This window comes from Henckelia pumila, chromosome 1 (genome assembly GCF_033568475.1).
Source record: "Henckelia pumila isolate YLH828 chromosome 1, ASM3356847v2, whole genome shotgun sequence".
Classification (NCBI taxonomy): domain Eukaryota; kingdom Viridiplantae; phylum Streptophyta; class Magnoliopsida; order Lamiales; family Gesneriaceae; genus Henckelia; species Henckelia pumila.
In genome coordinates, this window is record NC_133120.1 from 66,792,392 (window position 1) to 66,864,480 (window position 72,089).

The 72,089-nt window shown below is 36.2% G+C and overlaps 2 protein-coding genes across 3 annotated transcripts; one reads left to right on the forward strand and one right to left on the reverse strand.

Annotated features, from left to right (window-relative positions):
- The first annotated feature begins 3,507 nt into the window (after window positions 1-3,507).
- LOC140878393 (SAC3 family protein B) lies at window positions 3,508-16,058 on the forward strand. Of its 2 annotated transcripts, none has more exons than XM_073281996.1 (17): window positions 3,508-3,733; window positions 4,623-4,845; window positions 4,959-5,180; window positions 6,230-6,472; window positions 7,834-7,950; window positions 9,237-9,479; window positions 9,767-9,943; window positions 10,036-10,265; window positions 10,581-10,681; window positions 10,881-11,096; window positions 11,592-11,819; window positions 11,898-11,989; window positions 12,095-12,188; window positions 12,519-12,611; window positions 12,700-13,523; window positions 13,601-13,715; window positions 14,156-16,058. In XM_073281996.1, exons 2-17 carry the CDS (start codon window positions 4,724-4,726, stop codon window positions 15,923-15,925), a joined length of 4,887 nt encoding a protein of 1,628 aa, XP_073138097.1. In that variant the 5' UTR covers window positions 3,508-3,733; window positions 4,623-4,723; the 3' UTR covers window positions 15,926-16,058. The 2 variants fall into 2 exon arrangements, with proteins under 2 accessions (XP_073138097.1, XP_073138103.1); XM_073282002.1 differs by having other exon boundaries at window positions 3,508-3,714.
- Window positions 16,059-21,028: 4,970 nt separating this feature from the next.
- Window positions 21,029-23,918, reverse strand: LOC140874349 (probable protein phosphatase 2C 35). The gene is made up of 2 exons (XM_073277634.1): window positions 22,439-23,918; window positions 21,029-21,309 (listed from the first exon to the last, which is right to left on the reverse strand). Exons 1-2 carry the CDS (start codon window positions 23,348-23,350, stop codon window positions 21,178-21,180), a joined length of 1,044 nt encoding a protein of 347 aa, XP_073133735.1. The 5' UTR covers window positions 23,351-23,918; the 3' UTR covers window positions 21,029-21,177.
- Between the last annotated feature and the right edge of the window lie 48,171 nt (window positions 23,919-72,089).

Consider the following 72,089-nt stretch of genomic DNA (forward strand, 5'->3'; position numbering starts at 1 on the left):
GAAACTAGATGGAATGATTCATTGTTCGAAAGTATTAATTGAGATTGATATTATTTTCCTAGTTGGGTTAATATGAGGATTCTACTTTACTCAAACTAGATGATTGTTTTGGGATTTAAGTCAACCTGCTTTGGGTTCTATTAATTTTGTTGAAAGGTCCCGTGTTGATATAGAATTGTTTGGTGAGATTTTACCAATGGAAATTATGACTAAGATTATTTTCTTTTTTAGAATGCACTTGCATCATAAGAAATGTAGTATGATGGTTGATAGTCCTCTCTTGCATGCCTTTATTGTGTGACATATGTAGGTTGATAAAGATTCTATCTAGTGTTTGTTTTTTCATCTATAGGAAAAATGATTGTGGATTTAGTTTTGGCAAGGAACTTAGTTGATAATTGATGTAACTTTTGGGTTCACATGGTTAAGTGTTACTAAGTTAAGTTTATTATTGGATTTAATATTTTAATCTCTATGTTTAAATAAACAAACTTGAGAACATAAAGTTTGGTTTACAGATATTCAATGATAGATAAGTGGATTGTACAAGCATGTGTAATTAGTCAAGTTGTGGTATAATGCAATCATTGTGTTTGGGAGATGAAAACTACAATTAACCTTTGAGTTTTATGTATGAGTTGATGTAAGCATGTGGTTGGACTTTCAATTATGGTATTAAGAATTGTGTAAAAATCTTAAATTTGGGTTACAGTGGGACATAAGTAAGCTGCAATAATTCTCTTTAAGTTGTGCTTAGCAACGAAAGTTTATAAAGATAGACTTGATTGAGATGAGAAAGACACATGAGAACGATAGGATATTTTCTTATATCAAAGCGCGTAGCGAAAGCATGGTTATTGAGACACTGAGATGTGGAAGCTAGACATGTAAACGTGAATTTAGTAGATCAGATTTTTGAGAGCCTTTGTTATTGGAGTTTGATCAGTCGAATTTCGAGGACAAAATTATTTTTAATCAGAGTATATTGTAACGCTCGAAAAATCCATAATCCACTCACGAGTATTAAAATGATTCTAAATAAAATTTTAATGATTTAATTTAATTTAATTATGATTTAAAAGTTATGTTTAATTAAATGATTTTATGCGATATTAATGATTTAAAAGTTATGTTTAAAAGATTTCGTGCTATATATATTGCATGAGATTCTATGTTTTAAAGTTGAGTTTTTTGGTATTAAAATATATGTTTAAATGTGGTGTTAAATGATTTAATGTTATGTAATATGCCTAAGTGTTTATTGATCGCAAGTTAGTTTTATTGTTTTTAGCTGGTTTGTGATTAATTCTGGAATGAGGAAAATGAGACTAGCCTACAAACGAGGTTAACCAAATATTTTTATATTTATTTTAAGTTTAATGTTTGTGCAGTTTCATTTTAAAATTGAGAGAAACAAAATTTAAAAGTCAGTAGTTGCAACTAATGGGCCGACTTCCAAGTCCATTAGTTACAATTGAGTAGGTGTCAAGTTTTATTTTTTTTTTCTTTCTCAATCTTTTCTCTACTAGCTGCCGCCTACTCCACCTCCCCTCTCCCTTCTCTCGTTCAAACCCTGCACCAAGGAAAAAAGAAAGACTCTCGATCTCGTTCATGCAAGGCTAGATTGCTACCGAGGTACTAGTTAATCACAACCTACAACGATCAGACAAGTTTTAAACGCTTTTGAACCACCATTCGGAATATATGTATTTTGATATGAAAAAAATTGTATATTGATGTGTATATAATGTATATTGCATTGATTTTAAGAGACTTTGAAGAGCATGATGTAGCGTTGTGAAACGTGAATCGTTCTTGACGTTTTATGAAAATATATTGAGATTTGACGAGAAAAGATGTGTGAATATGATTTTTATGGTCTTTTAATATATTTTGAATATTTTATGTTGTATTGACAAAGTTTTAAATTTTGATGTCAAGAACGAAAAGAACGATTGACGTGGATCAGTTTAGTTATGTAATGCATTATATGCTAGTATGTTCTCACGAAATCCAATTCCAAATCCAATTTCAAAGCCAAATCCAATTTTTCAAAGAATCAAACACGCCTAATTTAGGTATCCCATATTTAATATTTAGCCTCAGTTTTGTTTGAGTGATATGATAGATAATATATAAATAAGTAATGTAATGTAAATAAAAATAAATAAGAAATGATAGTTATTTTAGTATTTGATTTGATTGATAGATTATAGTTTATTTGATTTTATTGATTAAATTTTATATAAAAATGATAAATTACCATTTTTTTCTTTTAATAATAAATAAAATATGAATAATATTGTTTATAAGGGGTAATATAGTAATTTCAATTCAATGATTTGATTGACGTAAGATAAATAATTAATAATTTGATTGATATAAAATAAATAATTATTAGATAGATAAATAATATGTCAAGAATAACGCATGATTGGATAAGATAAGTTATACCGATATTAATAATAATCGTACTAAACGGAGCCTAATACATTATATTATATATTATCTTTACTATCTTTACTATATTATAATACATAAACCTCATAGAAAAACCATATTTGGTCATTTTAATGTAATTTCAAATTTATCCTTTATCAGTCTTCTAATTTGTTTAATAATGGAAGTCCAAAAAAGTAAATTTCTTATTCAAAAACATCCCACATTTTGTTCCACTATCCCCATTACCCCTTATCCTAATCACTATAGTGATAATCCTAACATTTAAACAAAAATTATAATTAAATTCAAAGTTTATAAAATAATATTTAATTTCAAATAATATATGTTTTATGCACATGCGTTGGATAGAGCCGTCAATTTGGGTTAGGCCCGCCGGGTTGGCCCGGCCCGCCACACAATTTAAGTGGGTTGGGTTGAAATTTTTTTAACCCAACAAAAGGTGGGCCTAGATGGGCTAACCTGCCTAGGCCCGCGACCTGCGCGCTTAGAAAATTAATAATTTATTTTTATTTTTATTGTTATATATGTATTTTTTAATAAAAGTTGTGATTTTTTTTTGTATTAATTAATTTATATAAAATTTACACACTTGAAATCAATAATTAAAATTTTTATTAATATGTTTCTATTAATATTTATTTATGAAATTATATTTATAATTAATTATAATATTTTTTATTTATTTTTATTTATCGTGACTCAACCCGCGGGCCGGCTTGCCTAACCCGCAACCCACCTTAGGTTGAGTTGGGTTGAGTTGAGGATTTTCAGCCCGCCAAGATGGTGGGTCGGCTCGCCATCAACCCGCCAAAAGTTGGTTTTTGGTGGGCCGGCCCGTCCCGCCATGGGTTGCCCGTTTGACAGCTCTAGCGTTGGATGTGCTCAGTGTGTATATCGGTTTAGTGTATGCTAGCATATGAATATCTCAAATGCAAAAAAAATGCGTGGCCTTGCCCGAATGTCGAATAAGGTAGCATGAACTAAACCTTGTATACCGGTATAATTTATATTTTAGTCCCTAGATCAGTTAATTAATTTCCCAATTATCGCTCCTTTCCCCGCCCTAACCTCACTCACTCTCACAATCCGCCGACTGCCGCCCACCGGTGTCCTCCGACCACTCTCACAATCTGCTGACTGCCGCCCACCGTCCGGCGTTCACCGGTGTCCTCCGACTCGCTTTACGCCTCAAGGATCCAACCCATCACTGCTTGCTGGCCCTGCTCGATTCCTCGCTGATAATTTACATAGGTCCTCGCTGATAATTTACGTAGGTGTTCCTACTTCATACAATAGGAGAATGCAAGTTTCTTCTTGTGTTTGTTCAAACTTGAACCCACATCCCTTGACTTATTAGTTGTTTGGTGACATCTAATTTTACTCAAATTCGAGCAAATCTAAGAATGCAATTAACAAATATAAATGAAATATTTGACCAGTAAATCTCGGCAGATTGCTTTGCCAGCTTTCTTACATACACACTAGGGGTGTTCCATCATCCCCTGCATCCACTTCTATAACTTGGAGAAAATGTTCTTGCTTTCTTGCTCCATGATGCCGCCTCTGCCAGCCTTCCTAAGAGCAATACGTAGGAATCAGATTTACTGGTCAAAATTTGAGATATCTTATCCTTAAATCTTATATTCTTTTTTGTTAAAAATATTTTCTGTGAGCAAGGCAAAACTATCTGCAGACTTGCAAGATACTTTGGCTAAGTTGGACGCTGAAAGATGGCTTTTTAAAGCCGGAATATTGAAGTTGTTCTATTAGCAGTTGGGAATTACTATAGTCTATAAAGTTGGTTCTTCTTATATTGCTCTTGTTTGGTTAGTAGTTTATTTGGGATTGTGGTTCAATCTGATCTTTATTCTGGAATATTCAGACTTTCATTAGACTGTTGGATTTCGATTAAATATGTCAAATTATGCTTAGAATTTAGAACTTTGATTATTTGTTTGATTCTCTATTTTCTCCACATTTGATGCCTTCGACGTAAAGTAACTCTTTTCCACATGACTTTTTATAAATCTGCAAACCGTTAAACGGAATCTGGATCCCCCTTAGTTCTTTGTTTCTTAAAAACCATCCTCCAGAACCCTAAATCAGTATCCAATCCAATCCCCAAAAATCACCGAACTAATTTCATTTTTGAATCACAGGCATTGTCTAACTGGTGTTCTTGATTCGCAACACGCACGGAGATGTAATAAATCTCACTAATGTTTGAGGGAAGCGTTTGAAATTCTCAGGCAACAGAAAAATGGCGTTTCCGGGAGGATTTGGGAAGGACTCGGGCCCTGGCACGGCGGCTCAGCCTGAAACCCCTGCTGTTCGTTTTCCTCAACCTGTTCCTCCATCTCATCCTCTTCCCATATTGCCGAAGTATGTGTTGACACACAAGTATATGCTCGGTTTTATTGTAATCTGTTAAAATTGCATGTGTAACGAAATGTCTTTGGTTGTTTCTGATGGTTGGAGTTTTCTTCTGGACCCAGCGAGTCTCGTTTGAGGTGGGGTGAGCCAAAAGCATCTACAAGTAGAAATGATGACTTCCAGTCTTATCAAAGGCCACCTGAGCTTGTTCTACGAGCTGCGCCTGGGAATCCAAGAACTATTTCGCCAGAAAAAGCTGCTCAAGATCCTAAACGGACGAGATCACCCAATTCTCTCTCACGAGATGAAGAAATTTCAAAGAACTCCAGAATATTCATGGGAGGGTATGCTCCTTTATTGGCCAATCCTCTTCCGAGTTACACTTTACTGTTTCTGTGCTATGTGTCTTGCATCCTTCTTTGTGTTGTTGTCAAATAATAATGTCTACACATTTTTATGTTGTTATAGCCATTAGCCAATATTTAAGCTTATGGCTGAAAGTTCCGATTTTGACCATATCAATTTGGAATATGGTTTTCCATTGGTTTAAAGGTGGGTTTCTTGAATAGTAACAATAATTGTAGCTATAAATATTTACTCTGATAGTTCAGTCTAATAGTTCTCTTGATGCACAATTTGCATGGACCTAGTTTTAATTTAAATTTAAATTTAAATTTAAATTTAAATTTTGGATGTTACTTCTATTTTGTTGGTTTTGTATTTATCTTAAATTGTCAGTCACTTGTTCCTAATCATAGTTTTTCCTTGCTTCTCTAGTTGTTCAATTCTGATTTAGCTTATGCTACATGGGAGATGCTGTCCTTTTCAAGTGCAATCTTCTTCCCCAGCTTTTCTGAGTAATCTATATGTGGCCAGCTTTCTCATAGCGAACTTTAGCCATAAGTTTCTCCTATGTCGAACTTTATTGATCTTTTATTGGATTCCTCATTCTCCCATCCTGTTTTCTCCTGTCTGGCTGTTTGCATGGTCCCTGGTGCATTGTATGTGATAATGTGAAGATACAAGCTAGATTAATGGCACTTCTGGGAGTAGTTAATTACTGTTTTTGTCCTTCGAAATACATTGATCTGGTTGTTTGTCTTTCTACCCATCTGTCAAGGCTCACCACTTTCTAGAATCTATCTTCGTGGCAGTAGACCGTTTTATAGAATTAGAGCTGTAGTACCTTGCTACCTTTGCTGTCCCAATCCTTGTGAATGTCTTTTGATTGGATTTGGAGTTGTTGAACAGTTCGGTTGAACACCTTTTGTTGTGCAATTAGCGTGACATCTTACTAAATGCTTTCAGGTTTTGACCCACATTTTTTGCAGATGTTTCATTGAAGTTGAGTAATATAAATCTGCATACATGATATTGTGAGTTTGTTATGTAGGTCTTCGTTTTCCTCCCCAATGTGGGTTAACATGCCAAAGTCAGAAGGCAATAATAACAATTCACCAGATCAAGAAAGCATGTTATCAACCAGGACAATTGGAGGTGTTCTTCAATCTGGGCGAATGTTTCAGACCCAGCATGCAGATGCTCTGCTTCCAAAACAAACAAGGTCCCCTGCATTTTCCTCAATTCGTGGAGCTTCCCCACTGTATACCTCTTCAGCTTCCGTTGGTCGGAAAAGGTTCAGAAGAATTTTTCTTGCTTTGTTGACAACTTTATTAGCCAGTGAATTCTTTTGGAGGCATTTTGTAGTTTTATTTTTAAAAGAAGTCATTCATACTTTTAATATTATATATATATATATATATATATATATATATATATATATATATATATATTATGATTGGATTTCTCTTCAATGTGCATTCAGAACAAATGCAACTAAAAAACTGGTTGAATCAAGAAACACATGTAAGAAATTAATGAGTTTGACACATGGCCTTTGTTATCAAAGCAGTAAATAAGAGAGTATGTTTGGAAGCAGAAGTCTTTACCTTAAAAGTGTTCTTTTTTTTTAAAAAAAAATATAATAACTCTTTGGTTGAAAAATGGTTTTTGGTTGGGTTTTTTTAGGAAAAATCTCTTTAAAAAAAGGGAAGCTAAAATCCAAAAGACTTGAATTTTAGGCCTCTGGTCCAGCTTCTTTTCAGAAGAGTTTTGAAAAGCTCATTTTCACCACTTTCAAACATGAATTACTTCTCTTCTTTTTTCTTTAAAGAAAGTTGTTAAAAATGCTATGCTTGATAAACATTATTTTAATCCAAGTGCTTCTTATCCAAATTCCGAACTGGATCTTGCTCTTCCGAAGAATTGAATACGGAACAAAACTTTCCTAGTTGTTGGTTTTCAATTACCAAGGAACCACAAAAACAGTGTTTCTTGGTTCTGAAAGTGCCTGTTGGTTGTTGGTTCCACTTTTTTTTGTTAATTAATAAACTGGAAAAGTAGAGTATTATTATTTGTGTGAATCAATGTTCTAAAGAGCAGTAGGCGGTAGGGGGCGGTCACCCACCTAGGCGGTTTTTTGTTTAGGCGGCCCGCCTAGGTGGTTTTCTCTTTTTAGCCTAAATATGGCTACCCGCCTAGGCGGTTTTCTCTTTGTAGCCTAAATAAATATCTAGTTATTCTTGTCCATCTTAATATTTCTCCAATAATTCTCTTCATCGAATTGAAACTTAAAATACATGGAATATTTATCGTCTTCCGATACAAATTGATGCGAAAATATGTCAAATAATGTTTTTTTTTTAAAAAAAAATTTTAATAAAAAAAAAATTATATATTAATCTAGGCGGTCGTCTGGGTGGATTTCGAGCAGCCTAGGTGGCTATTAGGCGGCCTAGACGGTCAATTAATGTAATAACATCCAGAAGCTTCAACTATCTAAAAATTGGAGCGGTGGACAACCGCCTAGGCGTCACCTTTTAGAACACTGACTGTGAATTAAATGGTTTCAACATTTTTACATTATGTAGCCACTGTTTTACCTTCACGTCAATTCAATTATGTTTCACATATTTTATTATTTGGAATTTCTTGTAGATCTCCGATTGACTACAGTGACCTTGATGCTCCTGAGGAAATGCCTTCACCACCTCTGGCTTTTGAGGGTAGCGTATCTGCAGTTGATTATTCTCGGCCTTTTACTGGATCCAGGATGTATGTATCTATTCAATCATATTTATTATTCAACCTGATTTTCAAGCTTCATTTTCAGTATTGTCGAAAATATGTGCTGATTCAATGTACCTAGAATTTAGGTGCATCTTAAATTCTGGAAAGATACTTCTTTGCTTGAAAATATCTTCTGATCACAAAGTCAATGTATGGATGAGTTGTCTGTAAGAATGTTTCTGTGCCTTTTTATTGCAGTAGTTCTCATGACTATCAACTTTGAATTTGTGAGGGTTCAAACCATTTATCTTTTCACTGCTTTTGTTTTTTACCCCATCTCAGCTATATTTCTGCTCTTAAGTGAGTTATTATACTGTTAAAGCTGTAATATTTTAATAGGTCCACATGGCCTGGAGGCTTGATCTGCACTTTCATTATGCTGTCTTTTCCTGTCCTTGTTTGCCATGTTCTAGATCGTCTATCTATCGTTGCAGCTACTACTGCTTTATGTTTGGCAAGGTTCTAAAATTCGCTAAGCGCTAGTCAGGCGCCAGACCAGCGCTAGGAGGACTAGGCGCCGCTAGGCGGATTCCATGGTATAACATAATAAATCTTGTATTATAACTCCAACATGATAACATCAAATTTAAAATGAGTTCAAAATTATATAACTAATAAAATTCCACAAATTTACTCTACTTTTTCTCTATAAATTTCTCTACTTAATATTCTCCATATTTTTCTTCTCTTCTATTTAGAAACGGCGTTGAAAGGGTTTTCATGGAAGGGTAAATAAAATTTTTCGTCAGTTTTTTTATTGGGCTTATGATTTAAAAGCACAAAAAAAAATTCATTTCCACTTAAGGCTGCCTAAGGCCGCCTAGGCTGGCCGACAAGCACTTTTTCGGTGCGGTCGGCCGGTGCCTAGCGCCTAGGCGGCCAACGTCTAGGCCGATTTCAGAACACTGATGTTTGGCATTTGTCATTCCTCTCTCTCCCTTTTCACCGATACACACGTTTAATTCTTTTTATTTATTACTATTTATTTAATATTGTTATTATTATTATGTGACATGATTTTACACATCAAAATCGGGCACATTTAACCGCGTTGATTTGTCAGAAATTATGAAGGATCCAGTGATCCACATGCCTTCACTTTGCGTCTAGTATCTGACGCCGGATATTCAGTGTCAGAAAGAGGGTTCTTTTGGAGTTTGTAGTATAATATGTACCTTTGCACCAAGTTTTCAACAAAATTCTTGCTGTTTAATTACATATTTGTGGTTGTTTAATACAATATCTTTATGTTCGATGCTGTGGATATGTAGGCCTTTTTCCTCTTCCCCCTCCAGGGCTTACCAGTTTAATTCTTCAAGTAATAACCCCACTCCTCCAACCCGAGATGGCCTGGCCCCTTTCTCAACAACTGGAGACTTGTATCAATCTCGAGAAACATCTCACATGAAGCATGTAGATGTTCTGCTTCCAAAACGAACTAGGTCCCCGACGTCCCAGTCTATGTCTGAGTCTTTCACAGAGAATCATGTTTTTGCTTCGGATGGTTATGGAAGGTATATGATTTTTTCTGCTTTTTGACATGCTTTGTGTGATTTTTTTTAAATTATTATTATTATTATTATTATTTTTGCAAGTGAATAATGTTTAAGGCATGCACAAGTTCTGTTCATGTTAACAAAGTTATTCTGATGTTCAATGCTGTAGACAGTGAAAATCATTCTACTTGCAGCAATGTTTCTCTCCCTTATATTATAATGAATCAGATTTTGTTGTTCATTGTTATATTCTTTCTTTTTTCCTCCTTGTCTGCATTTAAACTGAAGATGGACTTTTCTTCCAGAGTGCCTGATTCTCAAAGTCAGAAAGAGTTTTCAAAATCTGGAAAGGCCAACAGCATCGAAGTTACTGCAAGCAAGCCACTGAATTATCCAATTGGAAAAAAAGCCAAGTTACCTCTTTTATCGCCATCTGATCAAGTCATTCAAGATAATTCAGATTCTGCACAGGAGATTGAACGGTAGGATATTACCTTTCTGACATTGTTTTGTACCATCAACTGAGCAAAATTGTGGGAAAGTCTTTTTTGTGTTGAGCTTATTATTTTTGCAGAGAACTACAGTCCAAAGCCAAGCGTTTGGCCCGCTTTAAGGATGAACTAAGCGAACCAATGCAAAATACAACTTTCAGAAACCAAAAACACGCTTTGGAGAAACCAAGACCTCATGAAGATTCAAAAATGGATGCAACAGCAGATTTCATTGATAGTGATGTTATTTCTTACTATCAAGGTGGGGCATCGTCTGGAAGTATAGTTGGAGTGTGTCCAGATATGTGTCCAGGTACATGCACACTGCCATTGTAATTTATTTGTTGAAATAATTAGCAAGCCAAGGTCGTTGCTACTTGCTTGTTGAATTATATTTTGCCTATTCGAGTGTAAGCACTAAGCAACATGTTTTCTTCTTAATATACCTGTACCTGTCCTGGGTTTGATGAAACTAGATGTGAGAAGTATAATAGTACTATCGTGCTAGTTGGAGGGAAAATACTTATGCTTGCGACCGAGGGCTCAAATATTGTTGTTAGCTTCTCCATGCACTTATTCATCTAGTTTACTAAATTATGTTTAACGTGTCATATGAACTTTTTCTCAGAGTCTGAGAGAGCTGAACGTGAAAGAAAAGGGGACCTGGATTACTATGAACGCTTGGATGGGGATAGGAATCTATCAAGCAAATTTATTGCTGTTAAAAAGGTTTGTATTTGCCTCATAGCCTAATTAATCCGAACCAACCTATTGGGGAAAATTAATTTTTTCTACGGATAAAAAAAGTTTTTTTTTCCTGCTGATTAAAAAAAAAAAAATCCTGCATACTGCGGATAAAGTGCTCTTACTTGGACAATATGTGTACTAGTAGCAATGATTATGCTGATATTTTCTCTTGATTATTCAGTACACAAGGACAGCTGAGAGGGAAGCAGAGTTGATACGTCCCATGCCAATCTTGCAGAAAACAATGGATTATCTTCTGAGCTTACTGGATCAACCTTATGATAATCGGTTTCTTGGCTTATATAACTTCCTTTGGGATAGAATGCGTGCAATCCGTATGGATCTGAGGATGCAACATATTTTTGATCTGCAGGCCATTAGGATGCTGGAGCAAATGGTCTGTTTCTTCTTTTTGTTTAGTCACAAAGAATTTTGCACGTATTCTCTATGGTTGTAGTTGCAACTCCAAAAGTGTTGATGACTGGTGTATTTTGCAAATGGATGTTCAAATATAGTAATTGTTTCATTGATAAGAAACTGGATGTTGGTAGTAATTAGTATGTATTGCTTCCTCTGTAGCATTTTTCTTTCTCAGGATAGTGAAAATTGATATCAGAATCAGGATTCGGAAACTAGAAATAGTGTTAATCGCTGCTTGTAGAAACTTCAGAAACTAGAATGACAAACATGATTTTTTTCTGATGTTCTAGTTGTTTTCTCATCTTGAATGATTTCCTTTCTGCTAACCATTTATCAAAAACCACTTCACAAAAAAAAAGAATTGGTTCCTTTCGTCCATCCTCTCTTTTTAGTTTCTATGGTATCAATAACATTCTTGGGTGTTGAAACTTCTACGCAAACTAATCATCTCTGCTGACATTTATTTTTGCAGATAAGACTTCATATATTAGCCATGCACGAGTTATGTGAGTACACCAAAGGAGAGGGATTTTCTGAGGGATTTGATGCGCACCTTAACATTGAGCAGATGAACAAGACTTCTGTTGAACTATTCCAGTTTTACGATGATCACAGGAAGAAAGGAATACATGTACCATCAGAAAGAGAATTCAGAGGTTATTATGCACTCCTCAAACTTGACAAGCATCCTGGGTATAAAGTAAGTCGACTAAGATGGAAAATGGTTCTCTACCACTCTTGATTTAGTGATGCCTGTCAAATAAGAAAATCATGCCAGGTTGAACCTGCAGAGCTGTCACTTGATCTGGCGAAGATGACACCAGAAATGCGACAAACTCCAGAAGTTTTATTTGCTCGTGATGTTGCCAGGTTTGTCAGCCCCTGACATTAAATTTTTATTTCTTCATTTTTTGTGATTTCTCATCAAATTACTAATCCAGTTATCTATTAATAACTGTGGTCCTTTTGCTACAGAGCCTGCAGAACAGGCAATTTTATTGCCTTCTTTAGGCTTGCCCACAGAGCTAGCTATCTTCAAGCGTGTTTAATGCATGCTCATTTCTCTAAGGTATGGACGGACTTTTCTGCATATGTTTATCGCTCTCTGTTAAATCAAAGTCTGAACTTTAATGCCTTCTATGGATCTTATCCCATTAAGTTTGGATAGTTCTCATCTCTCGGGGTTTGTCAGAATGAAGGGAATATCTAGTAATATATTACCGCGCAACCCTGCTTCGGCCATTTCGAATTAAGCAGTACAGTCTATTTCTTCTGCCTGATTTAAAACATGCCAATTGTCATATTTGTGTTGGAAACCATGTTTTCAATCATTACAAATTGATTCTAAGTATTTAAATTATTCTGTGTTGATGTCTCACCTCGATGTTGTTTCGACCAGTTACGTGCTCATGCGTTTGCATCATTGCACAGTGGTCTGCAGATTAACCAAGGAATTCCCCTGACTCAAGTTGCTAAATGGCTTGCAATGGAGGTAATTTTTCTAGTTGTTTCTAGCTTGATACTGCTTCAAACATCTTGAAGAAACATTCAATTTTTTCTACTGTTTCTGTTTAAATCAGGAAGAGAACATAGAGGAGCTTCTGGAATACTATGGCTTCTCGGTGAAGGTCTTTGAAGAACTATACATGGTGAAGGAAAATACACTTATTAGTGGTGATATAGACTACCCTGTCAAGTGTTCTAAACTTGTTGGTACTAAAAGATCAAAGATGATTGTCAATGATGTCTCATCCCCTTCACTTGCCAAATCTTACGATATCGGCGAGTTAAGAGAGTCACCACAGAAAAGGGATCCTGAGCAAAAATCTAAGCCTTTGCAACTCATTGTGCCTGGAATTGTGGCCCAGCCCATCGATCAGGAAATGCATGATTCTGCTACAAACTTATCTCCTAAAGGTGGCGTGCAAAATCACATGCATAGAACATTCAGCGATCTAATGTCTCAGGATGAACAAAGGACTATATTTGAGGGTCAGGTGGTCCCAGCTAGTCCGATACCCTCGGATTTCAGCAATAGTTCCTCTGAAAATTATTGTGTTAGGATTGGAAACAAACAAAAAACAAACTATGACTTCCGATTTAGAAACTCGTTTGGTAGAACAATTAAGGACGATTTAGAATTAACACTATCCCCTGGTAAAACAATTAAGCATGATTTAGAATTAACGCCATCCCCAATCACGCGAGAAAGAGATGAAGAAAAGAGTCGGGCCTTGCTGCCTATTGATTCTCTTGTAAATACTTCAATATCCGAGCCATTTTTTACTGAACATTTGGAAGCGGAAGATCAGACAGGCGTCGTGGAAGAAGATACAGCTAATGATGCAGAAACAAGTCATTATGATGAAGAAGTCACCGAGGCTAAGCTTAAGCTAGTGTTGAGGTTGTTAATTGTTTTTATTTTTTACTTTACTCGTATGATTATTTCTCGCAGAGCTGTGCTCATTGATTATTGGTCAGGACGTGGAGACGTCACACAACAAAGAAAAAAAACTTGCGCGACCACAGAATGGCAGAAGCATGTGCTGCATTGAATTCCCTTTCTCAGGGCCCACCAATTTGGCAATACAAAGCGGTAAATATTCTTCTGAGTCTTTTTCAGACTTCATACATAACATAATGCACTGTGCTTATTTCCCGAATCCCGCTATGATGCATGTGATGGCTGTTCAGTGCTTGTAACAGTCTGTATGTACTTTGCATGCTTCGGGAATCAGTATGCTGTCAAATATTTTATATTAAATCCAGCTTTCCTGATTCATCAGGACCTTGGTGATGCTAGTGGATGTATGATGTATCGGTTAGTAAATAGACACTAGAGTGCATGGCTTTTGCTGATATGCACTTCGCTAGCTTTCTTTGAGTTTTAGGTACATAGATCACACGATTGATATGTTTATGCTAACTATATTTTTTGAATATAGATAATGAACATGTTAATTCCCATTCCCTTAATTACTTTTGCTGTTTTTGGTCAATGTAATAATGGTTTTTTATTTACTATCTCTCCTAAAGCAATCAGATGTTCATGGTGTACTCGATATTGATCGCATCATAACTATGAGAAGTCAAATTCAAGGAAGATCATGGTCTGTGCTAAATCCTTCAGATGTGGTGGCTGCTAAACTTGCTGAAAAAAATCCAGATGCTAAGTGCCTTTGCTGGAAGCTGTTATTGTGTTCTCAGGAAGAAACTGCTTATAGAGACGACATGGGACAAAAAAAAGAAGCTGTCCCCTCAGCAGCAGGTTCATGGTTGCGTTCTAAGTTTATGGATGCTAGCAATGAGGATGGTGATCTGGTTGTTTCATCTCCTGGCCTCGCAATTTGGAAAACTTGGATTTCTTGGCAATCTAGTACTGATCAAATCTGCTGTTTGTCTGTTGTTAAGAGTGACGTTTTTGAGGATCTGAACAATTCAAGAATGGGTGCAAGCGCTGTTTTGTTCCTTTTGTCAGAAAACATTCCACTAGAACTCCAGAAGAATCGTCTTCATGACTTGATACTGTCGCTGCCTTCTGGTTCTCGTGTGCCCCTTCTGATCTTGAGTGTTGCAGAAAAGGATGAATCAGATCCTTCTACTGTAGCCAAAGATTTAGGACTCAATGATATTGACAAATCTAGGGTCAGCGTGTTTTCCTTCTCGTTTCTCAAAGACCAGCAAACAGAACAGTTTGATGGATTTTTTAGTGATGAACGCCTAAGAGAAGGACTGGAGTGGCTGGCAGGCGAATCACCCCAACAGATGGATATTCGTGGCATAAAGTTGCGTGAGTTGGTTATTTCTCACTTAAATTCTACTCTGGAGGTTCTGGATGCTCATAAAATTGGTCCCAATCAATGTATTTTGGCGTTCAATGAAGCTTTGGATCAATCCATGGAAAACATAGCTTCGGCAGCTCATGCAAATCCTATAGGCTGGCCTTGTCCTGAAATTGACCTCCTCGACGAGACCAGCGATGAATACCGAGCTGTGATGTGGTACTTACCGAGTAGAGGATGGAGTACATCTGTGAGAACTGAAACACTCAGACATGCATTATACCATTCCAAACTTCCGGTTTGGGAGGATGACATATCCTGGTTATCTTGGGGATTCAACATTAGTGATATCGAGAACCATAAAATGCAACTTGAAAGTTGCTTGATGACATATTTAACAGAAACTACTCAGATGATTGGGTCAGGCTTGGCAAGACAAGAAGCAAGTGCACTACTTCAAAAATGTACTCGGCTCGAGCTCCACAACTCAACATATTACATTGTCCCTAGTTGGGTTAAGATTTTTCGTAGGATATTCAACTGGCGGTTGATGAATATAGCCACTGTTGAAGTGCAATCAACTTATGTCTTGGTACAGCGAGACATCTCTGCTCCAACTTCCGAGATTCGGGATATTTCAGAATCAGTAGTTCATGAATTGCTACCATCTTACATTGACCATCCATCCTTTGACGAATTGGTTGAAGTTGGCCGTGAAACTCTTGTGCCGGTTCACTCTGTCTATGAAGCTTTGAAGGCCATGCCATCTGCTGCTTACCGCGATCCCGACCATCTGATTTTTGGTGAGAATGATGTGTTGCTGGAGAGTGGAAAGAGAAGTGAAAGTGATGGGCAAATGGTTACATATTATGGTCACTCAAGTACCGTTGCAAACGATGGAGACCAACTGATATTAAGCAATAAACCTGCCAGAGAAGCAGATAGATTGAGTGAGTTGTTGCAAAAGTGCAATATTTTGCAGAACAAGATAGACAAAAAATTGTCCATCTATTTTGATATATAGTTAATTGTGTATGATTTTTTATTTATTTATTTTGTAGTCTAAAATTGTCCTTTTAATTTTTTTTTTTAAATATTGTACTCTATCATTTTTTTGTTTAGATGTACCAATAGTGATAAAAAAATTAAAAAAAATAAAAAAATATCTCTTATCTTCGAATAGTGTGTACTCAGCATCAATTTTATTTATATTATTTTCACATTGTCCATTTACTTTGAGATTGAGATGAGATAATTAGATAAACAGTATCTTCTGTATCGTTTTTGTTTTTCAAGTATTGTAGTTTTCTGTTCAAGTATCTCCATTTTCTATGTTGTTAATAATAGTAGAAACTTGTCTTTGATCGGGCGTTGGAGTTGGTAGAATAGGAACATATTGAAATGATTAGAAGTTCGATTTCTTCTATCAACATTTTTTTGGACGAGTTTATGACACAGTTTGCTCAATGCAGTTTTTATCCAATGTAGTTTATTTGATTAACATTGTTTGCAGATCATTGTGATCATCTGAGAGTTTACTCAGTGTGTAACGAATTATAAAGGTTATGAGTTTTATAAAATAATATAGTAGAAAATTGGAAAAAAAAATTTAAGAAATTTCCATAACAAATTTATCATATCGATATGTGATATTTTCTTCTTATTTGAGCTTAGTCATTAATAAACATTATTGGATTATAAATTACTTTTGTGTTGGAACAATTTATTCGTGAATCTTTTAATTGACGACTTTGTTTAAATTTCATGTTATTATAATTTCTTTTTTCCATTCAATTATGCAAATTAGTTTTTATTGTGACATTATATGCACATAGAAAAATAGGTAGGCATACATAAAATATTTTCCATCAAAGTAAATATTGAAAATTCTATGATGTAGCACCTAACTATATAGATTTAAATTATTAAAAGGTCACCCAATATATGATTGATTACCTACAAAATTCATTTCTCTTTCTCAAAAAGCACGGAAGAAACACGGATATAAATATAGATTTAGATTTGTACATATGTAATCACCACTGGGACATATTTTTTCGATATAATTCATTATTATAATTGTAAAATAATTATCAAGTATGATTAAAAAACAAAATTCATCATGTATATTTATTACATATATAATAGAATATTCAAGTGTGAAGATGACAAATAGACATTTCTTAATAGCTTGCGAATTTTGAAAACATTGACGAGAGTATTGGTAGATATTGCGGTCTATAAATATTTATGGTATTTTTTATTGAATAAGGAAAGGGAAGATATTTTTGTCCATTAATCTAAGGTTCAAGAACTAATATCATGCGTAGTTTATACTACACCGAGAGTATTTTTTTCACTATTTTAATATCATTAGATCACGTGAGACCATTATATTTTATAGAAATTGACATGTGTGTTGATGATCCAATGGTTGTAATTTGAACACATCATGAGAGGAGAAGTACTCCAAGTATAGCATAGAATAATCTCGTCACCGGAGTTAGAATCGTCAATTTGGATTAGGTCCGTCGGGTCGACCCGTACACCACACAAATTTAAGTAGGTTGAGTTGAAATTGTTTCAACCCAACTAAAGGTGGGTCAACCCGAGGCAGACTTGGGTTGACCCACGGGGCCTCGAGAAAAATGTTTAATTTTTTTTTTTTCACTTTATGGTGATATATGTACTTTTTTTAATAAATGTTATACATATTTTGTATTAATTATTTTAAATAAAATTTACACGCGTTAAATCAATAATTATAAATTTTATTAATATGTTTCTATTAATTATTTATGAAATGAAATTTATAATTTATTATATTGATTTTTTTATTTTTATTTATTTATTTTTATTTGTAGTTAGCTAACTCGCTGGACGATCCGTCTAACCTATAACCCACCTTGGATTGGGTTGAGGATTTCCAGCCCGTCGGGATGATGGGCCGGTCCTCCCTCGACCCGCTAAACGATGAGTTTTTGGTGGGCCGGTTTGGCCCGGTTCGCCATGGGTTGGCCGCCCTATCTGAAAGCTCTAACTGGGGTGTTGCAGAGTGTAGAGCAACAACCAACATGCAACAAACATTAAATCACTAGTTCTCACATGATTTTATGTGGCGTTCATGTTAATTCAAAGGTTGTGCTAGCATAGTTTTTGTCTTCTCTAAGATGACAAAATATTATTTGAGTAGATTTCCTATAAGACAATTTAACATAATATCCATAAGACGGATATATAGTAATATTTTTGGCAAGAAAAATAATATTAATTTATAGGTCAGGTCAAATAAAAGATTCGTCTCATAAAATTAACTTGTGAACAAAATAAAATAAAAGATATGTCTCATAAGAGTTTTATAATAAAATTTTATGAGATTGATACCAAATAAAGTATAAAAAAATTGTTTTTTTAGTCCTGTATGTTTGTCACTTTGCGATTTCAGTCTTTTATATTTTCAGATTTCAGTTTTAGTCCGCTATCTTTATTTTTGGCAATTTTAGTCCTTTTTCCGATGTGGCGCTGACGTGGCACCAATTCAGTATTGATGTGGAGCTGACGTGTACAGTGCCACGTAATCATTTTCGAATAAAAAAGATCGAAATTACCAAAAATCGGAACATGCAGGACTAAAACTGAAATATGAAAACATAGAGGACCAAAATCGCAAAGTGACAAACATACAAGACCAAATTTGCAGTTTTTCTTAAAATATATAATATAGGTGTAGATACACATATAGACACATACATAAATACATGAATGCATCTTTAGATGCATACATCTGTTTTACTATATATATATAATACAAAATCATCATATCTATACTATATATAAAGCAAGAGCACCTTAGTAGTGGTCTCTTGGTATGACCTCCCTCATAATTTTACCCTTTGATGGTTATGTAATTACGAAAATATCATTTTATTATATTTTTTTGTCTTTTTTGAATATTTATTTACAAAAATTCCATTTTTATTTCGCTATTTATTATTATTATTATTATTATTAGTTAAAAAATAAACAATAAAAGGCACGCAACGCGTGCGTCTGGATACTAGTACTAATTATAAGTGAGTCTCAAATGAAACGATCTCACATATTTATATCTATGAAGGTATGTTTTATGTGAAACGATCTCATAAAAATTTATCCGTGAGACCATTTGACATTATCTGTATTTAGATTTAAAGGTATTACTTTTAGTATAAAAAATAATATATTTCATTGTTCGAGTCGAGAAAAAGATATATCTCACAAAATTAACTCGTACGACAATAACACATGAGTTTTTGTGCTTCGTGAATCGGGTCGACGTATAGTAACCCAGTCCCAATTTTACAAGATTAATTTGACTAAATGTGTTTAGATCAAGTAAAATATAATTAAAAGATACTAATTATGTCAAACGGACCAAGAAATCGAACCCAGAATGTCCAAAAGTGGTAAATGGGTTTATTTGGGCTCAGGTGGTTCGGAAGGTCCGAATGTTTCGAAAGCTACGGTGCGTTCGGAACTTTCGAAGTATGATCGGAGCTTCCGATCTCAGTTAAGCTATGTCCATTATCGACGTGTCAAATCGCTCGGACACGCAGAAGATCGGAACGTCCGAAAGTGAGTTCGGAGCTTCCGATCGTTGCATTTCTGCAACGTGGCTGACATGCGAGTTCGGAACTTCCGAAGAGGAGTTCGGAGCTTTTGAACTTTGTCTATAAATAGGGCATCGGAGGCTCATTTTCCTTGCTCATTTACATCTTTCCCATCTCGGTTCTTGGTAGTTCTTAGGGTTTTCCAGCCTTCTTTTGGCTAGGGACGGGCCTTAGCGAGGGGTCTAGGAGTTGTGCTCAAGTTACGGTACATTCAACATCAAAAGACTGACCACGGACGAAGGTATACCCTAGATCTTATAAATAGTTTGGGAGTATCTATTAGCTTAGTTAAGGCTTTTAGATGTTTTGTGATCTAGTACTCTTGTGATGATATGCTTGGACAGTAGAGCTGGTGTAGCTTGCCTACTAGTATTAAGGTATGAAAGTACTGTTCGAGATACCCTGACTGAATATACATGTATTATAGGTTGCATTATTTATATGACATGATTTGATCTGCATATATTATGTCACGTTATTATGCTTCATGCATGATCATCTTGAGCTTGTATCATTGTAATATCCTGTAGTAGGGTTTCCATCTTATCCTTTTAGTGGATGGTTGGACACGTAGATTCGTGATCAGGTCACCTATATCCACTGTCGGGTATGTGAGACACCTCCTGGTGCGACGACGCAGAGTGCTACATACCTAGGGCCCGAGTCTGTTCTTGAACTAGAGATTTTTGACCTCAAGTCTTGGTAACCCGTACTCTTGTATTCATGCACATATAATATTGTATACTCATACTCTCGTACTACGCGTAGTTCGCTCACGTCCTTTATTTCAGTGATTATTGAACACCCTATTCGACGGGGCATGTCTCATGTTGGATAGCGCATGAGATGCCGGGAGTTCCTAGGTGTCGAGATTGTTAGCGTGTGAAGTTTATTTTTGCAATGTTGTTTATCGTTCCGAGGATGTTGGTACTGAGAATCTTGTTATTTGATTTTGTTGTAATAATCAAGTTTGCAAATTTCTTCTTTTGAAATTGTATAACTTTATCAATTTTTACAGTTTAACTCTGATTATGTTTTTATAAAGATTATTGCATGCTTAGTTCTGATTAGTAGGTGATCACAGTGCGAGTCAATACACGACGTCACAGATCTATATATGTAAAATGATTCGACCCGATTCATTTCTAGAGTAAAAAATAATATTTTTAACATAAAAAATAATACTCTTTTATGGATTTGGATACCATTTTCGTAAAATTGATCTGTAAGACAATCTCTTCAAACATTTTGTGGCAAATTATAAAAAAATCATGTTGTAATTTTAGATTTGTCTAAATACTCATCATCTTATTAAACCACTATATGATTTTACTATATTATAATAACATTATTTTATTTTTCTGTACTATTATTTCAATTTCAAAAATTAATATTTTTATTTTAAAAATCATACATTATTTTTTTTACGAAAAACACAGATCGAGTGTGTCACAATCTGCTAGTATAAATACACATACTCCCATAAATGCAACAAAAATATACATTTTTGAATTCTAGTGATAAAAAGAGGACATCAACCTTCGAAGATAATAAAACAAAAGCAAATTTGGCATTCAAAATGATGAACAATATGAACTACAGAAGTAAGAATTCAAGTTTTTATGCATTAGTCAAGTCTTTTAAGGTGTACAATGATGATCGTTATGTCGTCGGTTCGACTTTCATGCTCTAACCACAGCTTGTATGATTCTCTGGCAATGGCGGAACATGCATCTCTTGGATCTTCATATTTATTCACCTGTCAACAAGAAAATCTAATAAGCAATGCACGGACTTCGCTCCATGATTGTTCTTCGCGAACGCTGGAATTTTTGGAAGCATGTCAAATGGTACATTTAAGAGGAAAGGAAGCAAGTGGTACTATGTGAACTGGCTAAATATGAATACTGAACACATTTTAGCTAATATAACTCATCCGGGCACCTATGATCACACGCCTGCTGGTCAGGGGCGGAGACATAATCCCAAGTTAAAGACTGCAAATTCTCAAGTTACGTTTTCAGAAAGGTCAAAACTTAGATTTTTATTTTATAATTTTACTCGAGAATTCAAATACATGGACAATTCTTGGACCCATCCACCCATAAATGTCGTTTCATCAAAAGCTATTAGGTTGAAATTCAAAATCAACGAAACCAAACAACAGCTAAAGTGCTTAACATTTACATTATTTGGAATTTGAGATGAGATTGTTGAGTGGAGAGATTTGTGTTGCGGGTCGAATTTAATCGAGGAATTCAAAGCGGCAAGTTACGTTGGTGAACTGAGATAAGTGTGAAGAAGTCACTAGAAAACAACAGGATTCAGATGTTGAATTAACAGGGAATGAAGTAATAAAACACAGAACTAAAATAATAATTGCTGCACGCCGATGAACTTCAAAAGCTTACTTTTCCTCGACAAAAAATTGCAACCCAATAGTTTTAAAAAACTTGTAAGTAAACTTGGATGAATTTTGTAAAAGGTCCCTAGCTTATTGTGATCAATAGCATGACCTAATAAACATCTATGAAAATGTGATGGAACTGCAAAAAATATCCCACATGTATAGAGAAGTATCAACAAAAGAATAGACAGCATAACAACACATTGGTTTATCCCATAAAAAATATCTTTCATGGAGTATTTCGGAAAAACAAAAATATCTTTCATGGCTGAATTATTGATTTCACGGTTCCAAATATCATACTATTTAATTTAATCGATCTGGTTAAACACTGTTTTACAGAAAAATGAATTCAATTTACAGATCTTGTTCAGATTATATAGCAAGGCAGAAAAAGAAAAGTGTATAAAAAGATATTCAATGAACATCGGATGTATTGATGAAGAAATGAAATTCCAGCTTCAAAGCACATAAAGCTTACCATGTCCACCACAGTTTGGCTGGACAAGAACTCGAAAACGCCATCACTTGCCACAACAAAGAAAGGATGGTTTGATGTTAACTGAACCATTGACACCTCTGGATCAGCAACCACACCAATTTTCTCCGCAGTACTATCTCCAACGCTCCTCGTAAACGCCGTTCCGGGATACATCCCATCTTGAACCCATAACCTCGGTGGATCACCCCCCTCGGTTTCTTCATCTCCCCAAGACTGAATTCCAGGGTCCTTGAGCCCTTCAACTTGATCAACACTCAAAACCCTAGCCCCACAAAGCTTCACTCTGTCACATTCATCCTTCCTAAACGGTGTCTGATCATATGACAAGTCTTGTGCAACCACTCTTTCCCCTTCTTTTACAGCTAAAACAGCCCTCGAATCACCAACATTTGCCACATAAAGCCTATCTCCAATGACGAGTGCTGTAATCGCCGTAGTACCACTCATGTTATCATCTATATCACTATTGTGAAGTTCATTGTTTGTTGCTAAAAATGCAGTGCTATAAGACTTAACAGGATCATCCAACAAACCCACATCATTGGAGAGAATCTCAACAAGCCTATCCTTAACGAAATTCGAGCACCGTGTACCAAACAGCCCATGCCCATCAAACACGCCAAGGAAATGCACATTTGGGCTGCCATGAATGTTTGTTCTAACACAATAACTATCCTGGTTTTCCTTATCAGGGGTTTCAGGGTAGTAACCTCGCTGAGTAAGCACAGAATATTCTAACCTGAAATTGTGAGAAGGAACATTAACAACATCTGAAGATCTGTGAGCAAGAATATTTGCATTTTGACCCGTATAGACTCCCAATTCTTCCTTTTCATCTCCATTCGAAGATGGTGGATATCTACCACAGCACTTTCCATGAACACAACCCATATTTCCAAACCAACTTTCGAAAACTTGCCAAAGAATAGCAAACAGTTGCACACCAAATGCACAAGAAAATTCCAAAAAACGATCTTAGGCTTAAAGAATGCTAAACCCACGTCGAGTAATTAATTCTTTCGACACACGGCCAAAAGGCTTCCCAAAATCCCACGTTTCGTGGATTTCAAATGATTTTTCAAAAGGGTTTTTCCACAGAACAACGAAGAACACCCAAAATGTGGTTTCTTGAATTGGAAATCCTGATTGTTAAACTGACGAAGGCACGTAAAAATCAAACGTAGAAGAAACAAATGGGGGGTTTAAAATTATTCTTTTTCGAAGAGGAGGTCGGATCAAGATTGGAATAAACCAGTTGACAAGAAATGATCGTAAAGATAGTTGAAAAAGACAAGACTCAAGCATGGAAGGGAAAAAGGGGAGATTATTGTAAGACCCTAAAATCAAACCTCCAAGAAGACGAAGCCAGAAACTTTTTTGCTTTGATCACACATTGGAAATGGAATTTTTTTTTAAAGAAAAAAGCAAAATTTCAAGAACGAACAGAAGGGGTGGGGTTTGTTTGTAGGGTCCCACGACGAAATTGAACCTTTTTTCTTCAGATAAAGAAATGTTGACACCGTTAAAAATATTAGGACTAATTGCATTAATTTTCCATATGAAAAGTCTAATAATTATAAAATTTTTTAAAAAATATTAATAGGCTAATGTATCTCTCAGTTTTTTAAAATGTAGCACATTTTACCTTATGTTATACAAACTCGGGCACATTTATACCCTCTCATAGGGGTTTTTATACTAATTTTTTTAAAACATAGGGTCTAACATGCTATTAATTTTACACAGGGTGTTTTATACTTTTTAGACTTTTCACAGGGGATGTAAATGCAATTAACCCAAAATATTATTTCTAGCCTTAAAAAATATATATATTATTTCTATTATTTTTTTAAAAAAATAGTTCGATTTTTAGATATATTCTAGAAGAATCAATTTACCTATCTATATAATGTACAATATACACATGCTATATTATAATATTAAATAACATTTATATATTTAACCGAATTTTTAAAAGTACACATTTTGTAGGAGAGAGAAGAGATTGGCTACGATTAGGGATGAATGCCGGGTCGAATTTTTTGTTCGGATAGCAAAAACATAAACTCCGAACCCGAAAAACTCACTACTCGATAATCGGATACCCAAAATGAACAAAAATCCGTCTAAACACAATAATAACTCGCGAGACTCAAGATTGAAGTATTTTGAGGCTTGGAGTTTGGGCCTAGATCGATTTGCCCTGTAAATATTTTCTTTATGGTAATTTTGTTTTATTAATTATTATCGACTAACTTATATCTGAAACAACGAGATCTTAAAAACAGTGTCGCCTTACGAATAAAGCTGTCAAAATGGGTTGGTCTCATTGGATTGGCCCGCCCCGCCCTGCCCCGCTCTGTTATATAGGCGGGTTGGGTCGACAAATTTCCAACCCGCCTAAATAGAGGGTCGGCTTGCCCCACCATGCCAAGTGGTGGGTTGTGGGCCAACCTGTCCCAACCAGTCAAATATAACTAAAAATTGACCGTTTGGCAGGTCTGCGGGCTGAAAATCCTCAACCCAACCCAACCCAAGAAAGGTTGCGGGTTAGGCGGACAGACCCGTGAGTTGGTTCATTACAAATAAAAATAAAAAATTTTATAATTAATTATACATTTCATAAATAAATATTAATAGAAATATATTAATAAAATTTCTAATAATTAATTTCATACGTGTAAATTTTATATAAAATAATTAATACAATAGAAATCACAACTTTCACTAAAAAAATACATGTATATATCACCATAAGATTTTTTTTTAAAAAAATCATGCCCGCGGGCCAACCCAGGTGCGCGCGAGTTGGCCCGCCTAGGCCCGCCTTTACCCAACCAATTTAAATTATGTGGCGGGGCAGACCGATCCAATGGGTGGTAGCGCTTAGTCGTATCACGCCCAAATTAACCCAACTTTAATTAAATAAATAAACATGTAGTAGCGAGAGTAGGGATCATTCCCACGAAAAAATCGAAATTTATCGTGTTATTAAAAATACTGAAAATAAATAAAAGGGGTTTTTTTTTATTTTGAAATTAACTACCAATAATTAAAATCAAATTAAAATAAACTTTATCAACTAGCATGCAGGATTTAAAATTATAACGAGAAAATCAATTAAAACAAGTCTTGGTATCGGTCGACTACGCCCTTGAAGTTATTCACTCGATCATCGATTCTCTAAAAATAATTAATTCTCATTGAATATTCATAATTGGAAATTTGATTCCTATCTCACCATAATTTTAGTTAATTTGACACAAGCGTTCTAAATCAACTCTTACCAATGAATAAACCCAAATACAAGCGATTAAGGTTTAAACCCAAAGTAGCATTCAAACTAGTGAAATTGATGAAGCTAAACAATACAAACACAAGCGGTTGTACGATTTAACAAATTCACAAGCGAAAATTATTAATCATAGTTGCTTCACAAACTAGAGGGATCAAACAATTACGGATTTATATCTAATTTAGCTCTAGATTGTATGAGAAAATTATTAGGTGATCAAACCAATAATTAAACACACAAGCATATCAATCAATTCCAAACAACTCTTGATACTCAATTAAAAATTAAACGATGAAAATAAAATCTCACAAGATAAATAAAAATTCAAGGGTTTGTCTTCCTCTACCAAGAATTAAAACTTAGCCACAAATATTCATGAATTCCTAAGAAAAATTGAAGAAATAAATTAATTCTAAGGAGAAAAGATGAAAACCTAGCCGCCAAGACTTATTCTCCACTCTTCAGCTGTCCAAAGATGATTAAATTCGGGTTCTAGATGATATTTAAAGTATAGAGTCCTTCCCAAAAAAGTTTTCTAATTAAAATATAATTTCCCGAATTTCACGTATCGCTCGATCGGTAAAAAATGACCGATCGAGTGCACATAAGTCTAATCCGCATCATTTTTTCCATCTCTTCTCTCGCTCGATCGATAAAAAGTTACCGATCGATCGGGAGCTCTTCTGTCCAACATTTTCTTCCTCTCGCTCGATCGGTAAAAGTTACTGATCGATCAGGAATTTTTCTGCCTCGCACTTCTTCTCTTATCTCGGCTCTTTCCTTCCATTATTTAGCTCCATTTCTTCTCTTTTCCTATATCAAATCACATACAATGATTAGGATCTATAAAATAAATTTAATCAATCAAAATACACCTAATCATCACAATTTAATCCAAGTAAATATAGAAAAATATCGACATATCAAACTCCCACATACTTAAACCTTTGCTCGCCCTCGAGCAACACAAAACCAAAAATAAGTTCGAGCTCATAACCCGTAACAAAAATAACCATGATTTACACATGTGTGCCTCAGAAATTAACTCAATGCATGATCAAGAAAGACGTTAAAATTCTAACAACGGAACAAATTCAATATCCAGACATTTCAACTAGAGATATAGCCCCGAACGTGTGTGTGTGTATGGTCATTAGCAAGTGTCATGCACACTCCACAGATCCATTCAATGCAAAACTCCACAACAGCTCAAGTTGCACACCAACAAATCAAGTTGAACTATTGAGAAATTTTATATTCTTTTCACATGTCCGGGTAATTGCACCCGGTTGTCTTCAACTCCATACATTCTCCTCCAAATTTAGCTCTTGAAATTTGTAGGATTAGAATTTCAATCCTCATTCCAATGCCTCCCTTCACCTTACTAACTCCATTTTTTTCTCTTTTTTTTTCTTTGATTAAGCTCAAAAGGGAGATTGATAGGATAGCAACTTCCTAAGACTATCACAAGGCTCACACGACTTTCACTATGTCATATATAATTCACAAGCCATGACTCATGCGTGCTCAAAAATATTCAACAACCATATCAAAGTCTAATTTTCATTGGAGATCAAAGTATTTCAAGGTTAGCAAATCATCTATTTTCAAAAGAATGCATGTCATCAATTAGATATCATCATGGGCTAGTGAATTTCAATAGTCATATTGATCACTAACTAGGAGCTCTAATTTTTTTTTTTTCATAAACTGACACAATCATATACTTGACTAGCTAAGTCCTCTCCGCCATACTTAAAATCTTACATTGTCTCTAATGTAAGTCAAAATGCAAAACAAAAATAAATACTAAGAAAGAAAAGAAAATACTCCTCTTGGGTTGCCTCCCAAGCAGCGCCTCTTTTTACAGTCGTCGGCCCGACTGTATGCTTCAGTTGCTCATGGTGGTTCATATCTGGTTCCCTTGTCCACCTTCACCCAATTGAGAATTTTTACAATCAATTTCGGTCCATTATTTCTCTCCTTCGATTTCTTGGGGATTCTAGTCTCTTGATTATGCTTCCGTTTTCCCATTGGTATTCCTTTTGCTCGATCTGGAGGAAGTTTTGGCTAAGTTCTAGATGCCTGCAAATCAGAAAGAAAAATTTTAGCATTAGAATTCTCAGCAGGTCTTGCATTAACCTTCTACAACTTATCCTCATTCACAACTCTCTTGTTTTTTTGTGACAAGTGATCATTGATATCAAGATTATTAACAACACTTTCACAACTAGGAAATTTCATGGTTTCAAAAATATTAAACTTAACAACCTCCCCATCAAATTTCATAGTGAGATATGATAGATTTTGAAGTTTTTAGAAACGGTCTTCCTAGAAAAATTGAACTATTCACATCATTATTTTTCATGTCAAGCACATAAAAGTCAGCAGGAAAAACCAATTTATCAACTTTCACAAGAACATCATCGAGCACATCCCTAGGATAAATAGTAGACCTATCAACCATCTAAATTACAATTGCAGTTTTCTTCAAGGGCCCTAGTTTTAAGGAAGCATAAGTAGAATATGACATTACATTAATCGATGCTCCTAAATCTAACATGAACGTATCCAGTTGAGCATCTCCTATCTTACAAGGAATTGAAAACATACCTGGATCCTTGCATTTTGCGGGTATCTTTTTCTGAATCACAGCAGAAACCTGTTCTCCTACTTCTATTTTTTGGCATCCCTTCAACTTTTGTTTTCTTTTCGTAGTACACAATTCTTTTAAAAATTTATCATAGCGAGGTACTTGTTTAATAACATCTAACAAGTAAATATTTATCTCACATCTACGAAAAGTGTCATACATCTCCTTAATACCTTAATCCTTCCTAGACTCCTTCAATGCAAGGGGAAACGGGGATACCGGTTTATGTTCAAAAAGGGGAGGAAACTTACCTTTTGGTGTGTCTTTTTGAACTATCTCCTCCTCCTCTACCTTGGATTTATCCTCATCTTCGAATCTTCATTGTCATTGGGCTTATATGATTCAAGATTTGTGTGGTCTTGGATTGGTGATGTAACGCCCAGAAATTCGTCACGTAAATCCGCATGCATAACTAGGGGATTTAATAATTTTAAAATAATGTGAAAATGTGTTAAATTGTTTTTATGAGTTATTATGTGAATTATGTTATTTATTTGCATGTTTTAAATATTTTTCTTTGGCATTTAAATCTGTATAATGTGATTTATGAATTTATTTGAGAAAAATTATTTTATGATCGCGTAGGCGGGACCGTGGACGGACTAGATGTTGTTTTCACCCAAAATACTTTATGATATTTTTAGGAGCCTTAAAATATTATTTTAAGGTATAATTTGAAGAAAATTATGGTATTTATATATATGTATATTTATAGGTCCGTTTTTACCCAAAATAAGTCATTTTAATAACTTTTATTAAGCTTTAAAAATCCCATTAATTATAATTTCGGGATTTAAGGTTAAATATCAGATTTATATTGTATTTAAGAGTTTTAAAATTTTATATGTTTAGAGTATATATTTATCCTAATTAATTATTAGTTAAATTATGCTAAATTATCTTCTAAAACCCTACCCTATTCACGTTTCTTCCTACCTAGCCACCTCCACCTTCTTCCTTCTCCTCTCCCACGTTTTTACAGCAGAATCACTAGCCTCCATATCCGATTCTTCAAGGTTTTTAAATTAGTTTGAAGGTTCGTTCGTCCCGGCGAGCCCGATACGCGTCGTTTGCGTCGTTTCTTGCAAATATTCATCAAGGCACGTTTCCAATCCATTCTTGGCCACCATTTAAATCATATACACTGATTTTAAGGATGAATGATGTGTTAATGCATGCATTTTTTAGTTTTGAAGGATATTTCTTATTGTTCATGCATGTTTCACGTTTTTGAGTTAGATGCCTCAAGTTTGATGTGATTTCTGTTCATGGCTTGATCGAGTCTGCTGCCAATCAATTCTTGGTTCTAGGAGGGTCCCTTAGGGTCTTTTTGGGATGATGGTTAGGTCCTAGGAGTGGCTGGTCGTGGCTAGAACCCCTGCTGTTGCATGGGCGACGGGCTGCACATTGTTGGATGAAGATGGGATCGGGTTCAGCATCAGGGAGTCTATGGCTGAGCCAAGCTGGGTCCTATGGTTTCATTGGGACCCTAGGGTGGTTCAGTTGTCGGAGCTCCGGCCAGTGGTGGCCGGAGCTGGTCGGAAAGTGCATAGGTTCAGGGGCTGCTCATGGGGGAGGGTTGCGCAGGTTTGAAGGGGGAAAAACCAGCCATGGTCGAGCCATGCACTGCATGGCTCGAACCATGGCTGGACCCAGAAGGACCCACAGGACCCTGGGTTGGTCCTATGGGTGGGGCTCCGGCCAGGGGCGGCCGGAGCAGAGCGGTCTAAGGCTAAAGGGAGGGGCTGCCGTGGGGTGTAGGGCTAGGAGTTTAGGGTTGAGTTTAGGGTTTAAGTTGACCGAGTCCGGGTCGGGTCAAGTCTTGATGGGTCAAAATAATTTTAGTTCGAGTCTTGATTTTATTATTTGGGCTTGGGTATTTTATTTTTATTAATTAAGAGTTTAAGTAATTAATTAATGGGTTGGGCTTGTTAATTAATTAATTGGACTAATTTAATGTGCTTTATTAATTATGAAAGTCAGCCCACTAATTTGTCATGGGTCGTGTGATCCATGAGAATTATTGGGTCAAGTTGAGTCGGGTTTAATAATTTTATCGGCCTAGTTTATAATTACTGGTTAAATAATACTTTTATTAATTAAATTTTAAGTTAATTAGTTAATGGGCCTAAATTATATTTTATGTGAGCCCATAAGTTTTTCATGGGTTTGGGGGCCCATGAAACTTAATGGGCCAGGTCAGGTTGGGCTTAGCTGTTTTTGGGCCAGTTTAGGAATTTTTGTGTTTAAGTCTAGTGGTCAGCAGCTCGAACAAGTTCTTGGAAAAAAAAATAAATTTCCATAAATATATATTTAATTCATGCATGCATTTTTATTAGATATATAAGTATGATTTTTAAGAAAACAAATTAAATATATATTTACGGGCAAATTTTCATGAAAATAAAGAAATAAGTGAGAATTTTCAAATTCGTGCATCATGTAAGAATTTTTTTTGATAAGTTTAAATTCATGTTAAGAAAAATAATTTTTTTTATGGAAGTTGAAGTGAAGGTGGAAAGTGATATGGTTGGAGGCCGGGATACCTGGGTCCGGTGACCTTTCTAATGATGTTTTATGTATGATGAGCTTATGGATCCAGCTGAGAGGGCTGGTGAAGTGGCAGCACAGAGGTGAAACCCCACCGCCGCGTACGTTGGTTTAAGATTGATTAATCGCTTAGTATGATGTCACCGACATGGATACGATCTGTTAAGGAAACTAAGAAATCATGATAAGTTATTTTATGAGATTTATTAAGTATGATGATATATGCTTAGCATGATGATAAAGCAGTATAATTATTCATTTCATGTTTATATGCATAAAATTTTAAGATCATGCACGTATATTTATATTCACGTATTTTATATGATGTGTGCTTGTGTGTAGTTTCATTTTGTTATGTAAGGATAGAACGTGCTGAGCCTCTAGGCTCACTAGATTTAAATGGTGCAGGTGAGCAGAATGTTAATGAGGATAATGTCTTCCCGACTTGCGACGAGGGCGTATGTGTTTCCAGGCGGCTAGAAAAATTCTGATATCACAAACAGTTCCCGGCAACGGCACCAAAAAACTCGACCGGCTAAATCGGTATGATTAAAAATCAAATGGCAAGCGCACCAGGTTAAATTATAATATAGTGGACAAAGGTCCAAATGTCGAACCCATAGGGACTGTATAATTATGATTACCAAAATATATTTATTTCTACTTAATCTAGACTAATAAAAAAAAAAGATTTTAGATTTTAAACTAATAATTAAAATTGTAATTAAAATAAAATTAACTAAAGCGCAGCAGAAAAATTTGGATTTAACTCAAATTTGGAAAAAGCTCGATCAAGGACTCACGTACCAGACAATTCATGTAACAAGCAGTTGATCTAAGACATCATACTTAATCTTAATTCACGGGAATTTTCCTAATTTGTTCGAAGGACTATTTCTAGAACAATCAAACCTATTCAAATATTGATGAACTAATCATTCGTAATTATAATCAAATTTGAATGCATGAATAACTGTGAAAATTCAGTTTACACCCAAACCGCATAATGAAACCGAATTCTATTTCTAGTCAGTTTTACACTATGTTGAATATCAAAGTGATCGAATTCGAAACCTCCTCTGTCGACTTGGAATCGATTAACAAGCAAGCAAATAACTGACCAAGAAATTTCACAAGACAAATATAAATTCAATAATCAATAAATTCAAATCAAGTATGAAAATCTCAAATAAACAAACGAGTTTCTACATAAATTGTCCGGCCCAATCACGTGGCCTTGATCAAAAAAGAAAACTACTCAATAAATAAATTCATGATCAAACAAGGTTTTTAATCATGAAAAGTAAAAATAAAATAAAAGAAAAGAAGAAGAAATCTTCTCCCAAGCCTGTAGCCTCAGCCGCCTTGCGTCTCAAATTCTGAAATCTGGAACCCTTATTTTTCTGATAAAAGATCTATTTATACGTCCAAAATAAGTAAAAGATAATATCCTTCCCGAGCAAGAATTTCCAAAAATAAAACTCTGGTCGCGCGGCTCGCTCGAGAGAGCACAAGTCTCGCTCGAGCGAGAAACTCTCTGTCCCGAAGATTTAAATTCCCGCATCGCTCTCTCGAGCGAGACATGTTCTGCCTCAAAAAAAAATCAATCACGCACAGACCAAGCGCGATAGCTTCTCTTCAAGCGCTAAACTCCACCCTTCAGCGAGATATCACTCCCTTTAGTGCTAACCATACTTCTTTAGCGCCTTAGCACTCTTCCTAGCTCCAAACTCAAGTGCAATCGCGCTACAGCCTTCACCAACAGCGCAACTTTCAACCTGCTCCGAGCGATAAATTTAAAAAATACATATCTTGAGTTTTAGCCGTCGGATCGAGCTGAAATTTGGACAGCAGCTTAAAAACATCTTGAAATTTATTCTGAACGGTGGAGATCAGATTTGGATCTTTCTAAAATTAAATTTGATTTTTCGACCAAAGCTGCTCCGTAATTCACTCTTCAAAAATTCATTTTCCTACAAAATTAACCCGAGAAGTGAAATACAAACAAATGCAATAAAACACATAAAAACACATAAAATAAAATGAATGCACACAAAATAAACATAAAAATATCACAAACTAATGCACACAAAATGCACTTATCAACACCCCCATACTTAAACCTTGCTCGCCTTGAGCAAGACATGCAAAAACAAAATGTAAACAAAAACATAAGTAATGACGAATCATGAATGTGCAAAGCCTCCGAGAAGTTCAATCACAAAACCAAAAACACAGACATGCTCTCAACTTTTCATAATACACTTTCGGTTTAACGTGAACGTGCGCGTGTGAAATATCATTCCGGTTTCATGCAACTTAGATCGAATTCGTCTCAAATCTGCTTAGCAACCTATGACACATCAGTGCAAGTTTCACTTTTCATGTGCCCATTCCTTCCAATGACCTCTAGACTAAACCCACATCCCTTGAGATAATGAATTACACACCTCCGGATTTTGCACCCGGTATTGCTTTAGCCCCAATAATTACCCGCTGACTTAGCTATAACTGGCTAGGATACAAAAAATCAATCTATTTTTTCTTTCTAATCCCCTCGTCTATAGCCCGGATGGAGCATCAATCCCATTTAATCCGCATACTTAGCCTTAAATTTAATATTTTTTAGGATTTTAATCCTTTCAAGGCCCGGATGGAATTGAATAATTTTTTTTTTCTAGGTGCGCCCAAGATCATAAGTGTAAACTAGAGCCTCATCAAAATTCATAGAACACAATCAAGGTCCACAAACCACCTATTGTCATGCAATGGTCAAACAGACAGAAACTTCCTCAAATCTTTCGCTACAATCCACTGGTCTAACACAAGTGCTTAGAAATATTCATGGTTCAACCTACAGTTTCTCATGTCAAGTCAAGAGCAAATTTTTTTTAAAAAAAACCAATTTTTTCAAATAAACTTCATTATCATTGACTATTATGACTCATCCTACTCATAAAAATGCAAACAACAACAAACACAAACTGTATGCAAACAAATACGAAGCACGGCATATGCAAAACAAACATAACAAACAATGCAATAAACTAGTCTACCCCCCATACTTATCCAAAGCATTGCCCTCAATGCTTCAGAACAATGAACAGAATGCAAAACAAACAAAAACAAAATGAGAACAAAAATAACACTCCCCTGGTTTTCGATTCATCCTCTTCCTTCTTGACAGTATCAGCCGGGACGGTAGCAGCAGTCTAGATAAATCAGCAGGCACGACAAACTAGCATGGGAAAGAAACAGAAATCAAATAAAAAGCAAAAACAAAAACAAAATAAAAAGCAAAAACAAAAACAGTGGGTTGCCTCCCAATCAGCGCTAAATTTATAGTCTATAGCCCGACTCTACTCTTCTCTTGAGTGGCGACATTCAAGGTGGTTTATCCACTGTCTTTGAAAAACTCAGATTAGTCCTGCACTTGCATGTAACACCATTAAAGAAATTGTGCAAGGGACTAATTCCTGCAGGAAATTGCACCTGCAGACATGCACCAACATCATGCATCCCATCAACTAAATAAACACCAGAGCAAGATTTTAAAATTGGGCTCTCAGTAGCCGACTTTAACATTTTAAATACAACTTGCTCATCGTTCAGTCTCAAAACTAACTCTCCTCTCTCAACATCAATTAACGCCCTACTAGCAACAAGAAAAGGGCGTCCTAAAATCATAGGCACCTCACAATCCTCATCTATGTCAAGAATAACAAAGTCTAGAGGATAAATAAATTGTTCTATCTTGACTAGGACATTCTCTACGATCCCTCTCGGATATTTGATAGAACCATCAGCAAATTTGAGAGAGATAGCAGCAGGTTCAATATTTTCTGTAATGAACTGGGCTGGCCCAGTTCATTCTTGCTCTCATGATCTTCTCCCCCCTGGTGGGGAGTTTTTTCTAGCTCAATGGTACCAGGATTGAGGGAACATTGCATTTACGGCCTGGAGTGCAAGGTTTGAATCCTGGGGAGGGCAAAAACTCTCCACCAGGGGGGAGAAGATCATGAGAGCAAGAATGAACTGGGCCAGCCCAGTTCATTACAAAAAAGGGCGCTAGCTCAATGGTACCAGGATTGAGGGAATATTGCATTTATGACCTGGAGTGCAAGGTTCGAATCCTGGGGAGGGCAAAAACTCCCCACCAGGGGGGAGAAGATCATGAGAGCAAGAATGAACTGGGCCAGCCCAGTTCATTACATTTTCTACTTCTAATTTTCGAGCAATAGAATATGACATTAAATTTATGCTCGACCCAAGATCACACAACACATTTTCAAAAGATAAACTTCCAATTTTACAGGGTATAGAAAAACTCCCTGGATCCTGAAATTTTGGTGGAAGCTTCTTTTTCAGCACCGCCGAACACTCCTCATTCAGTGTGACTTGTGTTACGTCATTCAGCTTCTTCTTATTTTTCAGCAAGTTTTTCAGAAATCTTGCATAGTTCGCCATCTGAGCTAAAGCATCTGCAAAAGGTATGTTAATATGTAGTTTCTTGAAAATTTCAAAAACTTTTTAAATTGAGAATCAAATAACAGTTGCTTAGCTCTAAGAGAAAAAGGTAGAGTAGATATATCAACCTTATCATTAACTTCAAATTTTGAAGTCTTACCTTTCTTACCTGCCTTGGAGGAATTTTCAACACGCACATCCTCCATAACTTCTGCAATTTTCAGCCCCTCAACAGTAGATGTTTCGTCCCTCTGCTCCTCAGATTTTTCAGATTGTGATCTAGTCACTACCATGATAGCGTTCACGCCTCTTGGATTTGGTTCAGTGTTGCTAGGCAACGCTCCAGTAGGACGAGTAGAGAGTTGGGTTGCTATCTGACTCATCTGGACTTCTAACTTCTGCAACATACTTTCCTGATTCTGTAAGCGAGCCTCAGTTCCTGCAACGTATTTCATCATGATATCCTCAAAACTCGGCTTCTTCTCCTCTTGCTTAGGCTGCCAGTTTGGATTATAGTTGTTGTTTGAGTTGTATGTCTGTCGTCCTTGATTGCCCATAAAATTCACAGCCTCAACTTCAAACAACTGCTGCTCTTCTTGCAAATTCCCTTGAACATGATTCACTGGCGCTGATTTCATAAGTGCCACTTGGTGTGTCAACGCGTCAATCTTCGCATTCAGGGCCATTAAAGCATCGACCTCTAGAACTCCAGCCTTCTTCTCTCTCTTCACATCTGGCCACCCAATGTTACTCTCTGCCATGTTGCCAATGATTTCCCAAGCTTCAGCTGGCGTCTTCCTGAACAAACATCCATTAGCCGCAACATCCAGCATAGATCGAGCCGACTGATCGGCTCCATTGTAGAACGTCTGAGTCTGCTGGCTCTGAGTAAGATTATGTTGAGGACACATCCTCAACATCTTTTTAAATCGGGTCCAAGCCGCATGCAGAGATTCGGCTTCTTTCTGCCTAAATGAGATGATGTCGGAGAATAGTTTTGCCATCTTCGTGGGAGGAAAATATTTGTTCAGAAAAGTCTGAACAAGTTGGTCCCATGTAGTGATCGAACCAGAAGGCAAATCATCTAGCCACTCAACAGCTTCTCCTTGAAGAGAGAATGGGAATAACCACAGTCTCACTGCATCAGAGGTTACTCCATTGACTTGGAATGTGTCGCAAATCGACAGGAATCGCTCAAGATGAGCGTAGGGGTCTTCCACAGATGTACTCCCAAATCTTGCTTGCAATTGGATCAGCTGAATAGTGGAAGGCTTCAATTCAAAGTTATTCGCCTCGACAGCAGGGCGAACGATACTAGATCCATAGCCTTCAGTAGGTGGACGAATGATGTCTAGAACAATTCTGTTATCTGCCATCTTTCCTAGCACCTGAAAGTTACAAAGAAGAGAGAGGAACTCAGAATTTAATAAATAAAATAAAATAAAATCTAATCTCAAGAGAAACAAAAATTCTGATATCACAAACAGTCCCCGGCAACGGCGCCAAAAACTTGACCGGCTAAATCGGTATGATTAAAAATCAACTGGGAAGCGCACCAGGTCAAATTATAATATAGTGGACAAATTTCCAGATGTCGAATCCACAGGGACTGTATAATTATGATTACCAAAATATATTTATTTCTACTTAATCTAGACTAATAAAAAAAATAATTTCAGATTTTAAACTAATAATTAAAATTGAAATTAAAATAAAATTAACTAAAGCGCAGCAGAAAAATTTGGATTTAACTCAAATTTTGGAAAAGCTCGATCAAGGACTCACGTAGGTATCAGACAATTCATGTAATAAGCAGTCGATATAAGACATCATACTTAATCTTGATTCACGGGGATTTTCCTAATTTGTTCGAAGGACTATTTCTAGAACAATCAAACCTATTCAAATATTGATAATTCTAATCAAATTTGAATGCATGAATAACTGTGAAAATTTAGTTTACACCCAAACCGCATAATGAAATCGAATTTTATTTCTAGTCAGTTTTACACTATGTTGAATATCAAAGTGATCGAATTCGAAACCTCCTCTGTCGACTTGGAATCGATTAACAAGCAAGCAAATAACTGGCCAAGAAATTTCACAAGACAAATATAAATTCAATAATCAATAAATTCAAATCAAGTATGCAAATCTCAAATAAACAAACGAGTTTCTACATAAATTGTCCGGCCCAATCACGTGGCCTTGATCGAAAAAGAAAACTACTCAATAAATAAATTCATGATCAAACAAGGTTTTTAATCATGAAAAGTAAAAATAAAATAAAAAAAAGAAGAAGAAATCTTCTCCCAAGCCTGTAGCCTCAGCCGCCTTGCGTCTCAAATTCTGAAATCTGGAACCCTTATTTTTCTGATAAAAGATCTATTTATACGTCCAAAATAAGTAAAAGATAATATCATTCCCGAGCAAGAATTTTCCAAAAATAAAACTCTGGTCGCGCGGCTCGTTCGAGCGAGAAACTCTCTGTCCCGAAGATTTAAATTCCCTCCCGAAGATTTAAATTCCCACGAGCGAGCGATCACAAGCTCTCGCTCGAGCAAGACATGTTCTGTCTAAAAAAAAAAATCAATCACGCACAGACCAAGCGCGATAGCTTCTCTTCAAGCGCTAAACTCCACCCTTCAGCGCGATAGCACTCCCTTTAGCGCTAACCATACTTCTTTAGTGCCTTATCACTCTTCCTAGAACCAAACTCAAGTGCAATCGCGCTGCAGCCTTCACCAACAACGCAACTTTCAACCTGCTCCGAGCGACAAATTTGAAAAATTCATATCTTGAGTTCTAGCCGTCGGATCGAGCTGAAATTTGGACAGCAGCTTCAAAACATCTTGGTCTTAATTCTGAACGGTGAAGATTGGATTAGGATCTCTCTAAAATTAAATTTGAATTTTTGATCAAAGCTACTACGTAATTCACTCTTCAAAAATTCATTTTCCTACAAAATTAACCTGAAGAGTGAAATACACACAAATGCAATAAAACACATAAAAACATATAAAATAAAATGAATGCACACACAATAAACATAAAAATATCATGAACTAATGCACACAAAATGCACTTATCAGTAGGGCACTACGATCCGAGGATGGTAGGAAGGAGATCTTGAGGGAGCAGTAGAGGAAGAGGCAGTTCCAACCATCGTACCACGAGTCATATCCACAGCAGGATGCAAAGAAGCAATCCACTAGGCCGTCGAAGGGCCCAAATCCACTGAGACAACAAGGAGCTATCGTTCCTCGTGCAGAAGCACTACCTCTTTGCCAGAAATGCCAGAAGCCCCATCCAGGACCGTGCATGAAGGGATCAGGCATGTGCTACCATTGCAAGGAACCGGAACACATTATGCTGCACTGTCCCAAGAAGAATGCTGTCAAACGAGTCTTTGTGATGCAGGCGAAGGAAGCAGTGTCGGATACTTTGCGCATCACGGGTAATTTTACTTTACGCATTAAATTTGTCGCATTTGGATTGCTCGATTCGGAACTACACGAGGAAACTTGTTCTTGCCTAGGGTTCGTTTCAATTTCGAGGACGAAATTCCTTTTAAGGGGGAGAGAATTGTAAGGCCCAGAAATTTGTCACGTAAATCCGCATTCATAACTAGGAGATTTAATAATTTTAAAATAATGTGAAAATGTGTTAAATTGTTTTTATGAGTTATTATGTGAATTATGTTATTTATTTGCATGTTTTAAATATTTTTCTTCGGCATTTAAATCTGAATGATGTGATTTATGAATTTATTTGAGAAAGTTTATTTTATGATCGCGTAGGCGGGACCGTGGACGGACGAGATGTTGTTTTCATCCAAAATACTTTATGAGATTTTTAGGAGCCTTAAAATATTATTTTAAGGTATAATTTGAAGAAAGTTATGGTATTTATATATATGTATATTTATAGGTCCGTTTTTATCCAAAATAAGTCATTTTAATGACTTTTATTAAGCTTTAAAAATCCCATTAATTATAATTTCCGGATTTAAGGTTAAATATCATATTTATATTGTATTTAAGAGTTTTAAAATTTTATATTTTTAGGGTATATATTTATCCTAATTAATTATTAGTTAAATTATGCTAAATTATCTCCTAAAACCCTACCCTATTCACGTTTCTTCCTACCTAGCCATCTCCACCTTCTTCCTTCTCCTCTCCCACATTTTTACAGCAGAATCACTAGCCTCCATATCCGGTTCTTCAAGGTTTTTAAATTAGTTTGAAGGTCCGTTCGTCCCGGCGAGCCCGATACGCGTCGTTTGCATCGTTTCTTGCAAATATTCATCAAGGCACGTTTTCAATCCATTCTTGGCCACCATTTAAATCATATACACTGATTTTAAGGATGGATGATGTGTTAATGCATGCGTTTTTCAGTTTTTAAGGATATTTCTTATTGTTCATGCATGTTTCACGTTTTTGAGTTAGATGCCTCAAGTTTGATGTGATTTCTGTTCATGGCTTGATCGAGTCTGCTGCCAATCGATTCTTTGTTCTACGAGGGTCCCTTAGGGTCGTTTTGGGATGATGGCCAGCTCCTAGGAGTGGCTGGTCGTGGCTATAACCCCTGATGTTGCATGGGCGACGGGCTGCACATTGTTGGAGGAAGATGGGATTGGGTTCAGCATCAGGGAGTCTATGGCTGAGCCAAGCTGGGTCCTATGCTTGCATTGGGACCCTGGGGTGGTTCAGGTGTCGGAGCTCCGGCCAGTGGTGGCCGGAGCTGGTCGGAAAGTGCATAGGTTCAGGGGCTGCTCATGGGGGAGGGTTGCACAGGTTTGAAGGGGGAAAAACCAGCCATGGCCGAGCCATGCATGGCATGGTTCAAACCATGGCTGGACAAGGAAGGACCCACAGGACCCTGAGTTGGTCGTGTGGGCGGGGCTCCGACCAGGGGCGGCCGGAGCAGAGCTGTCTAAGGCTAAAGGGAGGGGCTGCCGTGGGGTGTAGGGCTAGGAGTTTAGGGTTGAGTTTAGGGTTTAAGTTGACCGGGTCCGGGTCGGGTCAAGTCTTGATGGGTCAAAATAATTTTAGTTCGAGTCTTGATTTTATTATTTGGGCTTGGGTATTTTTTTTTTTAATTTAGAGTTTAAGTAATTAATTAATGGGTTGAGCTTGTTAATTAATTAATTAGACTAATTTAATGTGCTTTATTAATTATGGAAGTGAGGCCACTAATTTGTCATGGGCCGTGTGATCCATGAGAATTATTGGGTCAAGTTGAGTCCGGTTTAATAATTTTATCGACCTAGTTTATAATTACTGGTTAAATAATATTTTTATTAATTAAATTTTAAGTTAATTAGTTAATGGGCCTAAATTATGTTTTATGTGAGCCCATAAGTTTTCCATGGGTTTGGGGGCCCATGAAACTTAATGAGCCAGGTCAGGTTGGGCTTAGGAGTTTTTGGGCCAGTCTAGGAATTTTTGTGTTTAAGTCTAGTGGTCAGCAGCTCGAACAAGTCTTTGAAAAAAAAATAAATGTTCGTAAATATATATTTAATTCATGCATGCATTTTTATTAGATATATAAGTATGATTTTTAAGAAAATAAATTAAATATATATTTACGGGCAAATTTTCATTAAAATAAAGAAATAAGTGAGAATTTTCAAATTCATGCATCATGTAAGAATTTTTTTTGATAAGTTTAAATTCATGATAAGAAAAATAAATTTTTTTATGGATGTTGAAGTGAAGGTGGAAAGTAATGTGGGTGGAGGCCAGGATACCTGGGCCCGGTGACCTTCCTAATGATGTTCATGTATGATGAGCTTATAGATCCAGCTGAGAGGGCTGGTGAAGTGGCAGCACAGAGGTGAAAACCCCACCGCCGCGTAAATTGGTTTAAGATTTATCAATCGCTTAGTATGAGGCCACCGAAATGGATACGACCTGTTAAAGAAACTAAGAAATCATGATAAGTTATTTTATGAGATTTATTAAGTATGATGATATATGCTTAGCATGATGATAAAGCAGTATAATTATTCATTTCATGTTTATATGCATAAAATTTTAAGATCATGCACGTATATTTATATTCACATATTTTATATGATGTGTGCTTGTTTGTGGTTTCATTTTGTTATGTAAGGATAGAACGTGCTGAGCCTCTAGGCTCACTAGATTTAAATGGTGCAGGTGAGCAGAATGTTAATGAGGATAATGTGTTCCCGACTTGCGGCGATGCCGTATTAGTTTTCAGGCGTCTAGAACCCGTGACCATCGCTCAATTATGATATTTATGTTGAGATTTAATATACGTATTTTCGCACACGTTTCATTATTTTTAGATTTTTGAGAGTATGCTTGGATTTTAGATTTAATTATTTATTTTATAAGTTTGCATGGATTTTGTGTATATTTATTATTTAGGAATTTTATTATGGAATTTTTATAAATTATTATCTAGTAATTAATTTTAAGTATTTAATTGCATGCGTGTAGTTTTATTGTACTTATTGTGTTTATGTATATTAATTTAAGGAAAGTTATTTTTTTAAGTATGATATATATATGTATGGACACATATATATTTATATTCATTATTTTACTATTAGAGAGTAAGAAAAAAAATTCCAGTAGAAGTTTTAGGACGTTTCAGGTGATTTAGAGGCTTCCATGGTTGAGATGTATCTCACATGGTAGTGCTTAGGATGTGTTGAAAATGACTTGCAAAATGGTGGCGTAGGGCTGTCGACTTGGGTGTTGAAATAGGAGGTAGGTTTCAGGGCAGGGGACTGTTGCTCGGGCTGGGTTGTTGGCTTGTGAATGGAGTTTGTCTTAAGGGTTGTGCGGGACTAGGAAGTGGTCTAGCTATTAAGTTAAGGCTTGGGAACATGGGTGTTCCATGGTTAAGCTTTGGAGAAGAGAGATGAACTTTTGAGCAGAATTTGCCAAGTGTTGGGGGTTGCCCGAGAATGGTGGATTATGCCAGTGTTATGCTCATGTTTTGGTTAAGGGCTCAGGTTTGGGAATATCCTAGGATTCTAGGGAAATGCCGTTTCAAGAGGGAACTAATTTGGTTAAGTTTTGGTAGAGTTCTAGGCTATTGAAAGTTCAGGTGCAGGGTTTTAGGTGTTAAGTGTTGCTGCCCGGAAACATTATTGCCAGAAATTATTGGATAAGATTTGTTCCTCGGAGATGACTTCCTAGTTTAGTATAGAGTGCATGGGAACCGTGTTTTCAAGCAAAAGTCATTTTGATTAAGAATTGAGTAAGTTATAAGCTTTGCAAGAGGATTGCTCGAGATACGTCCTAAGTGCCAAAAGTAAAGTCTAGACTCTTAGCTATGGTTTGCCACCTAAATCACCATCCTTGTCAACCATCCGACATCGTTCATTTCATAAATCGATTAATCGAGTAAATATTTTCAAAGAATGTCATTTCCATAAATGCATGTTATATCTTTGAGTCAAGTCAAGTAAGAATAAAAGAAAATATTTTTGAACGAAGTGAGATGATTGTGACTATATTTAAGTATGGGTTTGGACGGGCTGGGAGACATTCTGGCTTCCCTTACCACCTAACGTGTATGGACGGGCTGAGATACGTCTTGGCTTTCCTTACCAAATTTATGGGTTTGGACGGGCTGGAAGAAATATTGGCTTCCCTTACCACCTACAGGGCAAGACGGGCTTGGAGAAATCTTGGCTTCCTTGCGGCATAGTATACTGCAGCCATGATCGATCGATCAAAAGCAGAAAGTCACAATTCAAGGATTTAAGTTACAGTTACATTTACAGTTACAGTTACAGATCAGTTCTAATTTGATTAGACTTAGTTTATATTCAGTTTCAGTCACGCATGAGATTAAGTAAAGTTTAAGAAAGTTCCCAAGTTTAAATGTGTGAGTTCATTGCATGCATTACATCTCATTCTCATTTATCATTCAGCTTTTCGGAGTAAGTTTCAAGGTATATTAAATACAAGTATTTTAAGTATTAATCATGTACTTTTAAACCCTCGTTATTTCACCCCATATTCTTGTTGGGCCCCTAGGCTCACTACATCTACTTGGTGCAGGTATAGGTTATCATTGAGATTGAGAGACATGACTATCGAGCAGACTGCAATGCGAGCATGACACATCCCTCCGACCTATGTCAGTCTTCCGCAAAAGTAGTTCAAGTTTTAATGAATTAAAGTCTTTTTTTTGTTATTGAATAGTTGAAATGTATATGTAATAATTGTAGAATGTTTTGTGGGCAAGTATAAATCAAATTGTTGAATTTTTGGGTGTTTGTAGTGACAAATTTCTTTCTCAAGTTTTCGTTTTTTTTTTCTCGAGCTAGTTTATTTAGTGTCGTTGCATTTTAAATTTGATGTCTGTGACAGGTGGGTTGTTATATAAATAGATAGGTCATGCCGAATTTTTTTTTTGAAAATCCGCATTTTATTTAATAATTAATTATAAGAAGTAGTGAGGGCATTTCAGAGACATTTACCTCATTGTTCCTTCTGTGTGTCGGATCACCTCTGCTGATATACCAAATTGTTGAGAGTTGGAAGCCATATTCTCAATTAAATTCCTTGCATCTTGTGGTGTTTTATCTACAAAAACTCCTCCACTGGCCGCATCCAACATACTTCTGTCATGAGGCAACAAACCTTCATAGCAATATTGAATTAAAAAAATTTCACTTATCTGATGTTGCGGACAGCTAGCACAATGCTTCTTGAACCGCTCCCAATACTCATGAAGTGATTCTCCCATATGTTGCTTGATACCATAGATCTCCTTTCTGATGTTCGCTGCCCTCGAAGCTGGGAAATACTTCTGTAGGAAAAATCTCTTCATCGTTGTCCACGTTGTGATGGATCCAGGAGGTAGGTAGTATAGTCAATCCTTTGCAGCATTCTTTAAAGAAAAAAAAGGCTATCAATTGAATATGTTCCTCCGTTACTCCATGGGGTTTCATGCTTGTGCACACCACGTGGAATTTCATCAGATGTTTGTGGGGATCCTCACCTGCAAGACCATGAAAAGAACATAACAAGTGTATTATCCCAGATTTTAACTCAAAAAGCATTAACTTCTAAAGTAGGAAAATTAATGCATAAGGGCTACTAATCCAAATCATGGGTGTCAAGCTGTCTCAAGCTCAGATTCACAACGATCTCTTCTTTAGGCTCTTCAAAGGGAACCTCTTTTTCTTCTTCAGATCTTCTTCGAGCCTCCTTCTTTATTTTATGAAGCATTCTCTCTATCTCCGGATCGTAGGAAAATTCTTCTTCTTCCGAATATTTACCTGCAAGAATGAACAAACCAGAGAAGCACTGAGAGAAAGAATAGAAATAAAATAAAACAAGAACACAATTAAATTAAATGCCTTCCCCGGCAACGACGCCAAAATTTGGTAGCGCTTAGTCGTATCACGCCCAAATTAACCCAACTCAGATTAACTAAATAAGCATATAGTAACGAGAGTAGGGATCATTCCTACGAGAAAAGAAAAATTTATTGTGTTCTTAAAAATACTGAAAATAAATAAAAGGGGGTTTTTTTATTTTGAAATTAACTACCAATAATTAAAAGCAAATTAAAATAAATTTTATCAACTAGCATGCAGGATTTAAAATTATAACGAGGAAATCAATTAAAACAAATATTGGTATCGGTCGACTACGCCCTTGAAGTTATTCACTCGATCATCGATTATCTAAAAATAATTAATTCTCATTGAATATTCTTCAATGGAAATTTAATTTCTATCTCACCTTAATTTTAGTTAATTAGACACAAGCGTTCTAAATCAATTCTTACCAATGAATTAACTCAAATACAAGCGATTAAGGTTTAAACCCAAGGTAGCATTCAAACTAGTGAAATTGATGAAGCTAAATAATACAAACACAAGCGGTTGTATTTAATATAGTCAAATGTTGTTCCTACGATTTAAAAAATTCACAAGCAAAAATTATTAATCATAGTTGCTTCACAAATTAGAGGGATAAAAAAATTACGGATTTGATATCTAATTTAGCTCTAGATTGTATGAGAAAATTATTAGGTGATCAAACCAATAATTAAACACACAAGCATATCAATCAATTTCAAACAACTCTTGACACTCAATTAAAAATTAAACGATGAAAATCAAATCTCACAAGATAAATAAAACTTCAAGGATTTGTCTTCCTCTACCAAGAATTAAAACTTAGCCACAAATATTTATGAATTCTTAAGAAAAAATTGAAGAAAGAAATTAATTCTAAGGAGAAAAGATGAAAACCTAGCCGCCAAGACCTATTCTCCACTCTTCAGCTGTCCAAAGATGATTAAATTCGGGTTTTAGATGATATTTAAAGTATAGAGTCATTTTCAAGAAAGTTTCCTAATTAAAATATAATCTCCCGAATTTCACGTCTCGCTCGATCGGTAAAAAACTACCGATCGAGCGCACATAAGAGTCATCCGCATCATATTTTTCCATCTCTTCTCCCGCTCGATCGGTAAAAAGTTACCGATCGATCAGGAGCTTTTCTGTCCAACATTTTCTTCCTCTCACTCGATCGGTAAAAAGTTACCGATCGATCGGGAATTTTTCTGCCTCGCACTTCTTCTCTTATCTCGGCTCTTTCCTTCCATTATTTAGCTCCATTTCTTCTCTTTTCCTATATCAAATCACATACGATGATTAAGATTTATAAAATGAATCTAATCAATCAAAATACACCTAATCATCATAATTTAATCCATGTAAACATAGAAAAATATCGACATATCAATGAGTCTAACACAAATTGAAGGTTCTACCAAATAGGCGGGTTGAGTTGATAATTTCTCAACCCGCCTAAATGGTGGGCCGCCCTGCCTCGCCCCGCCAATTGTCAGGTTCTGGTGGGTTTACGGTTGGTCCGTCTCGCCGGCCCGTTTTGACAGTTTTACCTACGAATGTCGATACCCGAACTTGATTGGGTAGCGAAAATACTATTCGACACCAATCCAGAAGAAATTATCGGGGTCCAAACCCAACATTTTCGACCGGACCTGATTGGGGTTGGTTCGGGTGCCCGAACCCAAACCCAAACCCAAACCCAAACCCAAACCTAAACTTGAACATGAACGCCCACTCCTATTTGTCATTGACTTTCGAAACATAGACCACTTCTTAAACTTGGATTTTGATATTAGACTAGATAATCGTGCAAAGTTTATTTTTAAAATATTGTATTTTTTTTGAGAGAAAATATTGTATTCTTTTGTACATATAACAAAGTAAAAACTCAACACAATCTTTGATGCGGGATAAAATATTCGTATAATTGTATATATGAAAAATTAATCAAATATCTTTTACTATTTAATAAAAGATGAGCACCTTATAGAAACATATTTGCTACGTTGATGTGTTAATTTTTTTATTTTCATTTTCATTTTAAAATGTAAATATATTTACCCTTTAATCCCTTCTTATTTGTAATTGGATTCGATTCAATTGTCTTACTTAGGGGTGCAAACGAACTGAACCTGTTTGTGAGTTTTACGAGTTTGCTCGATAAATATTTGATTTGTATTCGAGCTTATCGAACTCGAGTTGAATTCGAACATGTTAGAACTTTTTTTCGAGCCGAGCTCGAGCCAAAATTATATTGTTCGATAGTTCGCGAATAGTTCGCGAACCTTAATATTTAATTAATATAATATAATTATATAATAAATATATATACATTTCGAACTTTTTTCGAACATTTCGAGATTTTCGAACCATAATATCCGAATAGTTCACGAATAGGTTCGAATATTTCGAGCCGAACTCGAACTCGAACTTCATTTTGAGCCGAGCTCGAGCCAAAATATTTGAAATTATCGAACTTCGATTTGAGCTCGAACTCGTATATACTCTTATCGAGCCGAATTCGAGCCTTAAAATTTTACCATTATTCGGCTCGATTCGATTCGTTTGCACCCATAGTCTTACTCTTCAATTAGATAATTGATAATTTAACGAGTTTATTTATATCTCGTATTTACATGACTGGTGCGCCAAGATTTACTACGACTACTATATATGAACAATCGAGTCATTATGAATTTATGGTATGTAATATGTATGAATAATTAGTTTTAAATTTAATTTTTCTAAAAGTAATTTAAATGCATTGAATGCAATTGATTATAAATACTAATTTTAAAAAAATATTATAAATATTAGTGTGTCGGCGCATTCATTACGTGCTTGTATAATATTTTTTAATTAATTTGATTTATATTTACATAGAAGTAATTTTATAGTTGTAAAAATTACCGAAGGATTAGGCTGCAATTTGCAATGTTGAAATTGAAAAGGAAAAATAAAAGTGTAATAGCTAGGTCTAGTTTGGTACATGAGATATAAGAGATAGATTAACTATTAATCTACATCAATCAAATCATTAATAATTTATCTTACATCAATCAAATTATTGAATTTAAATTACTATATTATCCCTTATAAATAATATTATTCACATTTTATTTATTATTAAAAGGACAAAATGATAATTTATCATTTTTATATAAAATTTAATCAATCAAATCAAATAAACTATTATCTATCAATCAAATTAAAAATACTATATTAACTATATTTTTTTATTTATTTTTTATTACAATATATTACTTATCTATATATTATTTATCTTATCACTCAAACCAAACGGTATTTCAAAATTATCACAAAAGCCCGTGCAAAATCCGTATCATTCACGCAAAATGGGAGACTGTCCATCACTCCATGGCCGTGTGATTCTTGTCGTAAATTTAATGATACTAATATTTTTACTTTTATACCTCTTATGGATTTTGAAATAAAGTCAAACTTTTGAATTTGTGTTTTTATTATTATTATTTTACTTTCATCGTGAGACCGTTTCATAAGAGTTTTTTTGTTTACCTACTGCTAATAGAGAAAATGGAAATATGCAGTTAATTATAAATTCAATATTTTAATCTAATAAATATAAATTTACATATTTTAAAAATATAATGTAATTATTAAAATCTTCAACCCTGAATGACGATTCACTGCTCAATATTTTATTTTTCAAATAATTTTATTGGGTCAAAATATGATATTATTATTAGATTATAAAAAATTAAAATATTAATAACCAATATAAAAATGAAGTAGTAAGACCTATTTTATGGAGAGCCCAAGTTAGACAAAAGCCCAACCCATATAAAAGTTAAGTTTATGGTTGAGCCCATGCTGGTGAGCCCAAGAGTCCGACCTGAATCATGTCTGTGTAGGAAAAGAGTCTGACCTGACCCCTGTCTGGGTAGAGATAGAGTCCGACCTGACCCCTATTTGGGTAGGGAAAGATTCCGACCCGAGCCCAATACAGAAAAGATTTATTTGGACAATCTTAAATATCGGAAACACTTGAGAATCTCTAACGGATAAAGAGAATCCCAATAAATTCGGGATCACGACGAGACTCTTAATTCGACTCAGAGTCCTAGCCGCTATGGTAATTCAGTCCTACTCACACTGGTCTTCTACTTTGGGTAGAGTTCCGTCCCAACAAGAATTCTAGGTAACTTACCCCTCCAGCTTCTATAAATACCAGGTATCTCTTATGGTTTTGGACATTTACTTTTTGCTCACGCATTCACTCACTATTCTCTTGTTCTCTTGCTTTTGTTACGCTCTTCGTCTTCTGAGCACTGACTTAGGCATCCGAGGGGTCATGCCGAACACACCTTCGGCGCCCCTAACCTTATTTCTGTCTGTGCAGAGCAATGTTGTGCCCGACCCGACCCATTTTGCAAGAGATTTAAAGATCCGCTCTATCAGATCGAACCCGAGGTAAAATTTTGGTTATATCAATTGACGTCGTCTGTGAAAATTTGAAGAAAAAGATTTAAGATGGTAGAAACTGAAGACCCCAATAATGAGAATGGAGGAAATCCACCCATCAATCCAACGGAAATCAATCAATTGATCGCCGCCACTTTGGAACGAGCGCTAGCAACTAAGGAGGTGGTCAACCCATCTCCTCCCAATCAAGATGCCCAGTTAGAAGAAATCAGAAAGCTAAAGGAGGAGACGGAATTTTTGAAGAAAAAATAGTCCGGGTATCTAGTCGCGCCAGTCCGAAACGTCCTTTTTTCTCCCGAGATACTGGCGGCGGAACTCCCCAAAAACTTCAAGTTTCCACATATAGGGGAATATGATGGAAAGGGAGATCCGGAGGAGCACTTGTCTCACTTCGAGAACGCTGTCTTGTTGCATAGTTATTCTGACCCAATCAAATGTCGGGTCTTCATCATCACTCTGATAGGGCCAGCCCAACAGTGGTTCAACCTAATCCGTCCAGGGGACATTCATGAGTTCAAGGACTTCAGCAAATTTTTCCTTCACCACTTCGCTAGTAACAAGAAACACCCTACAACTACTTTGAGCCTTTTCGCTGTTAAGCAACGAAAGCAAGAGGGCTTGAGGGCATACATTTGGAGGTTCAGCACCTTAGCCATTGAAGTACCAGTCGCCACGACTTACCTAGTCATCAGCGCTTTCATCCAGGGGCTTACTAGCGAGGATTTACTTAAATCACTGATAAAAAAACCACCTAACAGTTACGATGAATTACTGGCCCAAGCTGAGAAATACGTGAATTTGGAAGAGGTGCAAGATTCCCGAACATATCAAAAGAAAGACCATCCAGAAGCCCTAAGAGCACAAAGCCATCCGACCCGAGCCCCCAGGTCGAACATCCGTCCCGACCAGAATTTCCAGGGCAATTCAACGCCTATACACCACTTAAAGTGAGTAAATTTCAAGCTCTACAGATTTGCGAAGATCGAAGCTTTTACAGTGGCCACGAGGAAGCGACCGACGACCACAAAAATCGAGGTCCGAAAAATACTGTGATTTTCACATTGAATACGGACATACTACTGAAGAATGTAAACAACTAGACCATGAGATTGAAGGAATAATACAACAAGACTCGAGAATGAAGGAGATATTAGCACGGTGACCAGGAGGATACCGACCCGTGAAGAGGGGTCAGGACGGACCCGAACAGCCGGGATAGAAGAGGAGGTACGAGCCACTCAGGGAAAAATCCCCACACCTGAAACAAAATCCATCGAGAACCAACTTGGGACCACCTCACCCCCGCGAGGAGTTATCAACATGATCTTGAGTTAATTTTTAGTTTGACCCCTTAAAATTTCCATTATTTTCAGTCAGGGTTCAGTCTTTAAATTTCCATTAGTTTTAGTTAGAGTCCACTATTTAAATTTCCATAATTTTCAGTCAAATGACAGTTCGTAAATATCTGCTATCAATTGTCAATTTCTGGATATCACAATAAAAAGAAGTTTCTTTTTCTTTTTTCGTACGAATAAATCATAAGCCCGACCAGCTCGGCACTACAAGCCCATTAACTTAGCAACGAGGACAAGTCCATTAACTTGGAAAAAATCGTAAGCCCGACCAGCTCGGTACTATAAGCCCATTAACTTGGCAACGAAGACAAGTCCATTAACTTGACAAAAATCATAAGCCCTACCAGCTCGGCACTATAAGCCCATTAACTTGGCAACGAAGACAAGTCCATTAAATTGGCAAAAATCATAAGCCCGACCAGCTCGGCACTATAATCTCATTAACTTGGCAACGAAGACAAGTCCATTAACAAGGCAAAAATCATAAGCTCGACCAGCTCGGCTCTATAAGCCCATTAACTTGGCAACGAAGACAAGTCCATTAACTGGAAAAAAATCAAAAGCCGATAAGCTCGGCACCATGTAATCCCACACAGATGTGGCATATGAAAAATCAGTTCAGACATCGTAGAATTTACTTAGCCATTTCACGATTTTTAAATTTATATGTTTGCACGGAGCCCAGTGCTCGGGAACCTCCAAGATTTACTTGATTATTTCTGACTAGGGCATAGATATGTGTTCTTACTTTTACCACATGCCCGGATTTTCGTCTGCTCGTATTTTTAACATGTTTTTGCATTTTTTATCCACACAACATTTATGTGCTCGGACGCACCAGTTCAGAATTCTCAAATTCACTTGGTCATTTCATGGTTACAAGTCATGTACATGCTCGGACAGTAGATTTGGAACTTGATATAGTTACCCACTCTATGGTTTTGGGGTCACGCGCATGGCTCGAATGGGACAGTCCGGGTCTTTCAAGACCCACGACTATTTTATGGATAAAGACCATTAACACTCCCGTGCGAAAGCCCTACCTGAAGATTGTGTAGTTCGGGTCAGCTCGGTTTTATGAAACCATGTGGAAGCTCGGACGCAAGTTCTCGGGCGCCACGCCTCGGACACAAGGGCTCAAGCATCACTATCTGTTTTTCATCCCTGGTGTTTTTGAACATGAATTTGCTCCCAAATACTATTGGCATAAAGTATCAGATTTCCAGACAATAAACACCAGCTCGGCTCGAGGAATCTTAGATCGGGAGCCTCAAAATCTTGGTTATTCTTTTAGTAAAAATATCACGTTGAACTAAACACACGAACTCAGGTACTAGTGCTCGGAATTTTACAATAATGGTTAGATTCATACTAAGGCTCGGGATTGTCATAATCTAGTTCGGGGATATGGTTTTTTACTTAGTGAATTTCAGAGTTTTTATCTCGTGCTCGGAATTGCCATCATCCAGTTTGGGGTCCGACCAGACCACATGGTCTAAACTTCATACTTTCTTTAGAGCAGAAGGGGGAGGTATTATTGATGCCCCTAAAAATATATGGGTCTGGTCCGACCCGAACCCAACAACCCATATAGAGGAGAAGTGCCCCAAAATCCACCAAGACCTATTTTATGGAGAGCCCAAGTTAGACAAAAGCCCAACCCATACAAAAGTTAAGTTTATGGTTGAGCCCATGCTGCTGAACCCAAGAATCCGACGTGACCCCTGTTTGGGTAGGAAAAGTGTCCGACCCGGGCCCAGTACGGAAAAGATTTATTTGAACAGTCTTAAATATCATAAACACTTGAGAATCTCTAACGAATAAAGAGAATCCCAATAAATTTGGGATCACGACGAGAATGTTAAGTCGGCTTAGAGTCCTAGCCGCCATGGTAATTGAGTCCTACTCACACTGGCCTTCTACTTTGGGTAGAGTACTGCCCCAACAAGAATTATATCCTACCAAGGTAACTTACCCCTCCAGCATCTATAAATACCAGGTATCTCTATGGTTTTAGTCATTCACTTTTTTCTCACATATTCACTCACCATTCTCTTGTTCTCTCGTTTTCGTTACGCTCTTCTTCTTCTCAGCACTAACCTAGCATCAGAGAGGTCACGCCGAACCCACTTTCGGCGCCCCCTAACCTTGTTTCTGTCTGTGCAGAGCAACGTCGTGCCCGACCCGACCTGTTTTGTGAAAGATTTTTGGATCCGCTCTACCAAACCGAACCCGATGTAAAATTTTGGTAACATCAATTTAGTTACTGATCTAAGAATAATATCATTAGTGTGAGAGTAAAATTGCAGAGTAAAAAACAAATAAAAATGATATTAATAAATAAATTATCGATTTTAATATCATAATTTTATTATTATTATTATCTTATTTTAATTAAAATTTTATTAAATAGTCCTTCTAGTTTATTATTAATTTATTATTATTAATAATTTTTTTTCTAATATTATTATAATCTTGGGTATTTTGGTCATTTGGAGGCGATAATGTCAAATTAATCTATCATATTAAAATCATATCAAATACCATACCTTTTATCACGTTATATTATTTATCCTTACATTTCAATTTTTTATCTCTTAAATTATACATCATTCGTTTATCCTATCCTTCAAATCAAACTAGGATAATATATAAGGGCAATTGTGACAAAAAAATACGTTGTCCTCTTTTGTTTATTATACAGATTCTTTATATAGAGTATAGATTATAATTGTTGGGTCAGAAAAAAACAAGCAATCTTGATTTTGATGATAACAAACTTGTTAATGTGTTTCTAACATATTTATTTAAGTGTGTAGTTGGTAAATCAAAAGTTGGAAGTTTTGACAAGCTGTAACTTAAATTTAGTCAAGTTGGAATTCTAACGCAGTTGATTATTTCGAACATATCTCATAACTCGATGATCCAAATGGCCAGACGCCAAGACTCTTTCAAAGCCAACTCCAAACTCTAAAAGTCATATTTCAGACCAGATCAGTTAGTTCGGATGTTATCTAGGTGATATGGTGGTCACAAGATCAAATTGGATGAAATAGATATTGCAACCAGATAAAAAATGACCAGCTCTAGTATTTTGATACGCGTTACAAATCTAAGACAATGATTTACAAATCATATGCACAAGTCAAATTTGAATCGGAGCTTAAGAAGCTGATAAATAGAGATAAAATTTTTGGTTTTGCACAAGATGAAGAAAGAGTTCAACTCTGTATACAGTTTGGTATTTCAAGAATATCTCTCTCGTAAAAAATCAAAATCGAATTATTCTTGATTCTATGGAAACCCAAGACAAAGAAATACAATTTTTGTGTTCATTACTTTGGCAAAAAATCAGTGAATCAAGAGCTATAATCAAGTGAATAGATCAGATAAATTTGGACCAGACTAGATAATCTTGAATTGGACCAGCTCAACTATGGACTAGATCAGTTTGAATGGACCAGATCGAAATTGGACAAGACTAGATCTGTCAAACCAGTTCATTCAAACCAGTCCAATGAACAGTAAATCAGCTCAACTTCATAAAAATTCCATCAACTCAAATATGATCGTTTCAACACTAGAAATCGTACAGAAACTTCCCAAACGGTCATATTCTTGAATCTAACGTGCATATCATTATTGGAGGCCATAAATATAATACTTGGAAGATTATTTACAAGATTTTAATGGGGATTACAAGCATGGACATATTATTGAAGAAAAGAAAGCTATAATGAGAGCAAGCCTAAGAAAGTGAGGTGTGGGGAAAAATACAAGAGATGTGTTTTGAGAGATAAATCCTCCACACCAAAATGAGTTTGTAGAATGTTCTTCCTTGTTATGCCTTAAACGCGTTTAAATCTCGAGTTGTGAGATTAATGTTTTTAATGTGTTAACATATCTCAAAAATTTCGTTTTGTCGGTCAATTGTTACTAATCATTTAAAGTGAGAAAACGCAAAAATTTTGAATTTTTCTCAGTTGAGTCGGAAGCTCCGAAGCTGAGTTTGGAGGGTCCGAACTTACCCATTTTGAAGTACCTACGAAGATGTTCGGAATCAGTGAAGATGCCTAGTTCGGAACCATCAATGCAAGATCGGAAGTTCCGATCTCATACTCAATAAAAGTCCATCCGAAGGAGTTCGGAGGCAACAAAGTGTACGAGTTCGGAAGTTTCGAAGACAAATCGGAAGGTCCGAACATGATTTCCATCATTTGAAATATTTACCGAAAGTATATACTAAAGACAGAGCGGAAGCACCGAAGAGTGATCGGTGGTTCCAAACCCATGACCAGCTAAACAAGAATTCAAATTTGAATCTAAGTAGTATGTGAAGATCGGAAGCATCGAAGGTAGATCGGAAGGTCCGATCAGTTCAGAGCAAATTTCGGAAATGGTTGCTCAGATCGGAAGTTCCGAACCAGCTCGTTTCTCAACATTATAAATAGGCCACTTTGGAGTCATTCATCAGATTTCAAAGCATTCCTATCTTGTGTCTTTAAATACGTTCTTTTATAAGCGAATATAAGCTTTGTGGTCGTGATCATGATCATTGTAACTTTGAAGTTGTGGTTGATTATTTGTGGTTATACTTGGAGCCCTCAAGGCCAAGTAGACACGGTGAGCGTGTTGATTGTAAAGGCTAACTTGGAGCCATCAAGGCCAAGAAGAAAATTCTAGTGATACCTCAGTTAGTCGATCTTAACCGGGAAGGGAAGACATAGACAATTTTTTCTTCGAACTTCCGTAAACAAACTCTCTGTTTTTACTGCTTTATTTACTTTATGCTATTTACTTTTTTCTTTACTTTTGATTGTCTATAAGTCTTTCGCTTGCGTTTTTGTTAAATTTGCAAAATCATTTTAAAAATTGCTAAAGGGGTCATAGAACCTAATTCACCCCCTCTCTTAGGTTTTAATATTCCTTGTTCAAGAATAGAAGATAACGTCATTTGAAGAGAGTTCACTCACACAAAAGAGAGATGTTTTTCATAGAATAGTTGAGTGAGAGTCTTTGCACAAAGACATTAAAGAATGTGTAATTTTTAATTTGGTTGTGAGACTTGTAGTCCCAACCATAGTTGAGAGTTGCTAGGAGTTTCGATTAGGCGATGGGTAAGTCCCAAATCGAAATGGGTTTATATAAATAACTTGTATAAATCAAAGTCTTCTAGTGAAATTCTTCCGAAATGAAAGAAGGGGAGATGTAGAATCATTTGGCCTTTAAACTTTCAAAAATAAATTCGTGTATCTTTACTTTATTGCGTTTACTTGTTTTTGTTGTTTTGGATTAGATTGTTGAAGTTCGATTTCTAAAATATTTAATCGGTTTTTAGAGGGATTATTTTGAGTGTCGTTCGCTCAGTTTGGAAACCGAACTCGATATATCATTTTGAACATTTCAAGAATAAGCTATCGTAACTCCAAAATATTTTAAAATGTGTATTCACTATCTTCCTCACACTTTTTCGATCCCAACAATAATTTAATGTATAAAGCCGTTCATTTGAAAATAATGTTTAAAGAAGAAATGAATACAGATAAGAAGTTATTTATTGTAAAGGATATGCTTATTAACTTTAAAATATATTGAGAGATTGAAGATAGTAACCATAGAGGCTCTCATTATATATATTTTTAATACCATTTAATATTAAAAATATATTATTTCTGTCTATATATTTCTGCAACAAATAATAATATATCCTATTTGGTAGTAATTATTCATGAAAAAATTATAATAGAAACGAAATAGAAATATGGTCGTTCATATTTTTATTTAATTTCTGGGGCACGTTATTTTTATTGTTTATCCGAAAAGTTATATTTTATCCTGCATAATTTTTTTTCTTTAAATGTGCATAATTTACTAATTAATAGCTTTTCAACTTTGATACATAACGCAAATCAAAATAACAACCTTAGTGCCGATCCAAAATTTTCTTTTGAATTTGAAAATTTCAAGTCCATATATATGTACACGATATTTTATAAATAAATCTATATCATATGAATTTAAATATGGTGATACGGTTACTATAATTGCTACTTTTGAGATAATCGGATTTGATTTGTTAAAAAAAATTAATTCTGGAAAATCAATTATCAAGTTTTGATATTAAATAATAAATAAAGGCAAAAATAAAGGACTAAGTTAAGTAATTCAACTGGACAAAGTTGAACAACTGAACTGAGTTACTCAACTAGGCAAGTCAGTCGAAAACAACCAACTAGTCTTCATGCAGCAATTAGATTCATACGATTGGACTAGACAACTGAAGTTATCGAAAGATTCAAGACTGAATATAGCAATGAATTTAAAGTCTGAAGACGACGACTGAACATAACAACTTGACTGAACCATGACGGAAAGATTATATCAACTAGTCAAGGTTGCTCAACTAAAGTTTAGGTCAACTGACACTCATCAGAATATTCAAGAAAGTCAATCTCAGTCACTAAAAATTCCTCAAACTATAAGAGTCCTTCATATTTGAATTGTTATCATTTATGAAAAATGACAAAACATATTGTAGACGCCGCAACAGTGGTAGTGCACAGAGTTGTACTATATTTCAGAATTTATCTCCAAGACTTAGAACTCAAGGCATCCGGATTTTATTGAGAGGAACAAATACTTGTATAAGAATTTATGGTCGTTGCAAGATCAAGCCAATAAATAAGAGTGAAGATCATTTGAAGAATACTCAGTTGCTAAACTACTTTTATCTACTCTCATTTTTCCTCTCTAACACTAGATTTCCATCACAGGAAACTGAAGTTCGCACAATCAGATCGATCATTCAGACGAACACAGATCAGTTTACCTCAATGGATAAAGTTATTTGTACACTGACATTTTTTCAACGACTGCCACATATCCCGAGTGTATTTTTTTTTGCAGAGAATGTTGACATGACATATAAAAACAGTGCAACGAAAAAAATTTGAGGATTTCAGCGTATATTTAAAATTATAACCGTTGGAACTCAAGCCTATAAATAGGCACTTTGACCAGTTGAGGAAATCTCGCTGGAATTTTCGCGCTATCACACTCTCTAAGAAGCTCTCAAAGTCGTTCAAGCTAAACTGATCAAGAAACTCGAAACACACACTTTCATATTCTATTCGATCATTGAAGGATCAATTTGTGCACATGTAACCGAGTTGTAATTTTTGAGTATCACATTCAGTCAAGAACTGTATTTTGTATTGTGTTTATTAGGAGTTCTGAGATAGGAAATTGTGTATAAGTCCTCGTCTCGGAGTGGAGTTTTGCAAGCTATTGTAAAATTCAAAGTCTTTTAGTACTATCCTTCCGAGGAGGAAGAAGGGGTGACGTAGGAGTGTTTGAAATCTTCGAACATCCAGAAACATTTGACTTTTTCATTTCTTCAGTTTACCTCACTTTATTCAGTTTCGCATTCATTCTTCTGAATAGTGTTCAGAATCTGCACGTTGACTTTTTTCGTACATTTTACTTGTTGGTCAATTTGCATCGACACCAAGAAAGTTAAGAAGTCAGTCGTTAACCCGATTGAAGTTTATTATTTGTCAATCGAGAAATATTTGTTAAGTGCATTCACCCCCCCCCCCCCCCTCTACACTCAACCGATCCTTTCAAGTGGTATCAGAGCGCATGATCCTTATTGTCTCTGAACATTTTATATCAAAATGTCATCATTCAGTAAGATTCCAATGTTTTACAAAGAAGATTTTGACGATTGGAAGATAAGAATGCAAGCTCACTTATCTGCCTTAGATGATTACATGTGGTATGTCATCACTGATGGTCCCATTACCATCACCAAAACCAACACTGCTACTGCAATCACAGGAGGAGCTCCACAGATTGTTGAGAAGCCAAGAAATGAGTGGAACACAGAAGAAAAAAAGAAAGCTAACTTGAACAACGTGGCTAAAGATATCCTGTACAAAATTCTTGACAAAAACACATTTAGCAAGATCAAAATGTGTAAGACGGGAAAAGAAATCTGGAAAAAACTCATTCAGTTATGTGAAGGAAACGAGGAAACCAAGGAGAACAAACTATCTGTGGCAACACAGAAGTTTGATAACATTGGGATGAAGCCTGATGAATCACTGTCTGAGTTTGATGAACGAGTCAACAACATTGTCATTGAACTCAATGCTCTTGGAAAAAGTTACCCCAAAAGAGAAGTCATATTGAAGGTAATCAAAGTATTCCCAAGGAATGTGATGTCAAGACAATGGCAATGAGAGAGTCAAAGGACTTAAACAAACTTGAACTGCATGACCTGTTTGCTGATCTTAAAGCATATGAGTTAGAGTTGAAGACAAGAGAAAAAGATCAAGCGACACCTCAGTTACCAAAGCTTTGGCCGCTGTCAAGATAGAACCATCAGTTTCTACAGAAAGAACAACATAACAGTTGAGCAGTGATGCTATGTCACTATTTGTGAGGAAGTTTGTGAAATTTCTGAGAAATTATCAAGGTGGGTCCTACATAAAAAACTATCAGAAAAATGACTCAGTTGATGAAACTAGAACGTGCTTCAACTGCGGAAAGACATGACACTTCATAGCTGACTGTCCAAAGACTAAGAAAGATGAACGAATATCAACTGAGAAAGGGAAGTGGTCCTACGAAAAGAAAAAAAGTACCAGAGATGACAAAAAATCATCTAAGAAGAAGCACGAAGCTCTAGTTGTTGAAGAAATCAAGGCCAAATTAGAAGACACTAACAGTGACTCATGCGAGTCCGACTGGTCCTCAAGCTCAATTGATGATGAAGAAGAAGTCACTTGTCTCATGGAAGATGATCATGAGCTAGCATCTACCAGTGAACAGGCATTAGACTTCAGCTCTAATGAATTTACACGAGATGATTTAATTCTTGAACTTCACGAAATGGCCAATGAGTACCAGAAACTGTCCATATATTTTGAGGAAGTCAAAGTGAGGTAAAATGACCTGCAAGACACCTCGACTGAGCCCAACTAGAAACAGTCAGTCAAGAAAATCAGTCTTGAAATAGAGATTGCCAAACTAAAGAGTGAGAAGAGAAAATGAAGACCAACTACTTGAAGCATACCACTGAAAATCAAAGATTAACTAATTTGGTAAGATGATGGAGCAAGTCTTCAAGCTTGCTGATAGAAATGCAAGATTTACAGAAATCCTCAGGAGACAAGAGTGGACTAGGGTTTGGTAAAATTGATTGCATTGGTTAGTCTAGTACTCTCCCAAAACTGAACATGTGCAAAAGTAAGTATGGGAAATGAACATGGAGAAATGAACATGGAGAAATCTATGAAAAATAAATCCTTAAAGTTGGAAATCCAGTCGAGCTAATGAACAGGAAAAGTTTGGTATTGGATTTATTCCTGAGGATACTAGAGTTGAGCCACACCAAGTCCTTGATCAGGTCAGTAGGGCTCAACGGAATCCGATGAAAGGATATCAAAATCAATATTACAATAGACTGTCTGTTCAGAAGTGATACAGGCAGTTCAATGAAGTGGGAAAGGGTAAACAACACTTCTCATCAACTACTTGTCACACACCAAGACCTCGAGCACATAAATATGCACAAACTTTTAGGAATACTGAGACTGATAATTTGATAAAACTGATCCAGATTGGGTTCCTAAAGGATTAATCCCTTTTGGACCCAAATAGATATGAGTACCTGACCGCTTAATTCGGTATTTACTAGCAAGTGCACTAGGTCAAGTAATAGTAAAGTGGATAGAGAGTCCAAGTATCGATCACACAGAGATTGTAGTCAATTCTCAAGAATTAATTATTTTACTTAATCTAGACAAAAATAATAAAGAAGGATGCAACAAATTAAATAAAAATTTAATTACTAAAAATAATAAGAATTAAAATAACTGAAAGATAAATATAATTAAATTGAGACAACCAAGACACACGCAGGTACCAAACAAATCATGTAACATGTAACCGATTCAGGACTCAGATTTAATCTTAGGTTACGAGAATTCTCCTAACATGTTCAAAGGTCTATTTCTAGAACAATCAAACCTATTCGAATATTGACGAATTAATTTTTCGTAATTCTAATAAAATTTGAGTGCATTAAATATTTGTAAAAATTCAGTTTTCACCTAAACCACACACTGAAACCGAATTCTATTTCTAGTCTGTTTTACCATGTGTTAACTATCAGAATGATCAAAATCAATTTCTCCTTTGTCGGCTTGGAACCGATTAACATGCAAGCAAACAGTTGATCAGACTATTCACAAGAAAAATATAAATCTAACAATCAATAAAATAAAATCAAGTCTGAAAAATCCCAAACAAACATCCAAGTTTTCTACATAAATTTGTCCGGCTCAATCACGCCGTCTTGGTTGAAGAAAATCTACTCAATAATTGGAAACAATAATTCAAAAATAAAAGGAAGAAGAAGAAAAGAAGGAAAAACTTTGAAGAAGATGGAGCAGATCTCCAATCTCCAAGCCTCCTAGCCGCCTCATGATCTCTGCGTTTGGAACCCCTTTTCACGTCTGACAATCTCCTATTTATATGTCTTTGAAAGCCCATAAAATAAAGCCCGAAAAGATAAGGTTTTTAATTTCCAAAAGTCTAATTTTTTTCTGATCCGCGATCACTCGCTCGATCGGGCGAAACATGCGCTCGAGCGAGCAACTTTCTGTTCCAATTCTTAAAATTATGCGATATGAACGGACCCCGTGCCTGGGTCCATGCATACCCATTTTTTAGGGCGCAGTTTTCTTGAAAAAATCATATCTTGAGTTCTACCCGTCGGACCGAGCTGAAATTTGAACAGCAGCTTCAAAACATCTTGAACTTTATTTTGAACAGTAGAGATCGGATTTGGATGTTTCTATCATTAAAAATTAATTTTTGACCATTGCTGCTCCGTAATTCATTCTTTCAAAAATTCATTTTCCTACAAAATTAACCCAGAGAATGAAATGCACACATATGCAATAAATCACATAAAAGCACAATGAGATGATATGAATGTATGCAAAATAAACATAAAAATAACATAAAATAATGCATACAAAATGTACTTATCAATACCCCCATACTTAAATCTTGCTCGCCCTCGAGCAAGAGATGCAAAAACAATATGCAAACACTAACATAATTAAGGACGAGTCATGGAAAATATAGCCTCCGATAAGTTCCAACACCAACAAAACAAAATCACAAAAAATTTCTCTCGATTTTTCATAATACACCATCAGTTTAATGTGAACGTGTGTGTGTGCCATGTTATTTTAGCTACATGCAACTTAAAAAGAATCCGTTATATGACTGCTTAGCGACCTATGACAAATCAATGCAAGTGTCACAATCAAGTGTTTCTTCCTCCCAATAATCTCTAACAAAAACACAACTCTCTTGAGATAAATTACGCACCTCTGGATTATGCACCATGTTGTTCTTAGAGCCCCAATAATTACCTGCAAACTTAGCTATAACTATGATAGGATTCGGATTTCAATCCCCTCGTCTATAGCCCGGATGGAGCATTAACCACATTGAATCCGCAAACTTAGTCTTGGAGGTGGTAATTAGGATTTCAATTCCTCGTCCATGACCTGGATATAGTAGATTTTTTCAAAGAATTTTTGTTTCAATTTTTTTTTTAAAAAAAAAAATTTGGTTCGCCCAAGATCATAAGTGTAATGTCAGAAAATCATTAGAACTCAAAGAACAAAATCAAGATTAACAAACACCTATTGGCGTGCAATGGACAACACGAACATCATCAATGATATCGCTACACTTCACTGGTCTAACATGCGTGCTTAAAAATATTCACTACACAACCTACGGTTTCTCATGTCCAATCAAGAACAAAAATTTTCTCAGAAATCAAATTTTTTCATCAACTTAATCATCATCGGCTCCTAATTATCATCCTACTCAACACAAATGCAAACAACAAAAACAAACTATATGCAAACAAACACGAAACACGACAGATGCAACACAAACACAACAAACAAATAAAAATATGAAAACTAGACTACCCCTCATATTTATCCAAAGCATTGCCCTCAATGCTTTAGATACAATGAACAGAATTCATAAACAAACACACCAATGCAAGACGAACAAAAACACAATGAAAACAAAAATAACACTCCCCTGGTTTATGCTTCGTTCTCTTCCTCCATCTGTAGAACTCCAACAGTAACTTTCTTAGCAGGGCCACAAACTGCACAAATAAAGGCAACGGGTAAGGCATAGGAGCAACAAAAAATTAAAAATAAAAAAATAAAAATAAAAAGTAAGAAAACACTGGGTTGCCTCCCAGCCAACACTAAAGTTATAGTCTATAGCCCGACTATGCAGAAGTCACCATCAAAGAGCGGCTACCGCCCATAGTAAAAATCATACGACTCTACGTATGGGTCTTGGTTTTCTTCGCCCTCAAGCTTGGTGTGATATTGAATTTTTAAGCTCGTCGGTCCAGCAATATTTTTCATGAACTAAAAATTTTTGAAAGAGATTCTGACTCTAGGCTGAAGCTCATGGAAGATGTAATATTTTGGAGGTGGCGTCAATGGCAAGAATGGATCTTCTAATGGAGTACATGTAAAGTCCATTGATGAGGTCAAATCTTTCGCTTTGTATATTTCTTCCTCCTCCACTGTCACATTTGGCTCATCCTCACAATAAGATTCCTAAATAATTATTTTCTCATGCTCTGGCTCAATTAGTTCATTCTCTTGACAGATCTCAGAACATGGTTCTATAAGAAGCGCAATCTGTTCATCCAAAAGACTCAAAGAGTAGATGCGGCTTTCTAAGAACTTATTTATCTCTGCCTGCTATCGCACCATGTTCTCCAAGTGAGCCACATGATCTTCAAAATGCCCGATAAACTCTTCTTGATACTCGGGTGGTTGGTACGCAAAATTTTTGGGGTTGAATTGTGGAGGATATTGGTGACTCCAATCCTGCAGTGAAGGATCGCAATGTCAACGGTAGTCGAAATCTGTCATATTATTTAACAAGTGGATCACACTGTCGTAATCTCTGCTGAACAAGTGACTGTCAGTGGCCAAAGCTCCATAATCTACACAACTTCCTGTTGTCGCATCCAAACCACCATAAAAAATCTGAACTAGAGTGTAGTTCAAAAAATCATGTTAGCGAAATCTGTCTGCCAAATAATTGAATCTTCTCCAAACAACAAAAAATGGTTCTGAGTGTTTTTGGCCAAATCTTGTGAACAACTGTCGATGATCCATCTCCAAGCACCTCACAAGTAAGAAAAATTAAAATTAAAAATTAAGCAAAGGAACAAAAAAAAAATGTCTAGTCTCAAACAAATAATCTATCCTAATATTAACTAAACTGTTCCGGCAACGGCGCCAAAAACTTGACCGCTTAATTTGGTATTTACTAGCAAGTGCACTTGGTCAAGTAATGGTAAAGTGGATAGAGTTCAAGTATCGATCCCACAGGGACTGTAATAAATTATTAAGAATTAATTATTTTACTTAATCTAGACAAAAATAATAAAGAAGGATGCAACGAATTAAATAAAAATTTAATTACTAAAAATAATAAAAATTAAAATAACTGAAAGATAAATATAATTAAATTGAGACAACCAAGACACACGCAGGTACCGAACAAATCATGTAACATGTAGCCGATTCAGGACTCAAATTTAATCTTAGATTACGGGAATTCTCCTAACTTGTTCAAAGGTCTATTTCTAGAACAATCAAACCTATTCAAATATTGACGGATTAATTTTTCGTAATTCTAATAAAATTTGAGTGCATTAAATATTTGTGAAAATTCAGTTTTCACCTAAACCGCACACTGAAACCAAATTCTATTTCTAGTCTGTTTTACCATGTGTTAACTATCAGAATGATCAAAATCAATTCCTCCTCTATCAACTTGGAACCGATTAACATGCAAGCAAACAATTGATCAGACTATTCACAAGACAAATATAAATCTAACAATCAATAAAATAAAATCAAGTCTGAAAATCTCAAACAAACATCCAAGTTTTCTACATAAATTTGTCCGGCCCAATCATGTCGTCTTGGTTGAAGAAAATCTACTCAATAATTGGAAACAATAATTCAAAAATAAAAAGAAGAAGAAGGAAAGAAGGAAAAACTCTAAAGAATATGGAGCAGATCTCCAATCTCCAAGCCTCCTAGCCGCCTCACGATCTCTGCGTTTGGAACCCCTTTTCACGTCTGACAATCTCCTATTTATATGTCTTTGAAATCCCATAAAATAAAGCCCGGAAAGATAAAGTTTTTAATTCCCAAAAATCTAATTTTTTCTGATCCGCGATCGCTCGCTCAAGCGGGCGAAACATGCGCTTGATGAACTTAAAATAATGCATACAAAATTCACTTATCAGTACCAAAATCATTCAACTCTATGTCTGTAGGTAACAGGAGTTGATGACTTGCATGATGAACTTTGGTACCTGGATAGCGGATGCACAAGACATATCACAGGAAATGCTCAACTGCTATCCGAAATGTATAAGTACACTGAACCCTAGATCACCTTTGATGACAAATCATAGGAAAGAACTATGGGTAAAGGTAAGATTATCCACAGTAACATCATTGTTAAGGATGTTCTGTTAGTTGAGAATTTGAAATATAATTTGATTAGTATGAGTCAATTGTGAGATTATGAGTATTCAGTTGAGTTTAAGAATCACTCATGACCGGTCAAAGATCTTTTTGGTAATATAATTCTAACAGAAAACAGGTGTGAGAATACTTACAAAGTCTGCTGGAATGCTCAATCCACCAAACCAGTGTGCCTCGTAACTTCCAATCCCAATCAAAACTGGTTGTGGCACAAGAAACTGAATCACCTTAATTTCAAAGCTATTGCCAGTTTGAGGAAGCTTGAGTTAGTAAAAGGCCTGCCTATAATCAAATTTTCTAAAGACAAATTTTTCTCAACTTGTCAGTTTGGGAAGTAGGTTAGGTCATCATTTAAAAACAAGGGGTGTAACTCTTCAACCCGATGCCTAGAACTGTTGCATATGAATTTATTTTGCTCCTATCCTAATAATAAGCTTAGGAAAAATGAAGTACACCCTTGTAATTGTTGATTACTACTCGTGTTTCACCTAGGTCATTTTTCTAAAATCAAAGTACCAAACTGCTCCCCAACTGATCAAGATTTTCAAAAGACTTTTTAATGAAAAATCAAATAGGATTGGAAAAATCAGGAGTGACAGGGGAACTGAATTTGTCAATCAAACTTTGTCTTCCTTTTTAGAGCAACATGGAATAAAACATGAGTTCTCAGTAGCTAGAACACCACAACAAAATGGTATTGCAGAAAAGAGAAATCGAACTCTTAATGAGGCTGCTAGAACTATGTTAGCTGATTCTGGGGTGTCTCCGATATTTTGGGCAGAGGCAGTGAACACAGCTTGCTAAACTCAGAACAGATCTATGATATGTAAGAAGTATATGAAAACTCCATATGAGATTTGGAATGGCAAGAAGCCTACTATTTCTTATTTTAAGGTGTTTGGATGCAAATGCTATATCCACATCAATGGTAAAACCCATATGACTGCATTTGATGCAAAGTCAGATGAGGGTATCTTTCTTGGATATTTTCAATTAGCAAAGCTTATAGATTTTTTAATAAAAGAACACTAAATGTTGAAAAATATGCATGTTGTTTTTGATGAAACAGTTTCCTCAGAAAAGCAAACTGATGTCACTCAACTGACCAATCGCTTTTAAGAAATAAATATGGAAGATGATAGTGTGGATGACATTTCAATGATCGAAAGAACACATCAATCTCTAGAATCAGATGTGGTAGATCAACCAGTCAAGGGCAATTATCCAGTTGCCCATGCAGTCGAGGATCACCCAACTGAACCAGTTGAGTTCAAAGAACTTCATCAACCAGAGACACAAGATGAATATCTGCATGATACTAGGATTGCACATGATCAAGAACTAACAGAGGATCAAAATCAATCAGTGCAACCTCATTTAGAAGATCCATTTGGACCAAGATACAAGTGGTCTAAGAATCATCCACCTAACCTGGTGATAGGTAATCTATCTGCACCTTTGAGAACCAGAGGTCAGATGATTCATGAGTTTTTACATGCAACATTTATTTCTCAACTAGAACCAAAGAAAATTGATGATACACTAACCGAAAGTAGCTGAGTTGAAGCTATGCAAGATGAGCTCAACCAGTTTACTAGAAATTACTCAGTCTGGAACTTAGTTCCAAGACCATCTCATCAAACTGTCATAGGTACTCGGTGGGTATACATGAATAAGCTTAATAAAGATGGAACTGTGATTAGAAACAAAACAAGATTAGTTGCTCAAGGGTATAAACAAGAAGAAAGAATTGATTATGATGATACTTATGCTCTAGTAGCTAGAATGGAAGCCATTAGAATGTTCTTTGCCTACGCATCCTTCAAGGACTTCAAAGTCTATTAAATGGATGTCAAGAGTGTCTTTCTCAAACACCAGTTCCCTGACCATGTTTATCACTTAAACAAAGGTCTTTACGGATTGAAACAAGCTCCAAGAGCTTAGTATGATACCCAAACCAAATTCTTGCTTGAACATGACTTTACTATAGGGACAGTAGATAAAACCTTGTTTAAATTTACTTAATATGATCATGCTCTACTTTTTCAAATTTATGTTGATGATATTATCTTTGGGTCATCTATCCCCAAAATATGCAAGAAATTTTCTAAGTTGATGCAGGATAAATTCGAGATAAGCATGATGGGTGAACTGACGTTATTTCTCGGTCTGCAAGTCAAACAGTTGGAGAATGGAACATTTATCAGTCAAACTAAATACACCAAAGAACTTCTCAAGAAGTTTGGCATGGAAAACTGTGCAGCTGCTTCTCATTCAGGTGCATTCAAGATTCTCTACTCAATTAGGGGATCTCCAGGAATACAGGAGACAAAATATTTGGGTTTTTGCTGATCACGGAAAGTGATTTCAGTTTGACTCTTTTGGTCATGACTTAGCTTGATAGTGTTGCTGAAGTCATCAGTGATAAATACAGACGTTGGGATTTAGTAACGATTCAGGAAAAGTACTTCTTTGTTAGGAAATAGAAAATTTTATCTGAGAATTGCTTGGTATTAGCAATGGTTGAACACGTCTTTGGAGACTGTTAGACGAGGACTGTGCTTAGGCATTTACAGCAGGTTTTCTCGGGAGTTTTGTAATTGGGCCGTGAGTCGGCAAATTATTTTATATTTCAATGGGCATTAGCAGGTTAGCATCAGTTGTTTTAGTCGTGGGGATGAGACAGCAGCTGAGACCTATGGTTTTAGGGTCTGGCGAAATTGTTGTCACTGATATTCCAGTATGTTCTGTTGCGCTGTGTCATTGAGATATTAAAATTGATCGGGATCGATCCGGAAGCGAGCTGGATTGTATCAAGTATTGAAGACTCCGTGAGGGATTGAGGTGAACTAGTTTGTTAATCATTTTCAGAGAGTCAAGTTACGAGGATTTGTCGTTATCCATGGTAGGGTAATCAATATCGTTTTCTAGATATTATCTCAAGTAACGAGACAGATACAACCATTCAAGACATATCATTGATGTCGAGGGTGGTGTTAGCCCATCTAACCATTTGGCGGGATGGTGATGTATTTTCGAGGTGACGATATGAGAAATTCAGTGTGGTGGAGAATTGTGGACAATGATGTTGTCGCAATATATTTCGGTTAGCAAAAGTTGGCCATCTATTTCCATAGTTGGTATCTTTTTTTGGGATGTAATTCAGCATCGGGCAGAATAAGTACTGGAGGTACGTACTCTTATGCCAAGAATTGTCAGGACTTGTTATTTTCGTGGTAGGATGACCAGTAGAATCGTTTGGACGATATCTCAATTAGTGAGATTCGGATGTTAGGATCAGTGTCGGTCGTAATCAGTTCAAGTTTTCTATAGTTATGTAATCATACCACTGGTAATGTAATGTGAGGTTTCAGATAGAAAGAGTGGTGTACAATGATGTTGTCGCTTTGCGAATAAGTGGCAAGTTATTGGCCATTTCTTTTCGCCAAGGCTATTCTAATTGGGAATAAAGACTTTGTCCTCAATAAAGGGAGTAGCTCGAGTGAATAATCTGAAAAAGGATCTCTAGAATGCAACACTAAGATTAACATTGTGGACAATTGGTTAACACCTTGTGGTAACATCGTGGATGCGATGTCAATGTCAGGCCATTTAGGTGATACAGAGTATATGTATCCTCTCTTCTCGGTTGATGAAAATGGATGGTAACGGAAGAAGTTGTGCGCTTCTAGAGATAGTTGATGACAAGTTACGAACTTAGCAAGAAGTGTCATCGTTGAGATTCAAAATCAGTAATTCTATTTCAGTTAGAGTTGGTATCTGGTGAGTAGTCAGAAGATTACATGAACCTCGTGATATTCGGGTTAGATATCAGAGGGATCGTGTTAATAACCAGTTAGCAGCTATTAGGACTCAGACAGGAGTTGAGATCGCATATGTTGGTTGAACAGTGAGTTCTAGGTAAACTCCTGAGTGATCTGATAAAAGTCTAGATAACCATGGGAAATGGGTAGGATGACGCAGAATTTCGATGACTGAGCATCCAGTGACGTTTATAATTCATGGCTTGAAAAGTGTCAAGATTCAGTATCAGTCGTGAGACGTGTTAGATCATGTTAGAGAAAGACTAATCCTGCGACTAGCAAGGAGGATTTCTTTTATTTGCTTTTCAAGACATGGGATTTTGGAATAATTTTCCACCGATTGTATTGTACCATTTCCAATGGACAATGAATTACTGAAGGTAGTCAGTAGTTGTAGTGACCTAACCCGGAATCACTAACTGATCAGAGATTAAGCATGTAATTAAGTCTTACATAAAATTAACAATATTCAAGCGGAAACTTAACCCAAAAATACAACATACACTGGCAGAACAACCGGGCTAAATTAAAAAATTATACAACCCACATCAAACGGAAGATATTAAAATCCAATCTAACAACCTGACAAGAATAGGATCACTTCGCAACCATTACAGCTCAACAACCGCTGTCACCAAGTCCGTCCAACCTAAGTCATATCCCATGGAATAGGGTGGCCAACAAAATACTAGGACGTAAGCATAAACGCTCAGTACAAAAGTATGAATATATATATATAATTATTGCACATGAAATATGGAGGGTACTGGAAAACCTATCCAAAAAACTGCTCAGTCAAGGCGCCATGGTATGTAGCACGCTGGGTCTTCGCATCAGGAGGTGGCTCCCATACCATACAACCGTGGATATAATCAGTTTCCAAGTCCATGGAAATCCATCCACTAAAATACGGGGCTGAGCGACCCCTACTATAGGCTATGCAAATCAAGGCATAAAGCTCAAAGTGTAAATGCATGCCGCATAATATCAATGCACATAGTAATGCCACACACAAAACATGCAAACATAATACATGTATATCCAACCTGGTATCTCTGATAATATGTTCGTACCTCTAAGTAGAAACCCAATCATGTAGTGACCTATAACCAAATAAGGCGATTAGGGGATTAATTATGATTAGTTAATTAATTAATCAAAAGACCGATCGAAAGCTCCGATAGGAAGGATCGGACGCTCCGTAGGTAGGATCGTACACTCCGATCTGGATAGGGCTTACGTCATCATCGATGTCAGAAAGGTGATGTCATTGCTTGCATCATGGATGGGACATCGGAGGATTCGGTAGGCGATCGGAAGCTCCGTTCGCGATCGGATGCTCCGATCAGGGATCGGACTGTCCGATCTCCGTATATAAATAGGGGTGCCGAGGTCTCATTTGGAGTGCAACTAATTCCTCTCTTCTCTATAGATTCTAGATTTCTTAGTCAGATCTTGGGATTTCTAGGCATCCTATTGGGAATCCAAAAGTAGCGGGGCAATCCCGACATCTTAGCTGAGCTGTGCCTAAGTTTTGAGGCAATCGACAGCAAAGGGCTGACGACGGACGCATGTATAGCTTTGATATCCTAAAAATAATTAGGAATATGAAATAGCTTAGTTAAGGCTTTTAGAGCTTATTTAGTGATGCATGGATGTTTGCATTGTAGACGCAATATAGTGGACTTGTAGGCATGAGATCTAGACCAGTGGTGCTAGGATTTCCCTGAAGTGTTAGAAGTACGTAAGTACTGACCGAGCCGACATGATATATATTCTTATATGTTTCATTTGTATGTGCTATGTGTTTTCCATACTTTACTGCTTTAGCACATGCATACTTTTCACTGGACTGCATCTCATGAGAGGTGAGTTATTGACAATCTCCATAGGGAGCATGTATCTCATTTTGGACTCGAGTCAGGTATTGACAGTTTTCATATGATACTTGTATCCTATTTTGGATTCGGGTCAAGATTGGGGAGGCTCAGCCCCTGGTTTTGCTATCAATAGGAGCGACCACGACGGTGGAGTGGACGCTATAGTTGATAGGGGAATATACGAGTACCCCGCGGAGTCGCTCTCTTAGCACGGTACTGTGTATTCATGGAGCCTTGAGTAGATTTTTTTAACCATGATTTTAAAGTCATTTGTATGTTGCATATTTGTCTATATATCATTGCTTATGTATTGAGCATATTCGTTCATGCCCCTCTGTTTTGGTGTTTTTGGGATACCTTGTGGCGGTACATGTTTGAGACTGGACGGTCCAGGAGGTTCGCAATAGGGGTGAGACCGGTGCCTGTTGCAGTGAGAGTTTAGTGGTAGGGCTTGATATCCTAAGACTTTTGATATGGTTGTATAAAAGTATTTATACACTTTTTTTGTCGTCGGTTGTATTCTGCCGATCATATTTGTTGTATCTTAATTATCCGCTTTTACGCTTCAGATTAATTATTGCATGCGCTACTTCAAAACTCTGATTAGGTAGTTGATCCAGGTTGGGTCGCTACAAAGAACCCTAGAAACCTAGAAGTACAGGTACTCATAGTCCAGGCCTATAAGCAATAATTATCATATCACTTATAATACTCCAAAAGCCTTAACTAAGTTATCTCATACTCCCTAATCTTTATAGGGATCCAAAGTTATACCTGCGTCCGTAGTCAGCCCGCTGATTGCGACTGCCTCAAAACTTAGGCACAGCTACGCTGATGTCCTTGAAGCGCTCCGCCACTCCCAAATTCCCCTAATATCGACTAGAAGGATCTAAGAATGAGAGAGAGAATTTGGAAGGTGCACTTGAAACTGAACCCTTGGCCCTCTATTTATAGACGCAGTTCGGACCGTCTGAACCCCGAGATCGGACCGTCCGAACTCTCCCGTCAACCCCTTCGGAACCCGTGTCCTGGTTGTGACGTTACTGCTTACAAAATACGATCGGATCGTCCGATCTTAGAATCATGTCCAATCAAATCCTTATCCACTTATCTGGATGAGATCAGACCGT

Coding starts and splice junctions, on each gene's coding strand:
- LOC140878393 (XM_073281996.1), top strand. CDS start 4,724: ATGGCGTTTCCGGGAGGATTTGGGAAGGACTCGGGCCCTGGCACGGCG. Junction 9,480..9,766: donor GCTTCGGATGGTTATGGAAG/GTATATGATTTT, acceptor CTTTTCTTCCAG/AGTGCCTGATTCTCAAAGTC. Junction 13,716..14,155: donor CAATTTGGCAATACAAAGCG/GTAAATATTCTT, acceptor TCTCTCCTAAAG/CAATCAGATGTTCATGGTGT.
- LOC140874349 (XM_073277634.1), bottom strand. CDS start 23,350: ATGGGTTGTGTTCATGGAAAGTGCTGTGGTAGATATCCACCATCTTCG. Junction 21,310..22,438: donor GCCAAACTGTGGTGGACATG/GTAAGCTTTATG, acceptor TCTTGTTGACAG/GTGAATAAATATGAAGATCC.